The sequence below is a fragment of the Chaetodon auriga genome, chromosome 18 (genome assembly GCF_051107435.1).
Source record: "Chaetodon auriga isolate fChaAug3 chromosome 18, fChaAug3.hap1, whole genome shotgun sequence".
NCBI classification, from domain to species: domain Eukaryota; kingdom Metazoa; phylum Chordata; class Actinopteri; order Chaetodontiformes; family Chaetodontidae; genus Chaetodon; species Chaetodon auriga.
In genome coordinates this window covers 13031033-13102789 of record NC_135091.1, presented here as the reverse complement: position 1 = coordinate 13102789, position 71757 = coordinate 13031033, and the positions used below count along the sequence as shown (strand labels likewise).

The 71757-nt window shown below is 42.0% G+C and overlaps 3 protein-coding genes across 7 annotated transcripts; 1 reads left to right on the top strand and 2 right to left on the bottom strand.

Moving 5' to 3' along the window:
- Positions 1 to 20837: 20837 nt before the first annotated feature.
- Positions 20838 to 39701, top strand: ptk2bb (protein tyrosine kinase 2 beta, b). Of its 4 annotated transcripts, XM_076756063.1 has the most exons (31): positions 20838 to 20928; positions 26553 to 26788; positions 27123 to 27301; positions 27425 to 27512; positions 27742 to 27821; positions 27932 to 27994; positions 28226 to 28280; positions 28411 to 28551; positions 29626 to 29700; positions 30098 to 30199; positions 30350 to 30467; positions 30623 to 30662; positions 30863 to 30894; positions 31036 to 31080; positions 31170 to 31267; positions 32230 to 32311; positions 32397 to 32497; positions 32763 to 32878; positions 33959 to 34059; positions 34181 to 34270; positions 35209 to 35413; positions 35649 to 35757; positions 36134 to 36193; positions 36322 to 36444; positions 36607 to 36759; positions 37000 to 37035; positions 37776 to 37800; positions 37908 to 37942; positions 38194 to 38328; positions 38421 to 38501; positions 38779 to 39701. In XM_076756063.1, exons 2-31 carry the CDS (start codon positions 26591 to 26593, stop codon positions 38992 to 38994), a joined length of 2982 nt encoding a protein of 993 aa, XP_076612178.1. In that variant the 5' UTR covers positions 20838 to 20928; positions 26553 to 26590; the 3' UTR covers positions 38995 to 39701. The 4 variants fall into 4 exon arrangements, with proteins under 4 accessions (XP_076612178.1, XP_076612177.1, XP_076612174.1 ...); XM_076756062.1 differs by having other exon boundaries at positions 31173 to 31267; positions 36607 to 37035; XM_076756059.1 differs by having other exon boundaries at positions 36607 to 37035.
- A 74-nt stretch (positions 39702 to 39775) lies between these two features.
- chrna2b (cholinergic receptor, nicotinic, alpha 2b (neuronal)) lies at positions 39776 to 50244 on the bottom strand. Its single transcript, XM_076756064.1, has 6 exons — positions 49483 to 50244; positions 45410 to 45561; positions 44834 to 44878; positions 44555 to 44664; positions 42222 to 43389; positions 39776 to 41415 (listed from the first exon to the last, which is right to left on the bottom strand). Exons 1-6 carry the CDS (start codon positions 49547 to 49549, stop codon positions 41290 to 41292), a joined length of 1668 nt encoding a protein of 555 aa, XP_076612179.1. The 5' UTR covers positions 49550 to 50244; the 3' UTR covers positions 39776 to 41289.
- A 456-nt stretch (positions 50245 to 50700) lies between these two features.
- Positions 50701 to 57881, bottom strand: LOC143336130 (uncharacterized). Of its 2 annotated transcripts, none has more exons than XM_076756058.1 (3): positions 57827 to 57881; positions 52738 to 53279; positions 50701 to 51708 (listed from the first exon to the last, which is right to left on the bottom strand). In XM_076756058.1, exons 2-3 carry the CDS (start codon positions 53271 to 53273, stop codon positions 51570 to 51572), a joined length of 675 nt encoding a protein of 224 aa, XP_076612173.1. In that variant the 5' UTR covers positions 53274 to 53279; positions 57827 to 57881; the 3' UTR covers positions 50701 to 51569. The 2 variants fall into 2 exon arrangements, with proteins under 2 accessions (XP_076612173.1, XP_076612172.1); XM_076756057.1 differs by lacking the exon at positions 57827 to 57881 and adding an exon at positions 57713 to 57804.
- Positions 57882 to 71757: the final 13876 nt, after the last annotated feature.

Here is a 71757-nt window from a genome sequence, read left to right as displayed (position 1 = left end):
CTTTAGAACACTTGTATCATAGAAATTCTGTCCATATTGACTGATTCCACATCGCGTGATCTTAGTCCAGTAGTTTTACCTTTTGTGGTAATGAAAGAAGCAGTGTTACCTTCATTTAGCGAGGCTGAAAATAAGGCTGTGGAGGTCAGGCTGGTGGACTGACGTAGCGAGCAGGTTTGTCTGATATTGTGAGTTTGTGCCACATGACCTGCATAACCACAGTCCTTCTATGCTATGCTATGCACAGATATTGTAGACAGCGAGGATTTTTAATTGTTTGTTTTGCAGAGTAGTCGTCTGATGCTCTGACTGCGTGTGTTCTTTGGACTTCTCTTTAACTATATTGCCAGATCTCAGCAATTAACTTGGTGAGTAAAGTGTTCATGCCAATAAGTATGATATGATGATTCATCAAAATGAGTGGTGGGGTTTTTGACTTTGAGATCCATATTGGTGAGCATGTCATTCTGAGGTTGCTCAAGCCTTCCCTGTTGTTGTGAGGGAGAATGAAGTGGATGCACAGTGGTCGTCTGTCTGTCCACTCACTTGCTGCTCTCCACTTTAATTCTTGTAATTCACTGTGCACTCAAGTGGCAATAAAGGGATTTTGGGAAGCCCGTGTCAGATGTGATGAACTGCTTCCCTCTGTTAACAGTGGGTTCAAGGGGGGGCGGGGGGGATGACATCTTGAGGAAAGATATGTCTGAGTTTGTTTTTTAGGGTGGGGGAGACCAAGTTATTCCGCGAAACACAGAGACAGTTAATCTTGTTATCTCGTAATGTTGACATGTTTTAAGCTCTGACAAAGCTCAAAAGTTCAGGTGCCACTGTACAAGATGTACCTCAGCATGTGCCCCTGCACTTCTTCATCCCTGCTTTTATACAGTTCCTCTTCAGAGATGTCACATCATTTTCTAAATACTTCATTGGCTGCTAAAGTGTTGGTAGGAAGGCACTGTGCAGTGGATTAAAAAAAGAAAGCAACGATAAATCATTGAAGGAAGGAGACATGGATGGAAATAGAGTTGGAGTTGCTCTTGTTTCTACGGTAACTGTCGATGGGGAGGTACCAGGGATGAAAGTGGAGGGAAAACAAACCTCCCCGCTCCGATGGCAACAGCACAGCAATTGGTTCTCGTTTCCTGCGAGGACAGGAAGAAAAAAAAAACATAACAAGGTCCCCTAGTAGCCCAGGAGACACAGTTCGATGTTGCATCAGAAAGCAAGAGGCAGGGCAAAATGAACACGCGCTTGCAAACATGCACGCTCAACAGACACACACACACACGCACACTCACACGCACACTCAATCACATGCTCCACTTCACCCTGCAGCCGCCCCTCCCGCTCTCGCTCTCTCGCTCTCCCGCCAAAACATCTACAGCACGTGAAACCTGCCTAGAAACCGAGGGGAAACTTCCGCCTTGCTCTGATTGGCTGAGCTCCCTAGCAACCGCTTATGCTCAACCAGCCAGTCAGGCGCGTTGTGAGAGGCATACTGACCCAATGAAACAGATTATTCAGAGGCGCGGGCAGGCACAGTGACCTGGTAACAGTCAGGAGAAGAAGTCAGTGAGACGCTGGAGGGAGAGAAGACAAGCTCTCTGCGATTGGCTCACAGATTTCCTCTTTGTTCTGATTGGCTTGATGCTCCCCTCTTTGCAGTCATTCATACATTTCTCTGCCTGCCTCAGCACTAGCTGCTCTGTTTCCTCCACCCTCAGCCAGTTCGTTCGACTTCCAGAGTGGCCACCCTGCCCTCAAGGAAATCCACTGCCCAAGGTCAAGGCAAAGACTGCGCTGCTGGAATGGGATTGGTTAAGACAAGCAGGAGCAGAACAAGATCCTAGTAACAAGTCTACCTCATCATGTCAGCACGGGATTAAAGCTTGTGATCAACAACTTGTTAAACAACACGAGTGCTCTTCCTGTTGTCGCTGCTGATGAGCTTGTTATTGTGCTGCTTGTAATGGACACGGGCCAGTGAAAGGCGTAATTAGCTTTTCACTTAATAATGCAGCGTTTGACAGGGCTGTTCTCCAGGCATGTTGCAAGACACAAATTAGCAAATGGTTAGTTTGTTTTGAAAAACTTAGCTTTTGAAGGCAGCCCGGGCGAGGTTTGCAGAATCTCCTTAAACATTCCAAACTGCTTGCTCCAGTAGTGTGGGGAATTAATGTCAATACCCTGCAGGATCAGGAGTTCATATTGAATAGTTAATGAGTTGGGGGAGAGAAGGACTCAAATAATTCTGCGAATCGAGCATGCCACGCATACTGCCTAATTTAACATAACTGCAGGCAAAATCTCACTCAGGCAGCAACATTGTACTGCTATGATTAGTAAAAACAACATTACCATCCAACACAGAAATTGCTCATAGCTCCCTAACAAATTAGTTTACTCAGGTTGGAGGATGAATCTATATTAGAGAATTTATGTTCCTTTTCAACAATAAATGCTGCACTGTGTTATTTATTCCGCACCGAATGTTTCATTTTAAATTGCGATTTGGAGCTAATAAGTGTTTTCAAGCTCTTTACCAATGGTGCAATTGAGTGTTTGTGCTTTATTAAACCTGACTGGAAGAGTGTTTTTCATGTGATGATATGAAGGAAGTGTCACTCAATACGTGTGATGCAGGAGGCAAGATATGAATGAGGCAAAGAAAGCTGCAGTCAGAAAATGTTTCTCTGGTTAGAGGTGATGTCAAAGGTTTCTTTGCACTCTAATGTGCTCACTTGACAGTTTCTTCAGTCTGCCTAGCTAAAAGTAATGCAGGTAAATAATAACAAAAGCCACCTTGTGACTGGGGGGAAATAACAGAAGGTTCCTGTGGAGTTCAGAGATGAGTCAGAGGTTGAGGTGAACACACACAGGCACACACTCACACATACAGCTGGTGCATGTGCTAGCTTACAGCTAACACCTGCACAGTTACTATATTGACACTTTGGGGGTGAATAAATACAAATGGTCTATATTGGACAAATAACGCAAGATGAAAATTCTCTTCAGTACACACCAGGAAATATGCTTCCTGTATATAATATGCAGGAAGTCACTGCTCCTGGCCAGTGAACAGTTTGCCACATAGTGAGCTTTAGAGATTGGTGAATTTTGTTATTTTGGATAGAGGCAGGCCATTTCCCCCTGATTCCAGTATTTGTGTTAAGCTAAGCTAAATGACTGCTGGCTGTAGCTTCATATTGAGCAGACAAACATGAGAATCAGTCCTCTCACATAACTCTTGGCAAGAGAGTGAATGCGCATTTTGCCCAAAATGTTGAACTGTCATTTTCTAGCTCAGTGAAGAGTGTCAACGGTTCCCTGGTAAAAAGAGGACTTTTATGATTTGTTGCACGCCCCAACCCACTGCATTTTGTGCATGCGCCTGTGCATTTGACTGATTCAGTATGCATGCTCTGTTGTATATCATAGAGACTGACTTTGTTCCCCAAATGAATTGCTATTAGTAGTCCCCTGGGTCCTTGGTAGCCTGAGGAATTACGGGATAAAGATCACATTGCATTTTCAGTCATCACAGGAGGATTTCTCATAGGACCGTGTACCTTTGTGAAATCTTAGATGTGAGTTTCTACCATATACTAGATGTCAAGATGAATATTAGCTTGTGGGAGCTAGGCACAGTCTACACGGTGCATGTGCACTTAAGATTAAAGGACACCTAGAAAGCCTTACATCATAAAATAAATCTGAAAGTTTGAAGTTGAAATGTGAACTGTCAGCACCTCAAGAGATTTAACAGACCTTGCTGTAACAGGGTCGGCACTAAACTCTTTTATTTCCTGCACAGACCTTTATCTGGCTTGCTAAAGGTTGGTGATCTGAGTTCCTCTCTTTGCAGAGGCCTCATTAATGTCAGATGAGATGACTTGAAGACAAACAACCCTTGAGGGCCCCTTCAAATGGCCTGGCGCATCTGATGACTCACCTCACTCAAAGTTGCTTGTTGTAGGGGGACATAAATCCCCCCTTTCAATGCACAGCTCTGTCTTTCACCAGTCTTGGCTCTTCTCGGAAGCTGATATGTGTCATGATTTTGAAGATTTTGTGTTTTGTATTACGTCATCCCACCAAGCTGTAGGGATTTACATATCCTTTGGATTCTGGGGGGGATCAGTTCACTGTGCTCATCCGTGAAATGACCTATTCAACTTTTTTTGTTTGGCGTGTAGAGGATCGCCTCTGCTGTCTGTGTGAAGCTAATTGGATACAGCAAAGCACCAAGCTGGGCTTCACAGCCAAGGGGAATAATTCCAGGAAATAAAGCATAAAGGTATTGTCTCCGTGAAAACAGTGTGCGCGCAGCATTTTAAGCACATCGCCATCGCCGGAAAGGACTGGCAGAGCGAGCAGAAAAATGAAAGATGTTGGACAGGTCTGTGAATAGGCAGCAAAATCCTCTCTCTTCCTCTAAACACTGACACGAACACTTCCTTAGCTTTGATTCCACAGGATGTAGTATTATCATGCAAATAATTACTTTAGCAGGAAATGCCAAGGAAGGGATTAACGTATGCAATATTCATTCCCATTAAAAGAGGTCCACAGTGTTTGGCTATAAATCTTCCAAATACTGCTTATCATCTTGACACACTATGTGCATAGTTGTTACTATGGTATAATTAAAGACTGAATATACTCCTCATATAAAGAGAATTTTAAATCATGCCATACAAATTCTGGGAATTTAGCTTTAATTGCATGTCGTTTGTTCATTCATCTCTGACCCACATACCATCTTTTCCAAAAATCATTTATGAACCAAATCAATTATCTCATCTTGGATTAGCAGACATAAAAGTCCCACAAGAATTTCACAACATCACCTCTCTGACATGGTTTAGAGATACAGCAACCAAAACCAATTGAGCAGCTGCTCCTTTCTTTGAAATCCCTCACACTTGCAGAGCTTCCTGGGCAGCCCCAGTGTATCTCAGGGGGGTCAGCAGCTCTGAAGGATCTCCACTGTGCTGCTGAAGATTGCCTGGAGGTGTGACAGCCGCCCTCTGATCTACCGGCGCCTCTGAAGATCTGAGGACAGACTTTGCCCATATCGTCAGTCGCAAGCACTCCTCACATTAAAGCAGTGGCACTTGAGCAAGCCACGCAGGCACACAGCGTGAGCCCTGATTTCCACCGTCTTCCTGAAAATAAAGAACTGGAGATTATCGAAGAGGCAAAGGCAGATATACTGTAACTAAGTCAGTCCTGGGCATGTTTTGAATAATTTTAAGGTTGTCTTAATTAGACAGCCATTATCCAGTAGCTCAGTTGTCAGTGCACACTAGCTCTCTCAGTGTAGTGGTGCAAAGCATTTTAACTAACACCCACCATGCTTCACACCTCAAATGTTAGAATATACTGAATGCAATTTTGTACCCCTCAGCGGCTTTGCTGAAATTTGTCAATTGGTGTTAAGAAATGATCCAGTTACCACAGAGGAATTTTATGCTTGCAAGATTCTATTTTCTGGTCAATTTAAGAACGAAGGAGGAGGCTGCATGACTGAGCTGCAAATTAATTTTACTGTCTTTACTCTGGCTTCCTTCCTCTTTTCCCAGAGGCTTTCCTTTTTTGGGTGACTGAGCCTTACACAGCTCTCTGTCACCGCTGCATGCGGCACATGGGCACCAGATGTTTGCAGTCTGTGTTCCAGGATGGTATTGGTACCAGAATACCCCCTGCATTATGTCGACAGATGTGGCTCCATTGCAGGCGGAGAGTTTGACAAACACACCTGTGGTCAGGACCACCTGCTTTTGACGACCAGCACATTCCTGCAGCTTGCAGTCAGTGGAATTAATGGGTTGTCCTGAATTCACTGTGTGTGTTGCAGGAGTGGCTATACCACACTCCAAATATTGTTCTGACAAAGATTTGAAAAATTCCCTACTGCTTTAGACCAAGAGTCTACAGCCATGTCAATTGCTCCTTCATGCTTGCTAACATGCTTACAACGACAGTGCTAACATACTAATGTTTAGCAGGTTAACCATGTTCACCATTTTAATTTCGAGTGTTAGCATGCTAACATCACTATTTAGCATGCGGTCATTGGGGAAAAATCAGACTCGCTCCTTTTCCGCTCAGCTGGCCGCTCGGCCTGCCAGACACAAGAGAGAAAGTAAAAAAAATAATGTAGTTCACAATGTTTGGGATCACACCAGCATCTGAAGGGGACGAAGACATGTCTTTTGATGTGCTGTTGCTTAACAGCTAATTACCTATGTAGCCTGCAAACTGACATTAGCAAATCTCTTCTCCCCAGTGAATGTTTGTTGGGTCACTTGCTCAACGCCCTCTGGTTCCTGTGTTGTGTTGCAAGCTAATATGATATAGATATGTATGCTACAGCTGACCAAAAAAATTCTACTTAATTTCAGCTGGACCACCAAAGTTGTTACAATTCCACATGAGGGGGACTTGAATGACTGTACAAAACTTCACATCAATCCATCAAGTAGTTGTTGAGATATTTCAGTCTGACCCAAAGTGATCCCCACTGTAAGTTTGTCTATGAATATGTTACCTCACCTTAGACGCCAAGTGAAGGGATACACATGAATGAAAGCTAAAGATCAATGTCGAGGTAAGAGAGGATTCCACTTGTGTTCAAAGCTCGAGCATAAAATATGACGACTTAATGAGCTGTGCTCAGGACCTGTCTAAGGATTTTCAAGAAATGGCATCAAATATGCATGAAGATGTTTCCACGGCAGACAAGTTTAATTGTAAGAGATTTCTCCTCTGCCTATTTAATAATAGAATATACCAGGTAGGAACCTAACTAGTAGTAATGGCTGGAGACACTGTCTTCTGCTCAGGGCGTTTTTGTGTGGATGAAACGATCATCATCCAACAGTACTCACATATTCAGACACGTTGTGACAGCCTTGCCTTAAATTCAAGAGTTCACACAGGCGAATATGTCTCTGCCTACTTGAGAGAGGATGTGTAGATTTTGGCATAGTGGATATGAGCTGCAGCTGGCTGGTCCTCCGTAGCCAGCAGTCACAGTCATTCTCCTCATCTTCCCCCAGTTACCGTCCCAGGGGAAGCAGGAATTGACGTGCCATTAAAGATGCTTTGAAGAGAAGCAACTGTCAGCACGACTGCCTCCACTTTTCAGCAGTGAAGGAATGGAAATACAGATCTGGGTGCAATGAGGACAGAGTGAACAGCTTTTGGAAATACATCTCAATGTGTCTGTGTGCTACAGCGAGCAGGAGATAGGTGGAGTTGTCTCGGAAGCAAAAACTGTGATGGAGAATTTAAAGTGCTTTCCTCAGACAAAAGATAACAAGAATTGTATGAGTTGCATACAGAAAGTATGGGTAGTTACCTGTGATTGTTTTGTAGACATTTTCCATTGAACACAGAGACACAGCTGTAAATAAACAGTGTAATATTATAGTTACAGAAGCATCAATAAAGAATATTTTTCTGAAATCATAATGTTATAATTTAGGACACATAACATATAGAAGAGTTTTTTGTCCTATATTTCACTTTGTCCTTGACCTTAGTGACATCTTAAAGACCTGACTATCTCAAACACACAGGCAGTGCAGGGGAGCCAAGCGTAACCAAACCCACAATGATGTCATGTGCTCAGTAGCCGGCAAAGTGACTCGGCAGAGGAGATGACCTCATTTCCTATGTGGTAAAAAGAGTTTTGGGGACTTTCTCCGCTGTTCTCAAAGTTGTCATTAAATTAAAAGTACACAAAAACAACACAATGCATGCTTAACGTCACATCACACACTGAGAAAAATTCTGTACGTTTTTTATGTGTGGCATGAGTCTTTCCACTCGTGCTAAAAATGACTGGCACAGTGTGTCTATGACAGACACATTACTGTATGTGAAGAAAAGTGTCTGAAAAACGGTATTTATGCAAATGTCAGAGCTGTAGCCGACAGACCACAGCATCAATAGATTGGACGCCGTGACGGCATTTTATGCATGTCATGAAAAATAACACCAAGACCAATCTTGTCTCTTAAGCATTGGTTGTTTAAAATCCTGATGCACATCAAGCCAGCTCATGTCACTGTAAGCACAGAAATAAATACATTCACTGAGAAGCATTCACGCTGCAACCTTCACAGCTCATTTTGCATACTGTCCCTTGAATGATTTTGTTCATTGTTTGTCTGCTGAGTCTCACCGAACAAGCATGCGCCCCTCCCCTCCCTACAAGCGCCACCACCACGTCTGGTAACACAACTGGTGTGGGATCAAAGGAAGTCTTGTAAACAACCCATGAAAAGGGTTATGTTACGGATGACACCATCACTTAATTACAGTGTCTTTTACACAAAGCCTGGCCTTGCTTGTCGCCACCACGGAGAAATATACAGCTACAGATGCAGATGATGCCTGCTGCTGGGCTGCATTATTTACACAGTAAAGCTTGTAAAAATGTTTAATAGAGAATTAAACAAACATGGGTTACATTGCAGTAAGTAGTTCATCACAAGACTTCTGAGTGGAGAGAAGATCCTGCCATCAGTTTAGCCTCCTTTGATGCCTTTAAGTCCACGACTTAAGTCACAAGTATGGTTTAAATTCTGAAGGAGGATCGGGAGGTCTGAGGTCACATGCATTATACGACCTTTGACCTTGTTTGTGTGGGTATCCTCCCTTGCACAGGATGAGATCAGACGGCTTAGGCCTCACCTCGTTTCTCAGAAATCTGCACAAAAACCAAACAACTTTTGATTTCCTAATAGCTCTACTGCATTTCTTATTCACTCAGTTGAAAGTGAAAGTGCACACCACTGTTATTTCTATCTATAGCAAGTCATCATCATCTGACGGTGTAAATGACAAGCTATTGTCTTTGCATTTCCACACACATTCTTGTGAGGAAGTGAGAAAAATACATATCTGCTCTTGTATTTCCAGAGGTTAATTACGGTGCCTGCTGTGAAAACCTCGTTTAAACTCTGGAATATGATGTTCTACTTGTTTTTATTTGTTGTCACTTGGTTGAGAGCCATCTTTAAAATGAATCTGTAAGTCAGCTTTCCAGGCAGCATTCATTAGAAAACCCCAGATGTAGTTGGTCTTTCATTCACAGTCCTCCTCATTTCTTAAATATGTGGTGCTATTTTTAGTATTGGTTTCGTATTTTTAGTCGTGCAGCTCTTACAGGGCAGCTACATTCCCACATGTGAACCTCATCTGTTCAGACTGAGCATAAAGGATTGCCACAACATCCACAATCTGACTTCTTTTTTCCAGAAACCAACAGGTTGTCAGAGCGGGGTTTATTTTTTATGCGCACTGGCTTTGAAGTCTTCACCCTGATTTAGATGGGGGAAGTGAATGCTTGCTCAGTAGAAAGTCAAGGGAGAGGCATGCGGGTGGACAGAAATAGCAGCAAAAACTCTCGCCCCTCTTTTACGTGGGCGGACGGCACTTTGGGGCAGCAACCGAGGCAAACAATGACATCAGGATCACCTCCCACGCACATGTGCACACACACACACACACACACACACACACACACACACACATTTCAGTAGATAGCCTCCGCTTCTGTGGCGATTTAGGCGTTGTCACGTCAGGATTAAATGATGTCATCCCCTAAGCGGCTCTTCTGTGGTCTCCCCTGGGACCCCTTTGACCCCTCAGGAGCCACCTGCAGTTCAAAAACATCACCAGTGTGCATGTATCAGAGGAGTTCACAGGAAGGACCTCAGCCCAGATGGCCAAGAACGATCATCAGAGGTGCACAGCGCCGGCATCAAGGCATCATAGCATTCCTGGTATGTGTTGTCAGCCCGAGCAGGGGAAATCCACCTCAGGAATGCCAGCTGCTTTGTTTCTTTGGCGGCTCAGACCAGTCGGGTCACTGAGTACGAGACCTTTGAGTGCGATGACAGCCTGTTCATACGGTGGCTATGCAAACTTTTACGCTTTGTTTGATTACATTGATGGATCAGAAGAGACAAATTCAATTTTAACTACTATTAAGCAGTGGATATCTTACCAATCAGAGTGTGCCAAAAATGTTTAGTTAAAGCAGCTATTAAAATTGATTGAGGGGCCTCATTCTTCAACTTTGGAACAATATCTTGACAAAATAATCTTAATTTAAGGTCCACTTAGTAGGTTTTATCAGAAAATCAACTGATGACTGAGAAATATTTGACATTTTGTGGCTTACAGTTATTTATGCTTTCTTGCCAAGAGTTAGATGAGAAGATTGATACCGCTCATATGTCCAGATAGTAAATATGAAGCTACCACCAGCCAGTTAGCTCACCTTAACATAAAGACTTGAAACAGGGGGTAACAAACCTCTAAAACTCCCAAAGTAACATGTTGCAGTTTGTGTGTTTAATCTGTACAAAAACTAAACTGTAAAAAACAACACATTGTGATTTTAGGGGGGTTATAAGTGAGATTCTTCCTCGGTGCAGTGACTTTGTGGAGACTCAGAGACAATCTCATGGAGACGGCACGACTCCAGGAAGTTACTGCAGCCAGCCGAGAAATAAAATACTCTGAGCCTGTGTAATTTCTGCTGGGCAGCAGCCACTTTGGCTACAAGTGGCAATGACGTGATAAGAGTAAGTTGACCCAGTAATGTCAGTAACACAGTAATATCAAAGTTAGCTTACATTAGTCACCATAAGCTACTGGTCATACCGGACCAAGTACGTCTGTAGCACCAGCATGCACTGAATTGAGCAAATGTGTGCTTAATTGTTTATGACTTCATCTTATAAGAGGAAGAATGTGCCATTTCTTATTTTTGTCAGAGCAGTCTGTCTGCTGGTATGCTTAAAACGACTGCCATGTAACAGACCTTAGCTGCATATCATCCCTCCTCTCTCTCCCCTCATTTCCTGTCATCTTGTTCATGACATTATCAAAATAAATGCCTCAAAAACTACTTCAGCAAAGTGTTTGAGATGCCAGCTTGTATAAAATAGCCTCCTCGATTATAACTTGCTTTGTCTTTTTAGCTCTTTAGTGTATCATGCCTGCATTGATGAGCTAAATGTTCAACCACTTGCAGCGCTGCAAAGCACCTCATCCAAAACCTTTTCATGAACATTTTATTTATTTATGAAGAACATAAACATTTACAACTGCAGGCCTGATGGCTCATTATATGGTGAGAAACTCATCACTATTTGTTAATGACATGCTCACTTTCTCATAAGCCATCAAGTCTGCAGTTAATAATGTTAATAAGTCATTAAAAAAGGTCATGGGCTTTTCACTTTCTAATAAGCCATCAAGATGAATTAAAAGGCCAGTGAAAAGGAGGAGGAGGAGGATCCACCACTTAATGGGATTTTCCTCACCCCAAATTGGTCATGAATGTCTTACTACTAATCTACAAACCATTAATACAGTAAACGATGTAATAACCATAAATAAAGCCAGTAGTTAAACCTTGATATATCGGTAACATTTGTTTCTGTTCACTGACTACAACTGAACACACAGAAAGTTTTGCCAGCAGCTCTGTATCTGTGCTGCAACTTGAGGAATGAGGAACTAAGTAGAAGAACCAAGAGAGAGCATTTAGTATTAGGTACCCCAAGTGACACCTCAGGTGCCAGAGATATCTCTGCATCTTAATTAGTGCTTCTGCAATCCATCCAGTGTGTGTTCCACACAGCCCAGGGGTGATAGAAAGAGGCCCACTCCTGTACAAACAGCAACGCGTGTCTAATGAGTCCATCAGCCTGACAGCACGGCATCCTGGGGGACCCTCCGATCACGATTACCAGTGTCTCACAGATGAATGTTCCTGGATTGAGAATGCCATCTGTCACCACATCTGAGTGTATGTTTACCAAACTGGGGAGAAAGGTAATTCATGTGCATGTGCACCTGTTTGTTGCTTTGGCAAATTAAAGCAACTTCCCATCACATGCCACACTTCTCTCATTTCCTCCATTCTCCACAAGTCAAATGTGTGCCATAGGACGAGGTTCAAGTCTGCATATGTCAAAAACCTCCAAGATATGAATGATTTACCAGCCATATCTCATGAGCACATGCAGTATATTAAGGTGTCAATAATTGATGCTACATCCCGTTAGTCACCAACACAATCTTCACACATCAGGTGAGCCAATCAAACTGAAAATGATGTATATCAACTTAGCTTTGCATTTCAGATTGAAAAGTGGCCCCTGGGGAGCCACAGCGAGGTGCAATTACCCACATAATATAAAAAGGCTGTTGCACGCTACACATCAGAAACCTCTTCTGCACTCACAGCACTTCATGCTGAATGGTTTTAACCCTCGGATTCTGTCAACACTTGTTCCTTTCACCTGGAGTACAGCAAATATTTTCACCATGTCTGCCTTTTTTTTTTTTTTTTTTTTTTGCCGCAAATCCTCAGCCTGAAGATGGAGAGCTTTTCATCAGTCGACATGACTGCTAGCATGTAAACATCACATCACATGTCATCATTCACTAATTTACTTTTATCTCGCACGATGAACAGGTGCAACCCTCTCTGAAAATTTTAAAACCCGGTAAAATGAGGTTAAGAAAACAGTGTATGCGTGAGAGCGTGTTTGACTGAACTCTTTGACACCTCATGAATTTCTAACACGTCTCCATTAAAATCTCCTTGAAAACAACAGTTTGTTCCGAACAAAGCTAATGTTGCAGTTTTATTAACATATAGTCTGTCATTGGTTAATAACTTAATCTCACTATGTCATTGTTGTATAACATATAATGTTTCACAACAGTCTTTATTTACAGTGCATTTCTAAAAGCTCACATGGATGCAAATATTCCCTCAGATACTCAGTATGAAAGTCAAATGTTTGCTCTGACTTAAATAAAACTTGCTGATGTTGAATGTATCGCATCCAGTCTGAAAGGGGTGTGCATAAAAGATGAGAGACAGGAATATTAACTACAGAATCAAAAAAAACAAAACAAAAAAAAACCGTCATGTATTTTCACAGCTACAGTGTGTTGGAAGGAGTGAATAACAGTGCGCCATGTGTTACATTTCCGCAGAGCTTATCTGCCATGCTGCCTTGTTATTGCTCATGTTCATATTCTGCACACATTCGTGGACAGTTGTTCTTTCTGCAGTTGAAACATGTGCTCTGGTTTCTGGTCGACTTCCTCTAGGTGTGAAAGGGAAGCCTTCTGTGCCCCGTGATTCAAGTGTGTGACATATGAAAAGCAATCATATGATAAGACAGATGCTTATGGTTTCAGAAAGCTCTTTTTGCCCAGATACAGCCTGTGTGTGTGTGTGTGTGTGTGTGTGTGTGTGTGTGTGGCAGTGTGGGTGGGGGGTGGGAACTTGTTTACAGCTCACACACGCTGCTTTGAGTCCTCTCGACAGGGGAAGAAAGACAGCGTACCAGAACTTGGCAGAGTGAAAGTGCAGCACACTAGCGGTGAGTTTTCAGGGATAAAAATACTGCCGGTGAGCAGCCTCGAGCTCAGCGGTGAGACTAGAGGTACAACAGCCTTTGGGCTTTGAAGCATCACTATCTGTGGCAATCAGCCCACTGTACTGAAGTAGGTTAAACCAAATCTCCATAATATGCAAATGCCCGGTAAGTCTCCAGGTTCAACTTTCTGGAAAGTAAAGTTACCTTTTTATATAGAAGTGTTTTTATTGAAGGTATATAATACATATTACATGTTTTTGCACACGTCTTGTTTCTGAATCGTCTTTGCACAAAACTACACCACGGCATGCACATTTTTACAGCCAGCATAAAGCTTAGGGGCGGATAAAAACGCCTAAGCTTTAACCACTGACTATAATACATAATATGATACATTTCTGGAGAGAGAGGAGGTTTGTGTGAAGTCAGGGAAACCTTAAATGAGCAGATCCTCAGGGTGAGGAGCTCAGCGAGGGACTCAGTGCCAACCAGCCCTGCAGCTTGGCAGCTCTCTGCTTGATTGGTCTCACTGGGCAACAGGGATGGAGGGCAGAAAACCCATCTACATACACATGCATGCACACAGGCAGCATAGACATGCAGGCCATACATGCGCTGCACATAAGGTGATGTAAACTTGCGCTTTAACAACAAGTTGACATCCGAAAAGAAAGAAAGGCAGTTAAACAGCGCATGAAAGATGGCACAGCCATATCCAAACGCACGGACACCCACATATTAAAGGACATAGCACCCACATTCAAACGCGTGACACCCACACACACATTAAGAGTCTCACACATCACAGCTATGAGCACAGCACGGGGGGCTGGGTTCACATTGCCTGCATGCTCTGTTCCTATTCAAAAGCTAATTCTTCTGCGCTGTGATTCAAAGAGCCTGGCCAGCCACCTGCGCTGATGATGAGGGAGGGAGGGAGGGAGGGAGGGAGGACAGGAGGAGAAAGAAAGGGAGGAGGGGAGGTAGCAGTGGAAGAATGACATCACCTTCCCTGAAATGTCACCATTATCTCAAGCCTCGGCTTAGAGGTGACATCATCCCCTCTTTGCCCCTCCCCCCTCTGTTCTTGTGTGTGGCGAGGGAGGATGTTTGTCTGTGTGCGTGAGTGAGAGCAGGAGAGTGTTTTCAAGGGAGGCATGAGTGGATGTTTGCTTGCGCTCACTCTTTCATGCCTTTAAACTGACAAGAAGCACAGCCTTCTTCAATGACACTTAAACGCTATTTTCCTCATTTAGTGTGGAAACAATCGCAAGCGCTGTTTTATGCAAACAAAAATGTAATTGAGTTGTGCTTTGCATGTTGATTTGCACATATTACCTAGAATCTAATCAATGTAAATAACACATGAAGTCACACTATTGAGAAATTATTATTGACATTTTAAAAACATCAGTGTAAATGTACTCGGGTCAGCTCACCTGCAGCTCCTACACAACTAAAAACTGACAAAGGGATACTACAGTTTATACACAGCCATGCTGAAAATCTGGGATAATGCTTCAACAAGATAATAAAGCAAGAGTTCGAGTCTATAAAAGCCTCAGATCATCCATGAGTATCTGAGGAGATTTTAACCATGATTGAAGTATTAGTATTCCAGAGGTTTGCCGCTCTCACAGAAAATGCTGACTGACTGTTTTGCTGCGTCTGAATGGCGTAGATACAGATACAGATACAGATACATACACAGATACAAAGACACAGTCTCACTGCCAGTGCAGAAAATCCACAGACCTTTCTGTTTTCACAGTTTTCACATTTCTTTGGTAGAAAGTAGTCCAAGGTCAAAAGGTCAATTTCATTCTGATTTGGGTGAACTACCCCTTAAACGTCACTTGTGAGCCCTCCACACAGTGCTCTGTCCATGCAGCCTGCCCATATTCCCTCATTGCGGTGTTCAGGTGCGAGCTCCTGCATCCCTGCTCACATCCAGCCACCTCAGCTGACTGTCATTCCCCTCTCCCCTCATTTCCTGTCATCTCTCTACTGCTGGCTATCAAATAAAGGAACAACACATCTCATAAGGTGTACTTTTCTTCTCAAAGATGCTCTGTTATGAGGTCTTCATAATACAAGTGCCTTATAGTAATGTCTCACAAACCTTCCTGACAATTTAGGACAGTGCACCGATGCACACACACCACCTAACAACCCCCCCACCCATCATGCTGCTGCTCCTGTCTTCATCATGTGTCTCAGTAGAGCACTCTGAGGATTAACCTCTGTCGTATTATTACACTATCTGATGCCATGCGCAGCTGACGCTCCTGAAAGCCACTGAAGCATGCCAGCCATGCCATCACCGTGTCCCGGCACTCGTCTGCATGACATCCCTCAAACGCCTCATTTAGAGTATGTCAAAGGAGAAGGGGGGTGACAGGTAAATGTGTCATCTCATCTCATGTCTAATTGGGAATAAATAGTTTCTCTGGTATGCTTTATACTGTCACAATGAAGAAAGTCTACACAGTTATTTCTGGATCTCAGTACAGTTCTGTTACTTGAACTTGCATCAGGAGGGAAACCACTGACCACCAGTTCAACCCTCCTCGGACCCTGTGGTGTCACTGGAAAGCAAAATAAAGATCTGGAAAGGGCAACCAGAATGTTTTCAGTTACCGTCACCAAAAATAACTTCATATTCACGCAGTTACAACAGGTGTATGACCTGGAATCTAAACCTCATCTGGGTCAACAAAGTCCACACTCCTTCATGTCTATGGAGCGGAGCCGTGTTTCATATCTTACTAGAAGCAATGGTTCGTACACAGTCTGTAAGTTAAAGCTGCTATAATCAATATATGATATATGTTAATACATCACGTTTTCTTTTTATTATTGTTTGTACTGTTTTGGTCCATCTGTAACATTTCCAGTTGCAGCACTGAAGACAATTTATGTCATTTCTCTATTTGCAGCTACATAGTTGTGTTTTGTCTTGTTGATTCAATATCTGCTACATGAACTTGGTGATATTCTGATTTTAAACTCTTTTTGATCTATCACACTTTTTTTTTGCCAAGTAAGAGTAAAAGCAGAAAGCAGTCAGTCCGTTTTCATTGCTGTCTCCTCATTTTAGCTGACTATCTTCGTCTCCATAAACAACACTCTGGAGTACACATCGCTTAAAATGAGCCTTTTGCCTATAAAAGTCAAGAGTCAGCCAAACAAAGTTTAAATCACTTAGCACTACATTTCCACCACATTTGACAGTCTGTGTGGAAACTGAAACAGTCTTTCGTCAGTTATCTAACCTGTATTGTTTACTAGTCTAACCTGTCTTTAATGACCTGCTGTTTTAAGACCCATTTAACTGCCACTGCGACCTTTACTCTTTCCTCCTGGAGGCTTAATTGTATATCATTTCAAACAGCAGGCCTCTATTCAAAACAGCTCTTTAAGAATACGAATGGGATATTCTTGTGCACTTTGTCTTGTTTGCTGAGCTTTAACGTGGGGCCCCTGCTGCTTCTCACCTCTATTGTTATGCAGACCAGGTTTATAATCCACTCCTGGCCCGGGCCACTTCACACCTCAGTGAACACTGTGGACTCCCGCTGAGTTTGGATGGGATTCAATGACCACCCCTTTACAGGACACACACACACACATATACATACATATAAACACGAGAGACCTACACACCTGCTACCCAAACCAAACACTCCCCTGTTTCTCCTCCGGTGTTCTGCTGTCCGATCTCTTTGTCTTGCAGGTGTCCCTTCCCTGAGTGAAAAGGTGAACAAACAGAGAGACAAGTTGTAGTTAACCATTACTCAGAGAAGTGATGTCAACGGCACTTTGACCTCAGAGGTCACGGCTGGTAACAATGTGGACTTAATGAGCATCAGGAGAAAGATAAATATTGCAGACATTATTAAACAGACCGAAGGTGGGGCACAGATTTCTATAACGAGCTGGTAAGAGGAGGTGGGGGGGCAGACCTATAAGATCAAAGCATACCATGTCAGGCTCTCAGGGTGGGGACTTTGGCCATTAGGGTGGGATGCTTGGACACTCGTCAGATATTTTCTAACACTTCATCCCTCATAAAAGAGCAGCCTCTAAAAATAGAGGCAGGTCAAAATGACGTCTCCGGAAGGTTAAATAACAATATTTGCTCAAACTCCTTCAGACATTCTGGGTAAAAGTGTCACAGTGGTGAAATATAAACATTCATTAAGGTTTTTGAACATGACAAACCATATTTTATGCACCATCAGATAATTTGTGTTATGAATCCTCTTGTGGACGGAGGCAGAACTGCTGCCAAAGCACAGCAACAAGGCTGGGAAAATCAAAAAAATACTACATGGCATAGACAGAGCATGCATGCAAGGACAAAACCTGAGAGGTGAATACACACTCGAGCAGTGGCCGACAGGCTAGGGTTGGACCTAAAACTAGGTAGGTACTTGACTTTCAGAGGGAAATATCACTTTATATTCCACTGAATTGAAAGATTTTAGATAAAAAACACATGATTCTAAAAAATATGATATACTGTGTAATCCAGCGTTATGTATTTTTCACCTTAGCCAGCGGTAACATAAAAAAATCTGCTTTTAGAGTCATGTATCAGTAATAAAAATCCAATAATATCCGAAAATAAATCTGCAAAAGCTGCTCTATATTTCTCGTATTGTCACTGAATCCCATGAAAAGAACAGAAGCGACAGTGAATTCTTTACACCACATCGTCTGTGAATCAGGCGTCTGATATTTCTTCTTCCTTTGTGCTGTGGAGCTTCACTGATGTGACTGATTAAAAACACATCAATGAGCACTGAGGTGTAATTTCAAACACACATGCACTGTTAATATTGCAGCAGTATACACTCGCTGGAGCCCAGCTCAGCGGCTGAAAATAGTCCCCAACAAATGCTCTATTTACTCCTGTTTGAGTGACATTTACTGAAAACTACAGTGCTCAGCAGTTTGAGGAAATTCCTACTTTTTAAAAGAAGAAATGAGCCCTCAAAGTATTGAGAGACAGGCATCATTGTTTCACAGAATATTGCCTGATCTGCATAAAGACTCATTTTCTTGATACTTTTAGAACATTTTGGTGATACTTTTGTATTTTTTTTTAGTTGCAATGTATTCCTACATTGTGGTATTTTTATTTCGACTTAAGAAATCCTCATGAATACATGATTTAGCACAATCCCTCAACTTTAAAGCACTTTTACTTCAGTATTTTCACTCAATGCTACTTCATACTTCTACTCCAGCAGATTTCTGAGGTCATTATTGTACTTTTCACCACACTGCAATTGTTTGACTGTTCAAGTTACTGTGTACACTGCAGGATCCAGACTTTACATACATTTACAACATGATCATCTCATGAAATATGATACATTCTTCTAGATCAAACATTATACAGTAATAGTACTGTTTCTGGAGTAATTAAATGAGCTCCTATGCAACCAGCCACAACACAAAAATGCTGCCTAAGTATGATAATTAGTGTACTTTTACTGTACTTTTTACGGGACTTTTGCTTATTATTTGATTATTACAAGCATATGCATGTTCAGTTCAAGTGAAATATTGTATTGTTTCTCTCATCGCCTGGTTATAAAATCAACAGAACATCAGCCAAAACATGAACTGTCCTCATCATCATCATCACGTTTTATACCCACAACGACAGAATGACAGTGAATCATATCATTTGCTCCTTTGCTGCCGTAACATGTCAGATACTTTTCCCTCAACACCTCAGAGTCCCTGGAGAGGAGACCCCCTGCACGAGCATGCCGCAAAGCCACCTGTGCGCCCCGAGTTTGTCTTTCTGAATACTTTACACGGCTCCACGCAGGGAGGTGGCACCCAGCGAGGGTCCGGATGGAGGAGGAGGGGGAGGTGGTGGCGATGATTTAAGAGTTTCAGGGCAGGAGGGGTCTCAAAAAGTCAGTGTTAATGATCACATAGAGCCCAGTGAACAGGGAAACCATTGTTGCTGCTAAAGCTTGCCCTTGCAGAGCCCGTGCCTGCTACTGTCTGAATGCATACAAATCCGAGCTTGACGGGCACCTGTTGTGTGGATTCTTGCCCTTGACGCTGCTGTGCTCTGCTGGATGGTGGGTGTGGTTTGGACTCGTTCTGACCCAGACTTGAACTCCATTACAGCTGTCACTGCTCCACACAGCTATTCCAAACCCTCCGGCCCAGAGAGCAGCACTGGATACTGCAAGGAGGGAAAGAGAGGACAGAGTGAATAAAAGATGCCTCTGACGAGTCTGGATATCAATGCACAGTATATGGAAGGAGGCCAGAGATGTGGCTGATCATGAATATGACACTTAGTTAAAAATGTGTTTCTCACTAAAGTTGCTGTTGAGAATAAAAGCTATGCCACTTTCTTTGGGCCAGTTTTTACCAAAATGTTAATGAGGTAAATTTAATGAGATAAATTTACTTGAGTGTTTGTGCTTTACTTCACTGGTTTCATGTTTTGCTATATTCCACTTCTTCTCCACTACATGTCAGAGATAAATATTGTACTATTTACTCCACCGCAGTTATCTTTGGGTAAAAACTGGACTTGAATACATACAATGAAACTTTGAATTATCTGTTTTAGGGCCACATTACAGTCAAGCCTTTTTAATTTGTTTGGTGGAGGGAAGGATGATTTCAGACTGCTGAATCTTACTGATTGTCAGCCTGTAATCATACCAGCAAACTCAAACCAAAAACCAAACTTCACTGTGTTCACTGCCACTCTTGGTATCTGTGTGGACGCCCTGGAACCTGCTTGGCCATAAAAACTGTATCTGTGTGTGAAAGCTGTCCTTATTTTTGCTTTCTCTCCTACCTTTCTTTGATATTCATTTGCTCTAATGTCTGCATTAGAGCTTGTATCTAATTATTTCTTTATATATCGCTGTAAATTATGTTCTCTGAATTATGTTTTATGAAGATGTTTGTACCTGGGACACCCATAAAACATTTGCACTTATTTTCCATCCATGCCTTCAATTATACATGAACATAACTGTGAAGTATATCCTTAAAATAATGGTCTTTAAAGTCAGTGTCCCAGACCTAATTCTTTATTTTAAACAGCACCGCCACCTGCTGCTCAATCCATATAATTACATCATTATAACATTATAATTATATAGTTTAAGATGTTTTTTGCGAAGAAGATTGAAAATACAGATGAACTGAAACATTTTTCCTTCATCTGAAAGAGTTCAGAAATCCGCAGACTCTGCAGACAAAGACAAGAATCACAGACATAATGCTTTTATATTGTGAAACTTTGTGGGGAAAAACAAGAGGGAATGCAACGTACTTCCTGAAACTCAGGAAATAAGGAAGTTGGCCCACCTTGCTGCAGGATTGCACAGGTGAGGGAGTGGCTACCCGCCGCCTCCTGCTCGACTGTCAGGCCTGGACCCTCCGAGAGGAATAACACTTTGTGTCAAGCTTTTATTCAGAGGAATTCAATCAGAATCAGGTAAGACATAAGATTAACGGATGTTCAGGTGTATTTCAGGCATAGAGGTTCCAGTTTCTGCTGAGGTGGGCTGAATAAGTCATTAGAACTAATCCAAGTGCTGCAACAGGCCCAAGTTTATGGAGGTTATAAACTCATGAAGCTTAAACTTGCAGTTTTGTTGTTGAACCTGTGATACAGAACATGTGTTTCTCCTTGTTAACAGATTTTCTGTTTTGGTGGAGTTGTGCAAAATGTGACACTTGGCTTTGAAGCTTGAATAAGTGTATTTTCAAGGTAATGCATTTGTTACGATGTGAAGCGCAAACTGCCATTTTCTCCCAGAGAGAGACGTTTGTTCATTATCAAAGCAAGTCTGTGCAGGAGGAGAAGCAGCCAGCCACATTCCAGTGCCTGGGGTCATGACGTTGCAATATGCAGACCCTCTGCACAGCACTGCACAGAGAGCAGGCCTGGCTCAATACCTGCCTGTGTTGACAAGAACCTACCTGGAGAAAAGGCTTCTCTACAACGCCTCTGCTTTTACATTTCATGGCTGTTTAAACTCTGTCTCCATAAGGAAAGAGGAGCTCTTTTCACACTGTTTAATTCAGTGATGTGTCAACAATGGCCAGATTTCCAGTTGATATATGAGTTATACAATCACCACATTTTTATCTGGAAAACATCTGACTCTCAAATTACCTTTGAAGAGAAAGTACAGTCTGATAGAGAGCACAAGGTGTTTTCTGAGTTTGTTATTGACAGTTTTCCTATAACGCTAATGTTGTTACACACAAACAGCATCTGATGACACTTGGAATAGGAAGCAGTGCATGTCATGACAGATTCTGGCAAAGACAGATTGTCCTCCATTGCACCACAGTGCAGTAAGACCAAGACAGAGACAGGCAAAGGTTGGACCTGTGTGGGAACTATAGCCTGATTCATTCTGGATTTTTGAGACCAGTACTGATATTTGAGAGTTTAAAAAGTCCAATATTTGTCTGCTAACAGTCATTTTTTTTTGTGAACCCACAACGCAACGGTGGCACTGTTTCTAATGACACTTTCTCACATCCCTGCACGTGTGAATGGGAACAGCGATATTCGGGGACATCTGTATGACTAATTTCCCACCTCAAGGCCGAGTAACACTTCAGGGAAAATGCCAGTACGGCTGTTGTGTGAATGAAAGCAGTAACATTGCAGGGACGTAAAGGGTTACGTCCAAACGTCAAAAGATGCTTTCATGTGGAGCAAACCAGCCAATCACAAGACTCATTGATGGCGTATTGGAATCCACAACTTTTTTCGGTTTGTCGATGACAAAAAACATTACTGCTGGTTTGTTGAATATTAAGTTCATTGCAAGAGCACCTGGCAAAACCAGCACCTCGCTTGCCATATTCCTGAAAATAATAAGAGACTTCCTCTTTGTGGCCCCATCTTCTTCCTCTTCTGTTGAGTTTTATGGCAGTTGGCAGCCAGAAATCCCCGTCTGCTCCAGCATTGCCATGGCATGTGTGAAAAGGCACAAGATGGAATTGTTCCTGAATGTAGCTGCAAGTGTAATAGTGAAAATCACTAGTGATGCCTGAAAGGGAACTACGTGTGTGCTGCAATTTTTTCTTACCTATCGGCCGACATATATGAGGCTGCGACTAATGGTTATTTTCTCACTCGTTTGGTCTTTCAAATGTCAGAAAATAGTGAAAAAATTTACATTACACTATTCTAGAAACCCAAAGTGACATCTTTTAAATATAGTTATTACTGTTTTGGATGACCAGTGGTCCAAAATCTGAAGATATTCAGTTTACACTGATGTAATATAGAGAAAAGCAGCAAACCCTCACCAATGAACTGCAGAATGTTTGGCACGTTTGCTTGAAAAATGACATAAAAATTAATGAATTAACTGTGCAAGAAGCCAAATAATGAAAAAAGTTAGTTTGCCCACATGGCGAGTGAACAGAAAAGAGTGGTTCCTCCAGTCTTCAGCTCAGCCTCGTCGGCCTCTCAGGTGCAGCCTTGTTGAAGTCTGCTGCTTCTCCACCAGCTGCTGTGGAATTTCATTCTCATTTGTCACAATCTGTCACCCTGAATCAGCCCCTGTCATTCACCTCCTGACATCCCTCCGGTACATACTGTACATTTCTAACAGAGCACAGCGGCTCTGAAGCGGCAGCTGTGATGTGCAGGAATAACTCCTAATCTAGACAAATGTTTGGGTACTGAATATTCCTATTTATTGTCCCGCTGCAGCGTTTGTTGTGGCTGAGTGTTGAAAGACTTCCTTCGCTCCACCTCGGTGTCAGTTTGGGATAAAAATCTCCCTCGGGAACAGTTACCATAACAACTCAAGTGCCAGCTTGACAGTGTGTGTGTGTGTGTGTGTGTGTGTGTGTGTGTGTGTGAGGCAACAACACTGTGAGCCTCTGTGTCACTTTTGTTCACTTAAAAAACTGCAGAACTGTTAAAAACAGCTAGAAGAAAGGACTTCATGGCTGTCAGTGATGTGAATCAGGGTTGTTTTTTTTTGCATTGCATTGTTTGGTGCTTCAGATTTGTTTACTTTGTGTGAGGTCTCTATCTGCTCTGACTGCTCTGCTTTCAAAGTAATAGGTCGACTGTAGTCCTGTGAAATTATGAGAAAGGCTCCGGCTACCTTCATGAGTTCAGTGCTAGTGGCGATATGATATTTGAGATATTGATCGTCTATTTTTCTATAAAGCAAAATAAACCAAAACTCAAACGTGAAATACAAAAACATACATAATACATAATTTTCCCAGCACGTATTTTGACATGTTAAAACAGGAATGGCACAGGTGTAATTAATAATATTAGCGATGGCCGTGTTGCGTTTAGGTGAGTCAGTTCCAAGGTTTGCTATTGTGCATGCTCGCCCACTGTGACACTGGGACACTCAGTGTAATCACCTGTGCTTTCCTGCTATGACAAGTCAAAATGTGTGCAGTGAATAAAGATCTATTGAGATTTGTCATGCAGCCTTATTTTCACTGGGCTCAGTCTGTGTTTATCTGAGCCCCATTGTTTGGATTGTAGTGTTTAAGCGTTAAAAACTAAAATCAAGTCTCACACACTTGTTAGCTGAAAGAGAGTGGAGGTCACATGGACTCAGAGAAACACACTCAAAGCTTCAAACACTTCTGCTTATGGCATCATTCATCAGTCGGACCAGACTTGTTCCTCTCTTTTTTCCCCAGTTTTCATTGCCGGTTTTTGTTTTATATGGCTGAAAAAGTTCAGCTAAAAATCCTTTATGAGCTTTTTGTTGACAACTCCTCATTCATCTTTCTTTGCCATTCCTCTTTTCTCTCAAAAATTGAAGAGATCTTGGCGCAGCAGATTTCAAAACGTTGTCTGAGCAACCTGTCATTTATATATGCCACTAGATTTGCTCATCGTTCCGTCAACATGAGCCAAGGAAGCATATTTATGTATCCACAGCCCTACATGCTGTAATCCATGCATGTTTTGTTTTGTCTTAGAAGTACTCCTAAACTTCACCCTCTGCCTCCTCAATCCCCCCTTATCAGGCCTCCCACACCCAGGTGATGGTGCAACATGCCGGCCGTGCTGCACACTCATCTTCACTCTCTTTCCCTTTCTCTCCTTCTCACGACACACACACACACGCATGCATACTTACACACAAACACACCCACACGGCCCTGCTGGGGAATTCATGGCCTCTGGCTAACAAAACACAACCCCGTCCAACAGCGTTGGAAATCCCTGAGAGAAACTCACACAGCTCAGCTCCCTCGCAGCAGCCTAACAGCATGGAGTTTCATTTATGAGAAAACACGGTGTGACAGCCAAAAGGCCCTTTTTGATGGACCCTGTTGTGAGGTGGGTAACTGGCAGAATCTCTCTCTTATAGTTAGGTGTGTTTTCAAGGTTGCTGTCAAGTATTAAGCTCACTCTTTCTCTGTTTGCTGAGTCAACATGCCCTCAGGTTTTTGATTGACAGGGCAGAATATTAATGTGAGGAGTGGAGGTCACACAGGTTGTGTTCAGGCTTTTAAGGTGAGAGCAGCTCTGGATGAATTTTGCTCCTTTTTTGATTTGATGCATCAGTAGGTTTCTGCCCTTCTCAGTGTCGGATGTAACCTTAAAGTTCACTCAAATTGTGTGCACTGAGAAGACTTCAGTCAACTGTTTACACTTGTGTATTTGTAGCTGTGGTTGTGGCTGTGTGCGGAAGTTTGTAAGATCTCCAGCAACCATCACCATGTTTGTTTAGAGCTAAGTGGTTGGAGCAGAATCTCCTGTTGCTGGGATGTGTTTCTTATGTGCTACATGTGTTAAAGGAAGAGTTTGACAATACATTGAAATACACGTATTTGTTTTCTGAGAGTTAAATGAGATGATTAATATCACTCTCATGTCTGTATGCTACATATACATACATACATACACACTAAAACTGAAGCATAAAAATAAGACTTTATCGATCCCACCGAGGAAATTATGTCAATACTGCCAGGAAGTATTACAAAAAGGAAAAAAAACAGATCAGTCTCCCTTTCTCTTTCTGTTTTAAATGTACTACAGCAAGCGAAGGAGAGTCAATTGGAGTTTCTTCTTAATACACTACACAGTGTGTACCTGTGGCAGTAGTTACGCACTACTAAGAAATATGTCCCATACAGTCACACAGACAGACAGACAGACAGACAGACAGAGACTAATTCCATTTTAGTTAGATTAAACAAACAAGATCGTTACTTGGTGAGCTTCGGAGGTCCTGGCAGGCAGATTTTGTTATCTTTTGTACATAGCCAGGCTAGCTGTTTCCATATGTTTCCAGTCTTCATGCTAAGCTAAGCTACTCTGGACAGATATGGGAGTGGTATCACTCTTGGCAATAAAGCAAGTCAGAGCAATTTCAAAACTGTCCGATCATTGCTTTAAGAAAGACAGATGATCTGCTTCATCTGGACTTCTTTCACCTCAGATTCTTGCGTGTAGGATAAACCAACACAAGTTGCATAAGAGCTAAGAAGCTAGTACATGAGCCGGTTAGTCATCGCTCCGTTAGTCACTGTTGTTTGGTTTCAGATAGATTTAGGTGCCGTTTTCGTTTCCGACATTTTGTTGTCCCCGTCAAACTGTAGACGGGTACTTTCCTCTCTCACACTGCGTTTTCAACAGCTGCGTAATGGAATTTAAGTTACATTTGTATTCAGGGACAGGAAGGGATTTCAAGGAATTTTCCTCATTGATGTGGACGGTACAAGTCTCCACACAGTCACAGTTTTTCTCTATGAATCACACAGGCCCTCACTTGAACTCACCGTTAGGAAGGAATGTAATCGGCGGATCTGGGAGTCAAATGATGTGAGTCATAGCGACCACATGGCACAGGATCACAGCATCAATGTGAAGCGTGGCATGACTGTAGTACTATGATGAAGCAAGTCACAGAACAGTGTGTACTCTTGTGTTGAAGACACAGTGCTGTCACTACAGACTTTCATTCGATATATGCAGTTCGATCTTTGCTTCTCCTGCGCCACTATCTTGAAAACCCAAACTTTATTACACAAAACCTAATCCTGTGACAAATCCTAAAATCCTAATCCCAGTTTTTTTCCTCTGTCTGTCAACAGCATGATGTGGATATGATGGTGTCGACCCAGCCTTGAGAATGTATGAGGTGATGTCCGGTGACACCTTGTCCTGGAAGGTGCCCAGTCCAAGACAAAGTGCCTCAGAGTCCAGCCCCGAATCACAGTTCACTGGTGACGGAGGGCCCGTCAAGATCCTCAAAGTGTGCTTCTGCACCAACAATAACTTGGGCAAGAACTTCAAGCTGGTTAAATGTGACAGCTCCTGGCAAATTAAGGTGAGAGTAATATGAGGAAGGGCGGGGATGTGTCAGAAGACCGTGATAAAGAAGGAATCTTAGCTTGTTTAAGTTAAGATCACAGACTGGAAGAAGACTTGTCAAGCTGGGAGGAGGTGTTTTGTATTATAGCCAGAAATCTGTTTTATTTGGCCTCCTTAACATGCCGGAGGGATAATAAATCCTTTATCAGCGCACAAATTATCTCTGCCCTGACAGCATCAGGCAAAAATAAAAATTATCTTCGGTGCTAAAGAAAAGGCAAGTATATCCACGAAGCGCAGTAGATGGCAGGATGACTTAAAGCCCGTGATGCTCACTCTGTCTCCTTCAGGCCATCATTCGTTCGATTCTGGTCAGCGGTCGACTGGGGCCGAACATCGAACACGCTGGATGCTACGGCCTCCTGCTGAAGCACCTGAAGTCAGAGGAACTTCACTGGCTGCATCCAGATCTGACTGTCGGGGAGGTGGAGCAACGCTACGAGAGCCATCATGTGGAAGCTGAGTGGAGGTACAGACGGATTACTCAGATGTTTTCTGTCTTATATGAATGTTATCTGTGGAGAGACATCTACAGTGTTTAATATTAAAGTGATGAACTCGCGTGGTGTGTCTGTTTTCTTTTTGAATGCAGGTATGACCTTCGTATCAGATACGTTCCTGTCAATTTCCTGGAAAAATTCAAAGACGACAGATCTACGTTAGTGTATTTTTACCAACAGGTAACAAGCTGCAGTGCATTTTTTTTCCATGTAATTTAATTTTTTTTAAAATTAATGAATACTTACATTCAGCAGTTTGTTGAAATCTGTTGTATTTACATTTTACACAGCATCCCAATGTTTATGCCATCAAGGTTGTTGACAGGCTATAATAAAGGGAAATGGGGAAAATGTGTGTTATTGAAGTTTACTTTGGCACATCTGAGTCCTCTGTTTCACTTCATGACAGGTGCGCAGTGATTACATGCAGTATCATGCCAGTAAGGTCAGCGATGGGATGGCGCTGCAGCTCGGCTGTTTGGAGATCAGGTGAGTCACTGCGTTCTTCTCATTCTTCTACTTGTTTTAGTGAGTCCAATGGTAAGAGTTACTGTTTGGGATGAAGTGGGATTTATTGCTGAGATGGTTTCTTTTTACAGGAGGTTCTACAAAGACATGAATGCAAAAGGTCTAGAGAAGAAGTCCAACTTTGAGCTGCTAGAGTAAGTTTTTATTCTCCCACAATCTTGTAATTGTAATTCATTCAGCAGCTTCACTCAGACAATGAGTTTAAGTAATCAAACCCTATTAAAAGCCCCACAGGATGATGCTAGAAATGCCTTGGAGCAGCTTGACTTGACTCCTAGTTCACTAAACTGGTGACATGTAGAACATATGATGTTTTAATCTGCCATGGTTTTCAGATTTTTCTGAATTGTGCTTTACACATGCAGAAAAGAAGTGGGCCTGGACCTTTTCTTTCCTCCACAGCTGATCAACAGCATGAAGGTAAACTATCCTGACCATGATTTCAATTCTTACTGACGTTTATTTCTCCGATTTACTACTCAGACCATCATCAGAGTGTACATTAAATAGATAAATAAAACAACGTAAAATTTCCCTGTTTGTGATCCAGTCAAGGCAGCTACGGAAGTTGATCCAGCAAACATTTCAACAGTACGCAACACTCAAGGAGGACGACTGTATGGTCAAGTTTTTTGAGACCTTCAAAGATTTCCACAATTACGATGAAGAGGCTTTCCCATGTGAACTTGTGGTGAGTAGCAACGTCATGTTCAAATTCTCTTCACCTAAATGATAATCACTTCACCTGTATGCCACCTTTCAAAAACAAAGTTAGCAAGTGCTACACAGTAAAAATACATCAAATACAACAAAGATGGGACACTGTGTAAGACATAAATAGAAACAGAATGTGATGATTTGCATTGAAATCTATATTTCATTGAAACTACAGATGACATATCGAGTGCTAAACCCCTCCCCATCTTTACTTCAGACAGACTAAGCCTCTCTGGGAGGCTCTTTTTACAGCCAATCATGTCACTAACCTGTTGCCAGTTAACCTAATTAGCTGTGAGATGTTGCACCAGCTGTTCTCTTTCAGCATTTCACAGCTTTCCCAGTCTTTTGTTGCCACTGTTGCCAACTTGTTTAAAATGTGTTGCTGGCATCTCGAAACTAAATGAGGATTTCATTTTCAAAAATATATTTAGATCATCACATTCTGTTTCTATTACACTGAGTTTGACTGCCCAACATCTCCAGGGAGAGAGTCTCACAGCTGAGAGGCCTGGACAGCAAACTCCCATCAAGATTTAGAACCATTAGAAGGGCCCTGCTGGAGAGATCAGGCTCACTGGGAGTTAGCCGATCACAGACACAGACAGGAGCCAGACAGACAGCTTTAAAAACGAGCAGTAAAATCTTAAAGTCAATTCCAAAACTCACAGGATTGGTGTTCTGCTGTTGCTTCTCTCAGTATGTGTTGCCTCGCAGCAGCATTTTGCACCAGTTTCAGCTCTTTGGATGCTACGCCTGCTCATGCTGTTACCAGAATAAAGTGCATTGCAATAGTCAAGTCTGGAGGATATAAAAGCATGTGTGACATTAAGTCTGCAGAGGAAAGGAATGACCTGATCTGTGTTAGCTGTTTCAGTTGAGCAAAGCAGGACTGCACCACTTCAGTCAGCTGAGCATCAAAGGACACTTCTGATAGTCCTAAATATCAGGAGCTAATATTAACATGAAGAAGAGCAGACTGAGGTTCTCAGTCTGCTCTTCTTCATGTTAATATTACAATCATTGAAACACTCTCACCTGTCAACAGCAAGGTTGGAGTCTGTCAGTGGAGCTGGTCATCGGTGGGAGGGGAATTCGCCAACGCACACAGAAGAATTCAGCGGTAAGCATGACGAGGGGAAGGGAGGAATTTGACCTTTCATTGTATAGCACGTTAGCTGAGTTATACATCTACTCTGTCTCGCCTAGTTCGAGGTTGTATGTTAAAGGATTTAGTGAGCATTAGAGGTTAGATTAGAGGTGTTTTCCCCAAGTCTTTATGCTAAGCTAAGCTAACTGGCAGCTTCATATTTATCATTTTCACAGTAAATTGATGAAGTGTATGTGTTCCAGAGATGAGTTCCTGCCGGATTTTTTAGGTCTAGACATATTTTGCCAAGAAACTGGTCCATATCTCTGCCATCAGTGGATGCTGCATCATTATATATCTGACTCAGCTTGCCAAACATAATCAGTACCTTCATAATTGAGCTCACCGCGTTCTGTTTTTTCTGCCTCAGCCTGTTTTTCTAGCCGACTTCAAACAGATCAAGAGAATACAATGCTTATCTCAGAGCGACGGCAAAGCTCTCATAAACCTCGATGTAGAGGGGGCCAGACAAGTAAGTACCACAACACCACTATCTCCCTATTACACAATATTACTTTGCACAGATCAGAATAGCTGAAATTAGTACATTTACTATGGAGAGTGTTTGCTCAGGAAATTTGATCCAGTACGTGTGCTTACGTTGTCATGTCCTTTCTGGTAGCGCCTATCCATCAATATGGCCACCGTCCCTATGGCAGAGAACATGATGGATCTTATTGATGGGTACTGCCGCTTGGAAAATGACACAGATGACAGTGTTATCCACCGACCAAATAAAGGTGTGTTCTCAACATCACTGTGGTTACAGCTACAATAGAAAGCAGGAATTTGTCGTTTTTAAGGTTAGAGCATAGTTGGATGCCTTAAAATCTGCATGAAAGATTCTTAAGATGTATTATTTAAACTCAATTATCATAACTAATTTATATTCTAGATGCCAATGCACGAAGTGCTCTACCTGACATTCCTACAGGGTGAGTGGCTTATGGCTGTTTTATGACTTTGATTTACAGCTTTATGCCCTTTCTCAGCTCTCAGAGTCCAAGCTGTACAAAATGAAAAGTTAAGAGTTATTGATGAGAAAGGCTATTTTATTGAGCCAGTGTTCACAGGAGCCATGATTTGAAAACTTATGATCGGGGCTTTCTCTCGTTCTGTCTTTTCTGTGGAGCAGCAGAGACAGCAGCTCCATCAGACACAGCATGGGTGAGCTGACAGTTTTACACAACCTCCACATATACGGCAGAACTTAGCAGCTTCATTTTCCAGGTTTTAAAACCAGACCTTTCTGTCATTGTCCTGTATGAACAAGCAGTGAGGTTAAGATAATTTCTTTTGTATTTTCAGGGTCAGATATCTACTGTGAGATTCTTGATGAAAGGCCGAAATCAGGTTTGTTGAGAGTTTGCATTCACATATTTTACAGAACAATAATTGTGGGAAGGCACCGTTGAACTTTCGTGTATTTAAATCTTGTTCAGTAGTGAAATACGGCATCGACCGAAATGACATTGTTCTCGGCCGAATCCTTGGCGAGGGGTTTTTCGGGGAAGTCTACGAAGGAGTTTACAAAAAAGATGTAAGTTTGTCTTCGTTGTTGAAGTGTATCAATACCAACAGCATGCAATCATTTGCAAAATGCCTGCGTTTACTGACCATGGTTTAATGAAGTGTTCCTGAGCCCATGTAGTAATATCCCTTATCCAGTCATGTGTTCACAAAGTGGTGAACCTCACTCCATCCTCGCTTGTGAGTGACAGCCTTTCCAGGATGTCCCTTTCATACCCAATCATGATACTATCACCTGTTACCAATGAACCTGTTTACCTGTGGAATGTTCCAAGCAGGTGTTTTTGGAGCATTCCACATCTGTCCCAGTCTTTAGTCGCTCCTGTCCCAACTTGTCAGACTTCAACTTCATTGATTTTTGTAAATATCTCCTTATTCTGAATTTGATGCAGCAACATGTTTCAAACAAGTTGGGACAGGAGCAACAAAAGACTGGGAAAGCTGGGGAATGCTAAAGAAAACAGCTGGTGGAACATCTCAAAGTTAATTAGGTTAACTGGCAACAGGTTAGCAAAATGTCTGGGTACAAAGCGAGCCTCCCAGAGAGGCGGAGTCTTTGTTCACCGCCCTGTGACAGACCAGGCTGGCAACAAGTTAAGAATAATGTTTCTCAATGTAAAATTGCAAAGAATTTGGGGATTTGTCTACAGTACATAATGTCATTAAAAGATTCAGAGAATCTAATGAAATCTCTGTATAAGGAACAAGGCCAAATACCTATATTGGATGGCCTCAGATGGCACTGCATTGACAAGACAGGCTTGCATTGGGCTCAGGAAGACTTCCAAAGTCCATGGTCTGCTGGAACCAGAGAAAGTCTGGTGTTTTTGCTTAATCAGTAATCGTTGCAGCTATAAAGTATTGCATGTTCACATTATAAACAGGCTGTGTACAGTGTGTGTTGTATGTTTGCATCAATGCTCTTAAACGTTCACAGCGTCAATGAATCTTTTTGGGTTGTTGATTGAACAGAGTGGCGAGAGGGTTAATGTAGCAGTGAAGACCTGCAAAGACTGTTCACCTGATGTCATGGAGAAGTTCATGAGTGAAGCAGGTAATGAGAAAAGATGTGCTGAAAATAATAAAAGAACTGTGATAACAATGACAGCAACACGGTGAACTCTGTGTGCATTTGCCAGTAATTATGAAGAACCTGGATCATCAGCACATCGTCAAACTGATTGGGATCATCGAGGAGGATCCTGTGTGGATTGTCATGGAGCTTTATCAGTATGGAGAGGTTAGTGACAATCTTAATGTCATGGTTTGTTTTCCAGTTTGAACACAGTCCTACTGTGTAATTGAACCTTTTAGTCACAGAGAATGACATTTCTCTGCTCAAGAGGATTCACACAGTAAAAGAATGCAGCTCACTGACATCTTGCCCAGCTCTGGCATGAGTCATCTCTGACCGTGCTACAGCCAGATTCATTCATCTCAGCATGAAAGTGTCACAGAGACTCTAAGTGAATCCATGTCTCACTTAAATGTTGACATTCTTGCAGCTGGGGAACTACCTAACTCAGAACCAGAAAAAGCTGACAAATACAACCCTGGTGCTGTTCAGCCTGCAGATCTGCAAAGCTCTCGTCTACCTCGAGGGGGTCAACATGGTGCACAGGTGAGGGAGTCCTTCTGTTCTTTGTGTTGTTATCCAGAAAGTGGAGAAGCTGCTGTTGTCTTCCGTCTATGCACATTAAAGTGTCTAAAAATAACAATGTTATGTACTTACATTCTCCCATCACCTCGTCATTTCTGCCTGAGTCACGTCAGATTGATTTTCATTGGCCATGGTGGTTTTTTAACAATGAAGAAAACAACTCCCATGATCCCATGCTTCTTCACCACATCATCAAAGTCTGTCTTTTTTCCTCGTTGTGTTGATTGAGAGACCCCTAGAGGCAGAAATGACATCCTGCGGGTTTAAATGTCTTCAAACAACAACCATGACTCACAATCAATTTGTCCAATCAACAGACAAAGAGACCTGAGCAGCTAACCCATGCTGATTCTGTTTGAAATGATAATGTTTGTGCAGTATGTCTGCAGCACAACTAATAGGTCTTCTGTATGATAAATTAGGACCTTTGTTACTGTCATAAGAAAAGAGGCTGAACACGCAGAGTCACGGCATGTTCCTGAAATGATGTCTTGTGATTTGCTGCACAGTGGTGCTTCATACGGATGTTGAGGAAAGAGGACAGTCTTATCAATAGATGTAGCTGGAAAAAAAGGCCAAAACAGCCTCTGAATGTAAACGGAGTCATATGAGGTTGTAAACTTTTCTTTTTGAACTTATAAATATTTATACGGAAACACAACATTGCAGAAAGTTGATGTGAGATGACAAAAACGCGTTTCACTCAGCCGCTTCTGCAGAATGTTATCAACAGGTTTCAGGCAGCAAAGCAGTCACTCGTGGATTCAATCTCCCGTGAAGAAAAAAATGCAGACAAAGGAAATTATTCTCTGCCTGTGTGGGAAATGCAAACATTCCTCTCATATTATGTTCTGCTGCAGCCGTGGCAGCGCTGCAGTGATGGAGAGGCCCATGCAGGTCCATCAGTGAGGGCTGGAGGTCATTGAAGTGTCTCTGCTCTGTCCTGAACAGACCACTCTTCAGATTCTGCTTGTATTATCTGTGTTTTCATCATCTTTATCTCGACCCACATAAACCTCTGGTCTATTCGTGTTCTGCCAGAGACATTGCGGTTCGGAACGTGTTAGTCGCCAGTCCAGACTGTGTGAAGCTCGGAGACTTCGGTCTGTCCAGATACATTGAGGATGAAGAGTACTACAAAGGTGAGACATGCACTAGACTGACTAATGCGGAAGGAGCATGAAATAATATACGTCTTCATATTCCTGTTCAAAGAAGAAGAACACTGACTTCAAAATACTGACGTCTTCCATTTCCTTGCAGCGTCAGTGACTCGGTTGCCGATCAAGTGGATGGCCCCAGAATCCATCAACTTCAGACGCTTCACCTCAGCCAGCGACGTCTGGATGTTTGGTGAGCTTGCAAACAAACAGTATGACAGCTCAACGCAAACACATTTAAGGGGTTCATTTGGGGGAACGAATCAGGAAAGCACACTTGCTCACACATGGCGACAGGCAGGTGGCTAGTTAATCTTCAACCCAAACAAGCACTGTGTGATTTTATGAAATGGTAAAACTGATTTCCAGAGACTTCCAAAGTGCTGTAGGCACAGGGATTGATGTCTTCTTTTGGGGGAAACGGGGATGATGGGTTGGAAACCACTTTATATACATTTGTATAGAGAATTTACAGGGTCTCCTAATTACAAGATTCAGTAATCAGATAAAGTATCATCTTTTATCACCTGTCTTCATTCTTTAAAGGACCAGTGCATAGAATTTAGGGCCACCATATTGGCAGAAATAGCATATGATATTCATATGTATGTTTTCATTAGTGTATAATCAGCTGAAAATAAGGATTGTCATGTTTTTGTTTCTTAGATGAGCTCTTCACATCTCTCTTCTTCCTCTTCCATGGAGTCTGCTATGTTGCACTGCTGTGTTTGTACAGTAGCCTCCATAGGGTGACGGGAGGGGTATTCAGTTTAGTTGCAATCTGCAATGTCACCACTAGATGCACCTAAATCCTGCACACTGGTCCTTTAACATGAATCAGCACCGTCTCGTAGTCCACTTCATAGGCACACTGTGATGGTCGTCTCTGGTGCATATTAATAAACTTATCACAGTCAAATAGTTCACATTGAACATTCAAAATAAGTGTTTCCTCGCTGTCTTCACTTGCCTTTATGACCACACCAGCCTTCACGCTGCTGGTTTGTCCGACTGCTGAAAATCAGTCCACTTGTTTCCTTGCTAATGAACTGATTTGCAAACATGGACTCATCCTCCGTGCTCAGATTTTCCCCTTTGTCTGTGTTTTTCTGTGTTTGCATTGCCCGATAGCTGTATGCATGTGGGAGATAATGAGTTGTGGGCAGCAGCCTTTTTTCTGGCTTGAGAACAGAGACGTAATCAACCAACTGGAGCAGGGAATCAGGCTGCCCAAGCCAGACAACTGCCCTCCTGCCCTCTACTCGCTCATGACCCGCTGCTGGTCCTACGACCCCAGAGAGAGGCCCAACTTCACGGAGCTGGTGGTCAAGATTAGGTATTTCTTTATGAAATATAAAATGACTGAATGAATGCAACGCAAACTGAGATGCTTTAATGAAGGACAGGATAGTGGTGATCTGTTTTCTGGTCAGCTTTTAAATTGTAGAAATTGAGATGGGGGAACAGATATTGAAGATCAGCAGTGAACTGAATTCAATCTGTCTATTTGAAATGGTTTAGTGATTTTTGTACCTCTTGGCTCAGACAAGATGATAACTTTAATTTCTCAGTGACGTCCACAAGATGGAGAAGGAGCAGGAAGTGGAGAGAGAGAGGGACAGAGCGCGCTCCACAAAGTTTTTCGACAGCAAGTTCAACTTTAACGAGCCTCCTCCGAAGGTGTGAATCTCTTCAGCCACTGTCACGTGTTACAAAACAACACTTTTATGGAGCTTATTTCCTGCCAAACCTCAACAAACGAAAAACATGCAAACACAAAACACCATTAACACGCTAATGCATTTTCCAACATGTTTCTAATGTCAGGCAACAGAATTATGTATAATTATGGGCATGGCCACTTTGAGTGACAGCTAGCCACTGGGTTTTTTTAAGTTTGTTAATGGTGAGGTTTATATGCAAACCACACTGTTTGTGAGAGAGTCACAGGTTATTTGTCCCAAGCTTTGGCAGGAAATTAGCTCCATACACATTATCCAGATTTAATGAACATAGTTCTGCATGTTCTAATACATGTTTTCAACATTTGCTTTAGCCTTCAAGAATGAAACCAGGGCGGTTTGGGAACACGCTCAGTATTGGTTTACACATTCAGGTACAGTAGTGAACCCAGGTGACCTCTAACGATGCCTGTTTCCTCCCAAACGACAGGCTGTACTTTACAGGCTTTATTTTTATCTAAGTGATGTGTGTGTGTGTGTGCGCGCGCATGTGTGTGTGCAGCTGAACGAGGCTTTGTGTGCCAGCTCACCTGACCTGGCCAGCCCATCTGAATATCAGTCACCTGTCGACTCCATGAACACTCTTACGTTGCCAGCCAGGTCCCCTCGGCGTCGAAGCATGGGGGTAAGAAAGACTCAGCTGTGTGTTTGTCTGTCCATTTTATTACATTAGAAGTCACATGTCAAATGCTGGCAAACCCGCAGTACTAAAGCATTACACCTACGTTAAAAATGAACGCATTAAGAGAATTTCTGCCCTGTTAACCATTGTGCTTCCTGATTCTAGGAGAGCGAGTTTCTCAGAGTGGAAGCAAACAGCAGGGAGGACGCTCAGCGCCTGTGGCAGAAGGAGAGGCAGCACATGCAGGATACTCTCCGCCGGCAGAAAGAGCAGATGATTGAGGATAAAAAGTGGCTGGAGAAGGAGGAGAGACTCCTGGTGGGAAGCAGAGCATCATTAACTTTTCTCAAACCCCTCTCTGTGACTCTGTGTCCCGACACTTCCGAATTCAGTGTGGCCCTGGAGGCTACGCTGAACGAGGTGTCATTAAACAATATCAGCCCACTTGTTCACTCTCGACGCCCCACTAGTCTTAAACTGAACGCTCCCCTGATAACAGTCCCAAAGAGGGGGTCCATGTCCATATGCTATAAAATGAACCTGCCTGTTCTTTTGCAGGACCCCATGGGACCAGAGGATACTGCCAAGCCAGGGGTAGGTGTCCACAGACACAGCTCTGATTTAAAGGAAGAACCGCCCATAAAAAGCCATAAAATTTAAAAATTCTGCACCAACAGTAACGGTAGCTTGATTATTTCAATTGGAAATCAGTGAAAAGTGCAATGATGACACAGTGTGTGATTATGTGTATTTAGACAACATATACATTCTTACAGTAAGACATATAATACTAGTGTATATTAATACATATAATATCTAAATAATAAAATAAGAAGAAAAAGGTCACATAAAAGACATGTTTTCCGCCTCCTTCAGTGATCATAAACACACAAATTGGTGCACTTTTGGGTATTTGCACTCCAGTCACACATCACCATCAGCTTAATGCAAAAGACTTCACATATTGTTCTTTGGGGTTATCAACAGGCATTCTGGGAAATATAGGACACCATGATTTGAAGTACAGGAGGCACATTCAGTGAACGCTGATGCCACTAATTTGTCAGATTTAATCATAAGGAATTGAGTGATTGTCACAGATTGGGAATATACAACAATGTAAATGAAAAGCAGGGGAACTCTTCCTTTAAACTTTGTATTTCCGTTTACTTTTCTTGTGAGGAATCTGAATTCTTTTCTGCTGTTTACTCGGATTACCGTAGTGCATTACAGTCTATAGTGTTTGTGAGCTATTGGATATGTTGACAGTGACATTACAGAGAGAATGTTTGTATTTTGTACTCCTCATGAGATTTATCTCTTATTCTTTCTAGTCCCCTGAAGCTGACGCTGAGAACGGTGAGTGCTTAGAGGAAATCCACAAATCCACACTATCATTCCTCTCTCTATCCTCCCGTCTGTCTTTTCTTCTCTGTCTCTCATATTCTGCTTCTATCTGCCAACAGCACCTCCAGAGAAGCCCCCACGACTCACAGCGCAGGTAATTATACCCATTCAGTTTTGGATTGGAATATCCTTTAAGAGGACTGAGATGGCAATTTAATTATATTAGCTTGGAATTTTAGATTGAATAAGAATTTATAATGAACTGGATCATCTAAAATAAAAGTAAAATTACCCTTGAGTTGAAGGGGCATTGATGCCAGCTTGCATTTAAATGAGTGTCAGTGATCCTTTGTGTAAAGTAATAAGGATTTTCAGTATTAAAGCACACTATTCCCTCTTCCTCAGCCTGCACCCACAGCTGAGCTGGACCGCTCTGATGACAAGGTATATAAGTCCGTCATGGATCTGGTCAAAGTTGTTGTGCAGCTCAAGAATGACATCACCGAGCTGCATCCGGAACAGTACATCACCATCGTCCAGGTCTGCTTTTCACTTCAAATTTAAAGACTGTGAATTGTAACTGAAGTCCAACCCACACCTGATTAATTGCCCGCACTGATCTCTGCCCACAGTCTGTTGGGATGGCTTTACGAGACCTGATCCGCAGTGTGGATGACATACTGCCCACCCTACACGAGTCAGTCAGGACTGAGGTACTGAACAGTGTCTGCAGCTTGTTTGCTGTGTTCTCTCATCTCTTTACTTGCTTTCTTTATTGATTCCTCCACCAAGCTGTCCCTGCTGCTTGTCCCTGGAATAAAAAAATGCTAGAACTCCTCTTCAAACACAAAGAAGCAAAGAGGAAATGCTTGCACACCACCAGGACCCTGAAACTGAAGCAGCTAAATGGAATTCAGACTTCAATGATGTTATTCACACCTGTGCTTTTCCCACTGTCACATATCAACATGTCTTCCATCATGTTTGCAGATCGAGGGCACCCAGAAGCTGCTGAACAATGACATGGCGGAGCTGATCAGCAAAATGCGGCTGGCCCAGCAGAACGCCATCACCTCTTTGAAGGAGGAGTGTAAGAAACAGATGCTGGCTGCAGCACACACTCTGGCTATGGACAGCAAGAACATGCTGGATGCTGTGGACCAAGCCAGAGTCAGGGCCAATTTAGCCAAGCCTGTGGCCCCCTAGTGGACTATAATCTGTGTTATTCAGTTCATACATCAAGCTTAAATCAGACTTCTTCTCATCTGTTGGCCAGAATTCACATTTGCACATTTGTTTTATAATCAAACTGCTTAAATTAAGGTTGTGGCAGTTCTTTAGAGTCGTATTGTTGAGTTTAAACATGATGCAGCAACTTGATGTGCACAACTTGGGAAAATGTGGATGTGCACACTCACCAAGTATGTACACTGAAACTGATGATGGTCTGTGGGCGTCACGTTTAGTATCCCGTCATTTCAGACATTGACACATGTTCTCATTTGTGATTGGTGAGTTGTCGACTTATCTGCTCAGAAACTGAATGATCCTTGTAAATATAAAATGCTTCTTAAGACATGTACAACAGACCTCACTGCAGAGAAAAGTTAAAGTAATGTAAAGCAAATTCAACATGAGTAAATGTTTCCTCTCCCAAACCTGTCAGCCGTAGCCTGAGTGAAATATGTAGCTGACAAAACCAAAAAGTTCGTCAGCTGTTGAGCTCTTCAAGTGTTCTTGATACATACAGAACATATCTCAAGCAAAATTAGGAGAGGACGACTGCAGTGGTGGATAGTCAGATATGTCTCAGGTTCAACTCGGTTTTCATGTTTTGTCCGTTATCATTATTATAAAATATGTAATTCTAGCATGTAAATCAAGTGATATAAAAATAAATACCATGATGCATATGACTGTACACTGTCTGTTCATATATCTCTTTTGTGATGTGGCATTTAAATCTAGATGCTCTGTGTTTCTTCTCTCAGTGAAATTTGTGATTTGTGACAAAGTGCTGCTAATGATCCTTCTGTACTCAGTTTTTCTAAATATTGGACACAATAGTGACAATACCTGTACAATATAATGCAAATACAGTTGAATCAACACCTATCTGATGCTGTCTGTCAAAGTTAACTTTAGAAGCTGTGCAAATGTTGTATGGCTGTTGAATAGGTTTGCATTATATTGTACAGTTGTCTTCATTGTGTCCACTGCAGCATTGTGTTTAAACATGCATTACATTAACATTGACATAGTTAATTATGTGCCTACAAAGTTAAGTAGACTTGGTGGTTCCTCATTCTGTGACTCCCTGTACTGTGAAACTGTATTTAGGATGGACAGCTGCAGGGATGACAGCCTGTTGCTGCCCACACACCACTCAATAAATGCTATATAGATGGATTTTTAGGTTTTCAGAAGGGTATTTATTACATAGTATGATCATAAAATAAGTGATAACCATGGCTGCATGGCCAGAAAGAAAACCCTGTCAAAAAAAGGGAAATGATTTCCAAAGTTCAGTATCCTATAGATTCCTAGTACAGCATGCCACTGTTGGTCAACCAAAGAAGGTTGAAAAACTTAGAGGTAAAAGCCATCCCATTTTCCTCCACTGTGTCAGCCCAACATGTGAATGAACATTTGACAGCTTAGATGGATTTCCATGAAGTTTGGTACATTAATTGTTCCCAGAAAATGAATCCTAATTACTCTGGTGATCCCTTACAATGCCCATCAAGCATCAGCAGCAGATCTACATTTCCACTTAAGTTCATGACTGAATACTTTAACTCCAAGAAGAACAACATTACACATGTGACCCAGTCTCTCCACTGAAGGCACAGACATGAAAAACTGATGTTGATCATCCCATCCTCTGACTCCTTGAATTGAAATTCATCAAACTACAGAAAAAAGTAACCACTTTACTGTAACATCATACCCAACACTGATGCCGGCATTACACTTTCTTGACTAGCATGTTACGCTAACCAACATGCTAAAGAGACAATACTCTAAACACTGGCATGTTAACATAGTAATATGAGCATGCTAACATGCCAAATCTTATGTGCTAAATATTAGCATACTAACATCCAATAGTTTGTTAACTTAGAGTGAAAATGGCCAATTATGAGCAAGTTGATGCGCTAATGTTAGCATTCAGGTTACCCACGAACAGGTGAGGCTGAGGAAGTACACCTGAGGCTGAAAGTTGAGTGTGGACAGCTGAGCCTGACAAGCTGATTCTGTATATCTGAGACAGAACTCTGCAGAGTGAGTTTTGCCCCACTAGTTATAAGGATCTAAAAATAGCTACATTTTGGTTTTGTGATCTGTAAAGAGCATTATAGCCTCATGAGGTCGCTAATGTAGCATGTAACACAAACTTGAGTCACAGTCCCAGCCTGGAAGTAGAGTTCAGCTACAATTTCAATGTCAAACTTCACTAATTAGCCATGATTATGGATGTTTCACAGTTTCTCACAAGAGCTAGATCATGCCAGCGAGCCAGGGGGGTAAGAAGAGGCCAATGGTCCCAAGCAGGCACACGATAATGAACATCCACAGGAAGATGCGGTCAATTACCATGGCGACATACTTCCAATCCTCTTTCACCTGTGTAGAATTAAGAGTGAGAGAAAGAAAACAAGAAACTCAAAAGTTGCAGTTGTGAACTTATCTTGTCGTCTGCTTTGTAAAAACTGATCTTATCAGTTCACTCAGGAAGACGACCGTTCATACACATGTCTTTTCTTATGACCTCTTTTGGACCAGTTGTTTTGGTCCAGTCAAACTTAAAATGCTTCGTAATCCACCTCACTTTCACTCATCATCTGACCCTAAATGACCCAGGTTCAGTCCATCAAGCTCATCAAGACTGCAGCTTCTATCCAGCTCCTCAGTCCAGGGTTTGTCTCCCTGAAACCTGCTGCAATAACTCACCTTTTAACTTGATATTGCGAACAGTTTTGCTCATTTGCACATCCAGCAGTTACAGGGCAACATTATCTTTAAGTTACGGTGTACTGAAACTTGTTATAAAGCATAAAGTGGGAGACATAATCATTTGATTTCCTTATTATAAAAATATTGATTGAAGTCACCAAATCATCCTCAGATGTTCACCACTACCAGTGTTCCTGTAACATCCAATTCAAATAATAATGTTATGGCGAGGGTCTAATCACAAAAGAATGACTGAATCGACAACTTGATTAGTTCATCAACAGTAAACTGACAATATTTTTTCTGGTCATTAAGTAATTTATGAAGGAAAGTCAGGTTTTGGCAGTACATCCACATGGGCTCATAATCTATATACTACGAAGAAGTTGGCAAAAGTAACTCATGAACCTTTGCAGGCTAACAGTCATTCAAATGACAAGTGATAATAATAGATGTGGTGTTTCATTGATACTCACGCTGAAGTCAGCATCCTCAGCCCTCAGATGGTCTGCAATGTAGTGCACCCCTTCCAGAGCTCGTATAACACTTGGTGAAAGCAGGAATGTAGAGTCTGAAACAGTATTATCAACTTTAGTTGGCCTCTGAGTGGGATTGACCCTGGCCCCCGTCAACTGTCTGTTGGTCCCCACAATCCCCTCCTGTCGGTTCTGGCTCTTCTGTGGGTTTTTCTGTTGGGGTGGAGGAGTCGACCCTGGAGGTCGAGGCGAAGGAGGACGGAAGGAGAAATATGACGTCAATGTCCCCAGCTCTAAATCCTCACAACTGCTTCTCTCGAGGTCTTCTGGTGTGGTCCCATCTCTTAACCAGTTAGCCGAGGTGCTGAGACAGTTGCTAGATTTGAACCCGGCTATCCGGCCGTGCCGCTGCTCCACCACTGCTTCCTGCTGGAGCAGCAGCAGCCGTCGACGGCGGCCGTCTGGAGCGGGCCGCCGCATGAACAGCCAGCGTGGGATCAGGTCCAGAAACACGGAGTGGACCCAGCGGGGCATCTTGTGAGTGCTGGGAGAGCGGTGGTGCACGTTGAGCACAAAGACGGTGATGACGATGGAGAGGGTGACGAAAATCATGGTGAAGAGGAGGTACTCGCCAATGAGCGGGATAACGAGGGATGTGGATGGAATGATCTCTGTGATGAGGAGAAGGAAAACGGTGAGGGACAGCAGCACAGAGATGCACAGGGTGATCTTCTCACCGCAGTCTGAAGGCAGATAGAAAACCAAAACAGTGAGGCAAGAGATCAGCAAACAGGGGATGATGAGGTTGATGGTGTAAAACAAGGGAAGCCTTCGAATGATGAAGAAGTAGGTGATGTCTGGGTAGATCTCATGACAGCAGTCGTATTTCTTTGTATTGTATGTCCCCACAGCGTTGATGATGGCCCATTCGCCGCTCTCCCAGTAGTTATTCAGGTCCACAGTGTTTTCAATTCGCTCCAGGTCAATCTTGGCCTTGTCATACGTCCAGGAGCCAAATTTCATTTTGCAGTTCTGCTGGTCAAAGGGGAAGAAGGTGACGTCGATGCTGCAGGAGCTCTTGTAAATGGCAGGTGGGACCCAGCGAACTTTACCGGTGTGGAATAGGTGAGCTTTGGTCATATGTGTCACAGCAAACTCACCGTCAGCACTGGAGAAGCAGAAGTTTCATATGAGTGATGGTGATACAGTATGAGACCTCAGTAATCTGAGAACAAAGGCTGAAACGGCAGATAAACAAGTATATCCTGCATTGTGAGAAGTTCTAATACCCCCTTTTTCTGAGAAAAATGTCTTTTTTCACTTTAGAAACTATGCAATGAAAAAGTGTTATGATATCCCAATTATAATCTCCTCCAGCAATCTCCCCTCCATTCATCGCTTTAATGGCGATAATAGCTTCAGCTGAAAACCTAATGAGGAGTCCTTATCATTTCATCAGTTTCACACCTTTTTTAATTTCACTTATAGATTGTGATTACACTGGCTCGATGGAGCAGAACTCCATCATCAGCCCCCTCAGTTTAATCTCCATGAGGAGGAATTAGGACATAGGAGAGGTTTCTTACTGTTTAACAGTAGGTTCAGACTGAAGCAATGTGTGTGTGAAGGTTGTCTTAATTTCCAAATAAATAATACTAATAATAATAATATGTGCCAACAGACACTAACAGAGAAGCTGAAAACAAATAAACTGAATAGAACTGTTTTACATAGGTTACAGTTTGATACAGGACGACATATTCAAGTTTTATCATAACTTGTTGTACAGCTGAGCAAAAAAATGTTTTATAAAGTCCACTAGATGGCGCCATCCTCATACCATATACCCTCCAGCAAAGCGGCATCAATTTGAAGCAATTTATCACTTTAAGTGTAGCTGTTACTCATGAGTTTGTTTGCAACCCTGCCACAAACATCCACTGTAGCTTGTTATGAAAAGAAAAGTGTTAATACCTTTTCAGTGCAGCAGGCAGACAGAACACCACTTAAATAACAAGCTTATGTTAAGAAGGTTGGCTGATCGACAGAAAACTAATCTGCAGTAATTCAAATAATCAATGTATCAATTAAATGATCTTTCTAAGCTGAAATGGCCAAATTAACTGTGGTTCAATCTCTCTCTTTGTCCTTTATGACAGTAAACTGAATGCCTTTGGGTTCTGGACTGTTACGCATTAACAAGCAATTTGAAGAAGTCAGCTTCAACTCCAGGAAACTGTGACAGCCATTGTTCACTATTTTCTGATATTTCATAAACAACAATGAGAAGACCTTCTTGTTCACTGTTAATGTTATGTTCAGCCCACTCTTACTTGTTGTAGAGGACGATGTCTGGTACCCATATGAGCTCTGACGGCACTCTTATGGACGTCACATTGTCATAGTCCGACGGTCTCCAGCGTAGTTTGTAGTCATTCCACTCCTGGGAGACACAAACAGCAGAGACGTTGGGGTCCTATAATGCTTTACTTAACTGTCATATCAGTCATTCAGTTCTTCATAAGCGGTGTCACTTCAGCACTGCAGAGGTAGGTTTTCATATTCTTCATGAATCAATCAAATAAATCAACACTGACACAAATATTTCTGACCTGCTTAAGCCACACATTGGTTGTCATCATTTGGTTCTTCTCATCCTGGCAGACGGACAGACAGACAGACAGACAGACAGACAGACAGACAGACAGACACAGAGACTGAGTTAAGGCTGTCAGCTGTGGGTTCAGGGCAGAAGAATATGTGAGAGGTTCTTGGAGGTTTTTTCAGAGCAGATCCAAATATAGCCTGCAGCAACTTTACTTCAATAACTTGATGCATGTGAAGTGTTCTGAGTTTCTTTCTGTCGCAGGGCAGAGGGTGCATCATCTAGTTTTATAAGAATGCCAAAACACACTGCTGAAAAAGCACATATAGTGTAAAACTTTCAAGGTAAAAAAAGGTTAAAGTCGCAGTGCCTTGAATGTATCGGGAGGAATACAGGGTATTAATAATGTGAAAGCTCTCCAAGTAAGTTCTTGCACTTAAAAATAAACTAAAATGTCTTCTACTCAGGCTTACTTTGAGTATTTTTTTCACACGTAACCAAAGTCCTACATAAAAATCCATGTGTTTAGCAAAGGGCTTTAAGCAGACAAACTCCAGCAAACAGTCTACATCTGACGACTCACCACGTCGATGAGCTGAGCTATGGACAGTCCAAACTTGACAATGACCACATCGGAGATGTTTGGCACGGGTCTCGACCACTTGTTGTATCCAGCAAACAGTGTATTGAAGAGATCATCTTCGGCGTGCGAGTGGGTCTTCTCGTCACAAAGAACTGCAGACACATGGTTTCTTTTCATTCATTTATAGAGGACAGATACAATATGAGAGGAATGGAATTTACAACTTGGTTGCACGTACACAAAGGAGGAATTGTTGTTTAGTGTTTGTGAACAGTTTTCAGTGCTGTGTCTGACATCTTCATAGCTTCCTCTTGGGTGCATGCTGCTCTGGCAGCTGGTTGCTACTTTATAAAGTCCCACCCTTACCTGCATGTGCCCACCTACTGTCAAAAGGCTGCAGCCAAGAAACGTACCGAACACAGCAAAATGATTAGAAAATACGAAAACACAGGCAGAGGGCACAGTCTGCTGATGTCCTTCTCACAATTTGACATCAAGGTCATTTAGACAGTTTTAATGGTGACTTTGTTTTGTTGGCACTCAGAAGTTACTGTTTAATTGTTACATAGGTAAAGGGAACAGTAAGTGAGTGCTGTGGAAGAGGACGGAAGTAAGCTGAACAAGGAATGCTGGGATCATATCCATGATTTGTCATCCACGTCTTCCTTAATCCTCTCTTATCAATGAGTACTAAATCAGGCTGGCATGATGTTATGGCTTTTGGGAGTGAACATCTCATGTTTCAGCTCAGAAGCCCGCTCTACACATCTGAGACTTTCCTTGGTAAAGTCTCATTGACATTTCCACATCGTAGCAAATCTCTTGATCTCTTGATCCGAGCTCCCCATGTGGGTCGCCTGCTAGAATCTCTTGGGGTGAGCAGGGCGAGACTGAGGAAGCATCTCTCCTCCCTCGACAGCGTATTTATCTCTAAAGTGTTATTATTATGTATGTGTGGCTTGACAATGAGAGGTGGCTTAACCAAATTGATTTTGAATATGCAGTCTAGACAGATTTCTGTGCACGCTCAGACTGAGTCACTGTTTTATTTTTCTGCAGAATGAATAGCATGGAAATAGACAGAAATCCTGTCCCTCAGGGATTACCGCTTCCACCCCCATCAATGAAGTCAGAGTCAATTACACACATCATTACTTGCTTGTGTTAAGTGGAGGTGAGCTAATTTCTCACTAGTGAAGGGTGTTTATTGTCGATCTGTCTGTCACTCTGTGTTACAACTGATGCATAAAACAATTAAGTGACAGTTGAAGCAGAAGGCGATATGACTGTGTGTGTGTGTGTGTGTGTGTGTGTGAGTGTCCTATTTCCTGAAAGATATTCTTTTTTTTAAAAATATTTGACATTTCACACCCTTCACACTAAACTATGTAATAAACTACGTGATGCTGTCAGTGTTTCTAATCTACCTCAAACATATCTTCGACATACTTGTTACTTATATTTTATAGATGATAACAACATATCAGTTGTAAACTACTATAACCGATTTGACGGCTGGGCTTCCATGTATGAGTGTAATAAAATTAGGTTAGATGATTGATATCAGTCTCATGTTTGTACAGTTAATGTGAAGCTGGTTAGCTTAGCTTTGCATGAGACTGGAATAGAAATAGAATAGAATAGAATAGAAATAGCTAGCCTGGCTCTGTCTGATGTAAGAAAACCCTTTAAAGCTCATTAATTAACAATTTGTATTAATCTGCACAAAAACTGAAGTGTGAAAAGTGTGCATGGAAACTGATGCCAGCCAAGAAAAAGTCTCCATGCTAAGCTAAGCTAACTAGCTGCTGGATAAAGCTATTCCTTTGAAGAATTGTGGCATATGCACTGTACTAAGAGGGATGCATATGAACTAATATTGTCCAAGTAATCAGTCCTGCTCTAGTGCATACAAATACCTGCAGAGAACTTAAAACTCAAGAGAGCTGTGGAAGGAAATGTGGAAGTACATTAAAGCATTACTCAAAAGTCACACCTCAAGAATCAATACTAAAACAAATCAATTGAGATTTACATGCCATTAACACCCACTGCCTCTGGATCTCTGTTTGACAGCGTGAGCGCATAATACAACCCAATGGAGTGTGCCTCCATCGAGGATCCTAATGAGACCTTGGACCACCTGCATCTGGCAGTAGTCATGGTCACTTAGCCAAGGCCACATCATTACCTGTCCATGGGTGAGTTGTGGTTCTGATGACCACCTTGACAAGTATTCACATCCCATAACTGGAGGACAGTCCAGTGGAGGATAACCAGGTGAGGGGCTTAAATGTTGCATGGAGATTACCTGAGGGATGCATGCAAATCTGTTTAAATGATTTATTGCCCATGCTTATTTTTAGCTTAAGGGTCTTTAACAGAGAAAGACAACACAGGTGCAAAGTCTTAGTGCAACACAACTGTTTTACAAATGTGGTCTGTGGATATCATGTGATGTGAATATTTAGGCAACTGGTAAATAGTATGAATTCAGAGTTAATTTGCCCATGGTGCTCTCGGGCTCATCTCCTGCCATCATGAGCTCATTTCATTCTGGCAAACAAGCAGGCACCAGAGACTTCTTATCTGTTCTCTTGACAGTCAGGGCGGTGCATGTTCATCTGTCCGTGCATCTGGGAAGGACCAGATGTGGAGCTTGAAAAAAAAAGGCTCTTGGGTGCCATAGATCAAAGCCTCCTGCCAGCGGAGACTTGAAATGATATGACACCTCCAACATCCAGCACACTGGGCCGTGGATGCTGGACCATGGCCAAGCCCCTTGGCGAGAGGTGTATGAAACACTGACCAGTTTGGACGATGGAGTCAGCAGCTTCTCAGGCCAGAGAGGCGCTCTCGTGAAATTGGACTGTCAAATACTTAAAAGTAAAAAGTCCAATAAAAAAAAAAATCATGCAACAATTTTGTGCAAGTTGACTGAAATGGCAGGAGTCAAGTTGGAAAAGCTGAAGAGTCATAATTAAGTATGTTGGCACGAGATCAAGAACCTGCATGTGTAGCATGTCAAGATGGAGGGGGGGTGGGGGGTGGAGAAGGTACAGTACATTTGATATCACAGATCCGGCTGTGTTTTTAAACCCTCTCACGTATGCCACAAGAAGACATAAGTAATCTTAGAGCTCTTAGAGAGAGCACTTGTTTGAGTGAAGAGAGAAGTCACATATGCCAATATAGAAGCTCCTGAATTAATTCAGTTACCATGAGTTTCACTGTCAAGCTTGATAGATTTCAAGTCCAACTGAGTTGAAATTTATTTTATCTTAGTCACTGTTTCCACAGATATGTCCACAAAATGGACTTATCCTCTTGAGCGTGTGCAATAGATGTAGCTACAATGATATTTTCTACATATATATTCTTATAACAGAAAATGAGGATAATTAAAATTCCAGTTGCACCTTAAGGGCTTGAACCCAGACACCCACTCCAAACTGTATAAACTATAAATACGCATCTCTCCCACAGCTGTTTTTGAGAATACACATCTATGACATCTATGGCTTATTGTGTGGAATATTTTCTTGCACTATTTTGGGGACTTTTTTTGTGAAGTGCCCTGCTGTTTTGACAGCATCTAAATTTGCATGATACCAAACTATCAGAGGGTAGCTAACAGAGAGAAGCTAGCTCCCCCATTCATCTTTTGCTGACATTAGCTTTGTGTCATATGTTTCATTAAAAGTGACAATAAGTGAACACGGACTGCTGTCAAAGTTAAAGAAGGCTCAAGAGTTAATTTATTAGTTAACGGAGGGACATTTCATGTCACTGGGAAGTTGTGATACAAACACACATTCCACTGTAGCGCCAGGTGAGGTGAAGATATTTGCAGTTTATAAGAGAAATGCATTATGGGAGTTGTGGGTGAAAACGCGCAGGTGTTCAGATTGAAAGGTAAGCCAGCGTTTAGCTGCTTTTAAACCATGTAGCTTTTTATTATTTCTAACTTTAACACTTACTTTGGCTTTAACGTGACATTTAAGTTTTCTAAGCGGCATGTTTACCTGCTTAGGCACGTGGAGTCCACGAGAAAACATTTAAAAAGTGCTTACCCGACTGACAGAAGAGCAGCGAGCAGAGAAAAGCCGCCCTCGCAGAGAACAGGTGGCTGTGTCCCATTTTGTACTCTGGTGGCAAGAAGTCCAACTTCACCGGAGAGCGCGGAGGTGTTTCCGTCCACTGTCAAAACGTTATCTTGAAACCGTGACGGAGGAGCAAAATCTGTCATCTTCGCAGCTGGGAGGCATATCAGGACAACTTCACCGCTGCTGGTGCTACTGCGGGGGGGTGAGTATGACGATACCCCGACTGAGTAACTTAACTTCAGCTCAGCATCGATAGACGTGTCACCTGGTCTCACTTCAGCCCCGTTTCGGCTGGATGAGGGCGAGTGACGCACCGTTTGTTTCTCCGCTCCTGAAGCCTGCCCGCGCGCTAAGTCAGTGAGCTATCCATCACCCGGTGCTGAATCAGGGAGCGGCACTGTAACACTGGAGCGGACCTCTGGTGTCTTTGCAGACTTAAGTACCAGTTCATAATACTACCTTTACAAATGTGGCCTCAAGAAATTAATTCACAATAATAATAATAATAATAAAAAGTCCGGTTTGTTGCTGTCTATATAGTATCCAAATAAGTCCACGCTTTTACGCACGGTGGCAAGAATTTACGCGTCCTTGGTGACCTAATCTAAGACTTTGGTATCCGTATTGAATTTTAAATTACTTCTTTTCCATGATTAGGGGCATTGTTAGTGGCCACTCTGTCAGGTCCGCAATACAGCATCATCATCTGTGAGGAGACAGGACACATCTGAGCACCTCGCGTCTTTCATCTGGTGCCGAGAACAGTCCCTCCTCCTCCTCCTCCACTCTCTCTCTCTCTCTCTCTCTCTCTCTCTCTCTCTCTCTCTCTCTCTCACACACACACACATGCACGCACAGGATTCCCCATAAAAGTGGTAACTTGCATGAAAGTGATGGCACAGTAACTCCAAGTTTAGATCCAGTCTTCTTGTAAAACATGTGCCACATGCAGCTGAACAAACGTCCACGGCATATTTCAGAGGGAAACAGCTAGAGGGCAGAATAGGTGAATTAATATGCTTGGTGAAGTATATATGTATTGATAGAGGATATGAAAGGATGGCAGCAGATGCAGAAACATCAAAATGCTAATTTATTGTTTGTTGCTTTTTACTGAATAAAACATCCTTCATAACATATACTGTACAAATTCATATTGTGACATATTTTATGATTGCAAACATGAAAGCATTCTCTCTCAAACATCCTGGCAGGGTTAGAGGGAATACAACAGAGCTGGACACAGGACTAAAGCATGACTCTCACGTTTGAATGGATAAATACAACTGAGACTCATAAATAGTTGTCTTTTCTGATCCTAAGGTTTACGTTCTGTGTAAAGCAGACCGTTAAGCAATGTGTAGTTTTTTCTGTTCTCAGAGCTTTATCAAGTTTTCTAATGGTGTGTTTCTCGCTTAATTCTTCCTAATCACAGAAATTGTCCTATTGTTTATGCAATTAAAACTATTGTATAGTTTTCTCCAACAATCCTGCCACAGTTGCAGGTTTCTCCCATTTTTGCTGCAAAAACAAAATCTCCATTGGAACACACTAGCCATCCTATCCTGGCCTCCGTCCTCACCCTGGAACCAGATGGCCGATGCATAGCCTCCTCTGGAGAAGACTAACAGAGCCATTATGTTTGCACTCTGAGGGCCAATCTAGTTTGATCCATAAACACTCAACTTGGCTTAAGCCTGCACCACATACTGTTGCCACGTCTGACTTCATCAAATTCCAGGAATAATGCCTGGACGGAAAATAATATTTAATGGGTTATGGGGTTGTAACTTCAGTGAAAGGAAAACATATTTTTCTGCTGTGTTCTCGCATCGGTGGTGCCTGTCTTCTTTGAACCCTGTTGATTCCTACAGTTGATGTAATGGCTGACCTTGACACCTTGTTGTATCTCTGTGCTGTAAAGCACACATACTTGAAATAGCTCCGAATATAGACCTGCAGGAACGTCCCTTATTTTCTCACACAGGATACCAAACATCATTCACAAGTCAGAGGACGACGTAAACAGTCTGCAAAATCTTTTCAGCACCTCCTTAGCGATGAATTTTGGCAATGTCTTTCAGCTGCTTGGTGAATGAAGCATGCAGGGCTTTCGATGAGATCTCCAGCCTGTTGGCGATGTCTGCTGCAGCACGGAGCATGTCTTCAAAGGCCAAGGACTCCTCTCTGATTCTGCTCCGGAAGACAAGCAGACAATGCAGGTCGCCAGGTGGAGTGAAGGGGAGGAAGAAACAGGGGCAGATGTGGAGAGAGACCGAGTGAGTGAAAGAGGGGCTGAGGACATTGAATACACCGTATGTAGGGTAATACATATGGCTGCTGTGAAAGCTGGTTATGAAATTGAAAAGATTTTGTAAAGGGGAGGAATCATACACAGAGTTTAACAAGTTGCAAACATTAAAATCAACAAGTAGGTAATGTTGCAAACACATGTAGGATATAGTCAGCTTTGAGGTTAACCACAGCATGTATAATATCTGTATGTGTAGACTTGAATGCTCTTTAGTTGGATACTTTGCGCTCAGCATTTGCAAATAACATTTTTGAATGCCTCAGCCTTCTTTAAAGAACATGCTGCTTCATGTCAGGTGAATCATTGGATTCAGATTTATTCATCTCCAGAGCCGCAGCTCATGATTATTTTCATGAATTTAATTAATTAATTGTTTTTCAGTTCATTGTTTAGCTCATTAAATGCCAGAAAATAGTGAGAGGTGGCGATCCAAATTTCCCAATTCACAGTGATATAAACTAGTGACGCATTTGAGAGTGGGAACCAGCGAGTGAGTGGCATCTTAACGTCTTTAAAAAATTCACAGTCAGTGCTTTTTTTGTTTCTGATTTTGTTTAATTGTGACCGGATGAGTCGTGAGCAGAAACCTTTGAAGCAGTCTAGACTGCAAGCAGAGACACAGTGCAGGAGAGTAATACTCATTTCTTTTGATCGACATGTGCATTGTGAAAAGCAGGACGAAACAGAAGTAACCTCTGATAAAAGGCAGAATATTGCCTGCCTCTGCTATCCTTTGAACGCATATCTTCGATTAGAATCTCCAATTTCTGTGTGACCACCCTTAATTTGTTTACGTACACCAACAAACAAGATCTTTTCTTAGCTGCTTTTTTCCATTTCAACCTTTTGAAGCTCAGCACAAAAACGTTCTTCTTCACTTGTTGAAAAAACTGACTTATTGCACTCACTTCTGCATCCCAGTGAGGGCGCCCGACGCGTCCCCCTCCAGCTGCTTTTCTAGATCTTCTTCAGCTTTCTCCACCACGCCGTGGCAATTCTTGTGGTCCTCTTGGATGCTGATTATATTTTCCTTAATCACATCTTCATAGCGCTGATCACCCAGCTCTGCCCCCACAAACTGCACCAAGTTCTCCATCACGGCCTTGTTTCCATGCTGGATGGCCTGCAGATAGGCCACCTCCTCTTTCTGGGCCTTCAGCCTGCGAACTGAAGCGGAGTTGGTGCTGAAGTGGACCGAGCACTTGTCTGGTTGAGGCTCGTACTGCAGCGTAGGTGAGGGTGATGGTGAGAGAGCTGCAGATGTGATCCAGTCTTGTTTGTCTCTCATCCTCTCAGGCTCATCATCTATCGCCTGTGTCGTGTCGTTGGTGGCCATTACCGCAGAGTAGATGTCAAAGCCTGAGCCCCAATCTCCACTTTGGCAGAGCGTTAGGGTTGCCATGGATACCCAGGCCAAGATGAAGGGCATCCAACAACGCCACATGGTAACCTGGAAAGAGGAGGAGGTGAGTGACTTCAGTGAACTTGATCGACAGGTGATGTGACAGCTTGAAGGAGATGTCTGACATTTTGGGGAATGCGCTCATTTGCTTTTTTTACCGAGTGAGTTGAAAAGACTCCACTGTCATGTCTTTATGAAGAATATATGGCTCCAGCCAGCAGCTGGTTAGCTCAGCTTAGCATGGAGAGTGGATACGGGGGGAAAGTAGGGCTGGCAATTAATCAGATTCTATTTTCAATTATGCTTTTTGCTTCCAACGCTAATAAAAACAAGATAGTCAAGACGAAGCGATGGTTGCACGTCACAATGATGCCCACACTTTGTCTTGTGTTATAAATCCAGCGCACCCTGTTCCTTTACAGCTTTTGCCCCTTCCTAAAAGCCCAGACTCACTGTCAGCCCGGCTGAGGCACGTTTAGTTGAGCTCACTGTCGTCAAGTGAGCAGTCGTTTGCCAACACGCTAGCAGCTGCTTGGATTCTGATGTGTGTCTGTCTGTGCTGTTACTGGGCCGGTGCCTCGTGTGGCCAAAAAGGGATTTCAGTAATCCTCTCTGAGATTTTATACACAAAATAAACATTATAATACACATCACATATTGAAGAAGTCTTATATTTTTAATATTGGTCTGTAGTGGTGATTGCTAAATACATAATGATGTTAAAATGAAGAAATATCAATTCATGTTTAAAAACATTCTTTAAAAAGTCAGTACCTCTGCAGACCTTTGCAGCACTGAGGGAATACTTAGTGCAGACCCTCTTTTTCACCTTTTTAGATCCAAGCTTCTCCTGAGTCATCAGGGCTAAACACTTTAGTTTTTACACAATTCAGCTGTGAATCCACAGGCTGTTTATTCGGTACATTAGCGCACAGCTTAAAGCCTAATCTGAAGGTTTCCCATGGTACCCTCTGCATCTCCATGTTTCAAACAGCTTTATTTCAATCAGTCGTCATTCCTTCTGTCACACTGCACCTTTCAGTCATGTGGCAATGGCTTCAAATTAATCTTTGAACATTGACTGAAAAATGTGACATTTTAGCAGTGATCAATTCTTACTGATGTTTAGTTTATCAGCTAATGTTTCCTTTTGTAATATGTCACTCACACCTATGTCAGAAAACACAATATACAGTATTGAGTCAAAGGAGCAGCTGGTGTTCAAGTTTCAATCTTTCATGTTGAAATTGAATTTCACCAGTTTGAGGAGAGCATGAAAGATGAGTTTTTGACCAGACCTAAAATTTTTAAAAAAGTAGATGGTATTCTAAAATTCAGTAATGATGAAATTTCACAATTAAATATTCAGATTCTCATTAGTACTTGCCTTCATAGAAATCCACATGTTAGCATCTGTAATTGTGCTTCTGATCACGTATTCACGCTCTTTCCACTGTTTTCTTTAAAAGTGTTGCACAAAGCCGTGTGCTGCTCGTGTTATGATTACAAACCGGGGAGGGCCTCACGCTCTGTGGTTGGGTCATGGCTCACTGTAGCAGATGGCTATAAAAGCTGACATAGCCTCTTGCAGCAGTGTATGTGTTGGTCTAGCGTTTGTTTGGGGATCTTTCATAACATCTATTCACCTCGTAAATCCTCACAGCACACGAGAGAGCAGAGACGGAGCGGCGTTTGCAAAGTCTCCAACATCAGGTGTGATTCTGCCATAAAGGGAGTTTGTTTTCTCAAAGTGTGACAGTCGAAACATTTGTCCTGTTCATGCTTCCCTCCTTTACATCTGGAAATGCATTTAAAAGCTTGAGGCAGGCTTGTATGGAGGCATTGCAGAGCTCTCTCTGCTGTCAGAGCACATGTGGTTTCGGCTGCATGTCACTTTCACCACAGCCTTGAAACTGTTTTCACTTCCTGTAGCTGAAATGAAAATTCGAGTCGCTCGACTTGCACCCATTGCCGTGTTTTTTGGAGAAACACAGAATGAGTGCCCAGCCATGCTTGCTAGACTGGACACCGTAAAATTGTCTTATTTATTTTAAGATGAGTTGTGGTGTGGCCCAGGCCCATAAAACACCCAACTGTTGGCTGCTCTGCCCCTCCCTCCCTCTGTTTGTGTTTGCTTTAAAATGGTGACCTCACATATGTCACAGCAGCTGTGAGGAGAAGCCTTCAAACCAGTCCAGACCGCAAGCAGAGACACAGTCCAGGAGCTTTGCGTCATGATGTTAGAACAATGCATTTGCTCATTTCTTTTGATGGACATGTGCACTGTAACAGGCCAACATCATCCACTGGAATATAACAGACTTAATGAGTTTTTCCAGCGGTGACACATGTGATGATGAATGAATCAGGTTTGTAATTTGCACAGTTTGAATATGTCAGATTTATTTATTAACAAAAATATTTGTATCTAAATAGTTGTCTGCTGCTCTCCTGTAACTAGTCTGTCTTTGTCCTTAAAGCCACCCATCACATCGTGTGAAAATCATTAGAAAAACATTTTAAAATGTCTACATTCAGTGTCATTTTGACACGATTGACACGACAAGATTCAGAAAACACTTGTAGGTGAAAACTGTCATCATAAGGGTGAGATCAGAAAACACTTGAATGCAGAATGGCGTCTCCATCTTCAAAGACGTTTCGAGCTTGTTAATTGGAGAGCTGCAGCACAGCATGTCCAAAACTTTTTATTACCCTGAACTTTTACTGCACTTGTTTGGACTTGAATAAATCAAAACCTTATGGCACAGAGTGACAACAGTCTCAGCCTAATGATAGAATGCGGCCAAATGGAAATGTAATTCATCTTACAATATAACTTTATTGTCTCTGCGTTTAATTACCGCTGCAGCAGTAAAAGGCACAAGTCAAAGGACGTTTAGTGACATTAATTCGGTCTCTGAAAGGCCTGCTAACAAGAAGCACACATGCTCATCTCCGTGTCACAGATTGGCAGGAGCAGTTGCCTTTGTCTTTGGAAAATGTCTGCACAGTTTCCACACTGGCGTCTTATGGTTTAGTTGAAACAGTGTTTGTGTTGGACTCTCTGCGGCCTGCAGTGACCTTTTTTTGGCTTCACTGTGAAGGATCTGTCATTGTGAAGTGGCTTTTATAGGCTGACTTTTCTTTTGGCTTAAAATAGCAGGAGCTCACCCGCAGAAGGAGAGCAGTTCACCGCCAAGAGCTCCCAACACCAGGAGGATATTTCAGGTCTATGTAATGTTTGAGGAAACGCACAGACTGCTGTAAATCCTTGTTTGGTGGTTCCTGTGGCAGCAGTATAGTGATTATTGATTGATTGATTTACTGTACAACTTAATTATAATTTAAGGTAGCTGAGACCCGTGTTCACACTGGCTGCACAATGGCACTGAAATCAGGAGTAATTTTCCCACATTGGTTGAATAAATGAATCAGGACGACATCTAACAATTATTATGATGAGCGATTAATCTGCAGATTACTTTCTCAATTAATCAGTGAATTGTTTGGTCTGAAAAATGTGCTAGTTTCCTGTTTTGCACAACCAGCTGTCTAAAACTAAATGTTGTTCAATTTATGATCAGAAATGCAGCAAATCTACACAATTTGAAAGCTGTAACGAGGGATGTTTGGCATATTTATCGGAAAAATGACTCAAGACGTTCATTAATTATCATAATGGCTACCAAATATTTTTGTCACACAATTAATCAATTAAGTGACTAATTGTTCCAGCTCTGAAATGAACACGATGGATTTAAGATTTATATTTTCAGCCTTTTAGTTGTAAAAGTGCGCCTTAGGTTTTCGACTCATTCCTGGAAACCTCCTCAGCTGCAGGTCAGAGCTAATCCAAGTGTCGTGTCGTAGCTGCAGCTCAGCCCCGTGGCCCCACTTGTCAAAGCCTGAACAGGTGTGTTTCACAGGTGTCACAACACTCAACCGCTTCAATGTTGCCATGACAACAAGGTTCCCTGGCACTAAGCCAGCAGAACGTCGCGAGGCCTCACAGGTTCACGGGCCTCGCAGGTAATCAGGTGAGGTGGAAACACGCTTGCATGATAATTAGAGAGATGAGTAGAGATATGTTTGCACACACACACACACACACACACACACACAGACATGCACACACATTACATGCACACACACACACACACACACACACACACACACACACACACACACATGCACACACATCAACATGTACTGTGCATGAATACCACCAGGCTTAGAAAAGAGGTCTCATCTCTAATTCTCTTATCTAAATTTCTATTAAACTCAAAAGCATTGATCCACATCAGTAACCAACCAAACAATAATTTAATTATCTGTGTATAAATGTTTAAATGGCATAAAAATGCAACAGCACTAAGTTATATTTCTCTACTTTTGCCGGTGGAGTGCCAGGTGAGAAAGCTCCGGCCTCCTATTAAACTGTAGAGCTAAAGTTTTAGAAATCCAAAAACCAAACTTACCTAACTCCAGTAATTTTTCACAGCTAAACTCTGCCACCTCCACTTTTTCAGCCAAGCAGAACGAGCGAAAAGGCTCAGGACCACCATTCACAGGCACAGAGAACAAATACTCACTTGGTTTCCTTCTTCATGTCAGGGGAAAAAATGCAGACACACGCACACACAATTAGGGTTTGGCTGCAGAGTGTGGTCGTCTGTGTGCCCCTGTCTGCTGATGGGAGGGGAAGTTAGGGGAGGGGGATGTTTGTAGAAAAAGCTGAAACTGAATGATTTCTTTCTTTGCAGTGGAAAGAGGGGCTGGCAAAAGGAGGGGTGAAGAGGGGGCGTAATCTACTTCACATCTGTGGGCTCTGGTGGGGGACAGAGGAAGCATGAGGGCTCCTCGAAATGGGGGGAAATGTCTTTAATGACCATGCAGGATATACATTTCCTATTTATTCGAGGAATAGTCCCATTAAAATATGTCTGAAGTGGCACTTCGGTCATTTAAAATGTGAAACACCGAGCTCTTTTTCCCAGCAGACATTATGACTGTCAAAGCGAGGCAGAGCACAGAGCTGACGGCACAGTAAAGTTGACTTTATTGGTTTATAATGTGGTTTAAATGTATTCACATTTAAACACAGAATATTTGAAGTACTGGGATGTTGTTTTCAACTCAAATCTAACTCTGACAAGTTAATCGTAGAACATTTAGAAATTTTTTTTTTATCACTTTTAGCAAAACGAAAACTTCTTTGGAGTTACACAACACGCATTTATCACAGTTGCACCTGGCATTAGAGGGTCATTTTATGTGTCTCTATCTGTAATGTACTTTATAGCTATTTAAACACGGATAATTGGAAAATTCAATACAGCAGGTCTCCATGCAGTGAGTGTTATTTTGTTGAAAAAGCCAAACTTTGGGTGCTTTTGGGATTAATTACAGCCCTGCTCAGACTGTATTATACTGCTGTGTTCCCCACTAACTTAGAGGTACACAGAGTTTTACAGTGGTAAACAGTGCTTTGATGAAATTTTAACCAAAAATAATCAGCATGAGAGTAAAAAACAGGAAAAGAAGAACAGAGTAAAAATAAATGCAATTATTTCCTTAATAAAAAGATGCATAAATATGCAGGTCTGTAACAGTCCTGCATGACAGTCAGTGATGTCGGCTTTGCATGTAAATGGTGCAGGATTGTCTACAAATACTGGGCTGATATAGTTGCTTTTTAACTGTAACCATGTGCTTTGCTGTAGTTGCCAAACCTTAACCAAGCCTCACCGTGATTTCACCATAACCACGATCCTTTTTGCAATGTGCAAGAATTTAAAAAATATAACAATCTCTGCAAACTCATCAGCAACCACCTTAGTTTTTCTCCACCCTGTCATTGTTGCATCCCTCCATCTATGGAGCAGGAGTCACAGTTCACAGCAGCTGCACAAAAATGACCACGATGCACACAAGAGTCATAAAAGACAATTTAAGATAAACTAGAGATGGCATCGTGTCTCATGTAATGACCGAGCCATGTTTGTTTGTTGACAATGCTGCATCCACAGAGTGCGTTTTAGCACCAGGTATAAATGGGATCTTTTTCACCCCCCCTTCCCCGTTCCTTCACAGATGTTCTTGTCTCCTCAATGCAGAATAACAGACAGTGAAAAATGCTAGAAAACAGAGTGCACATGTCTCTGGAATAGTGCCACAGGCAAGTGGGTTCACTGACATGAAAAAAAAGAGAAATTAAATCTTGATCTTGGAGGTACAAATCCATGACAGCTGCTGATGGCAACCAGTAATCCAGATCCCGCCATGATTTGAATGATTCATGATCCCCACTGCAGAACAATGTTTCACCAGAGGCTGAATTTGAAAAGGGCACGGAAGAGATCTATGATTTTTATCGACCGCTAATCGGCATCCAACGTACAACAACACTGACACAGTTTAACTTATCTAAGAAGAGGATTAAACACATTTAAAGTCATGGATAATCAGATATCTGATATAGGCACAGCAGCATCAGTGCTGTTTTGAAAGTATATATTTATTTTTGAGTTGCTTTTGACCATTTAGGATGTTTTAATAACAACATAAATCACCTCTAATGCAACTTTGGATCTGGATCTGATATCAAACATGATTCTGTGGAATTTATGGACCCACGAGGGGAAATCAGACTCAGATGACTGACAGCAAGTCATGCAGCACTTACCTGCGCCTTATGAGTATATTAATCTTCTGCGGTGTCACAAATAACTCGGGAAGAAAAAACTGATTATTAGAGTTACTAGACTGTAACTCAACCTCATTTTCTGAAGAAAAAACAGGAAGAAAGAGGAGTCTTGGAGCCTCCTCAGCCATCCAGAATAGCAATAATTTATGTTCTTGTCATGATTCAAGTGTAGTTTATTAAACCACAACTCGTGTTTTTGTTAGCCCTTCCATAATAACCCACTTCACTGAAAATCGACCATAATTTAAAGGCAAATGTGAACTGAGCACAGAGACAGATGATTTAAAATGAGGAACATTGTGGTGGTTTAGCCAACAGCATCCACAACCTTTTTTACGTCATCTCCCGTTTTTATTGTTTTTGTTGTATATTTATTTCTCTAACATTTCAAAGGATCTTGAAAACAACTCTTTTGAGCCACATGTTGGCCTCATACTGCACTGAGCCAGATGGTCTTTGTCAAACATCTCAGCGCTAGGGGTCTTCAGGCGTGTTTGGACATGCATGTAGCATGTCCACGATGCTCCATGTTGCCCGAAAGGACAGGGAGGCACCATATGGGAGCTGTTTTTCATTCTCAGTGTAAACCATGTCTGCAATGAATGTTACGTGAAATGCAGCAGTTTCCATTATGTGAGTGGGAGAAAATGTTTTAGAGATGGCTGTTTTGAATTCCAGGTAGCAAATCCAGTCATCCATAACTGGGTGAGATGTTTCCAGAGGCGACAATGGATGTCTGGACTAAATTTCCTCTAAAACCTCAGTGATTTGCAAGCAGATGCATATAATAACAGTGCTATTGGACACATAGAGGAGCTGTCTTAAGTTTTAACTTTTCTTAACTTTTCTGCTTAATAGTCATACCTGTTAAAAAGTTAAATAATATGATTTCTTCTTTGTATTAATTTGATGCAATTTCTCATAATGTCTCTGTTAATTTTCAGGATTCATCCTTTGTTTTGCAGAAGAATTAGTTTTAACAACACTATCTATAGCTCATAGTTAAATACATAGTTTTCATAGGTTTTACTTATTCTGCCACTTCAGCTTCACCCGCTCCCATGTTAAAAGCATCTAATGTGAATTTAATTCCAAATTAAAGCAACATGTGAATTCACACAGCGATGTACTGGAGTGTTTGCAAAGTACATGGTAGATAAGACTGTGACCATGAATATATTGACCAAGAAACAGTTTCAGCATTTTCTAATTGACCGGCACCTTGTGCACCCCAAGGGCGGTTATTGACCGAGGCCAAGGACTCGGTGCTCTCTGCAGCCACTTATCCCCAGCAGTGCGCAGGCAATGAGTGCCACAGTGTGCTGGTGCTGATAAACTCTGCTAATCCACTGTGGGAGTCCAACACAGTTCAGGCTTCTCTTAGTGCTCAGAGCCAGCATGCCACTTTATCCAGGTTCCCTTTTACCCCACAGATTGGTGGAGTTTGGGGAGGAACAGGCAGGAATTTGTGATAACTTTCACTTTTTAAATCTGTAACATGTCAAATTGTGTGCAAAAGTTCATTAATCCGTCACCAGAAAGGTTCTGTGAAATTCTGGGCCATTGCCAGTGGATATTCTGTAACAGTGACAAATTTTCTTTCTGAGGGTCCTGACACAGCAGACTGACCTCAGACAGGAAGCAGCAGCAAAGGCCCATTTAGAAAGCTGCACTTGAACACACCACAAAGCAGCCGACGGCCAGCCGACACACATGTACATTCTGACATAGTGATTTTAGTTCTTCATACATCCTCTGCCTCTGATTATACATTATTCAACCAGTGGACAGACTGCCAGCAGAGTACAATTCTACTCCAGCAATGTCAGTTATGCCAGCCGTGCATGTATAGATTATTTTGCAATTCTCAACGGCATCTGTCTGCAACAGCTTGTAGGCTTTACAAAGACCTTCAGAAGATTGACTGCCCAAAGCGGACAGAACAGATAGACTCTAATTTGAGTGCTACACATGTTCAAAATGAGACTGTGCATGCTAGCTCCACTTCCTTGCCCTGATTGAATCTTGTGCTGCAGGATGCTGTGAAGCATCCAAACAAGCCTTTGTGCCTTATGTTGCCGATGATGATATCCCTTAGATGCACCATAACTGGCTATGTTTTTGAATTGTTGTGATCTCAAATAAAACCATGCAACCTTATGCATATTATGCACGTTTGTGACCGGATTTTGAAAAAGAAAATTTTCTGCTGTATATTTATATTTGAGCTGCTGTATGATTGCATTGCACAATCCTGAACTAAAATATGAGTTGCTCTTTGGAGAAGTTGGCCAGGACTCTGCTGACGCTGCATTACCAAATTATCAGCATGTCATGGTACTGCAGCAAGAGCAGTGCTTTCAGAGGAACGAGATGAGCCATGATTGGCTATGATTGATGTAAGCTGCTACTGTGATACCGGTCCCTTCTTATCTCACCCTATTTCCAAGAGGGCGACAGGTCACAAAGACACTAAAAGTGTCATCGTGCCCTCTGGAAACTGCACACTTGACCACTCTTAATGCTGCACAAAAACAGGACCTCTCAGTGGCGTTTAAGTGGAAACTGAAAGGCTATAAGTTGCATCCCAGTGCAGCCAAAGGGCACTTGGCTCTGCACAAGCTGCCTTGCCTACGTTATGTTTCACAACAGATGCCACCCTAGAAAAAGAAAATGCAGACCTCCAACCAGACCTCATTACATAAGTCAACCAGCAGGAAATGAGACAGCCTGAGGATATTGTGAACACTGATCAATCAGACTGACACTGATTTGGTCCAATGGAAACACAAGTGTCTGCACATATTAAAGGCAGTGCTCTTTTACATCCCAGCTCTCTTAGCTTATGTTTAATGTAATTAACTATCCCTGGATAAATATAAGATAAATGGTTAGAAGGCAAGCCAAAATTTAATCAGGCAAACCTAATTAGCCAGTTTGTATGCTTCCTGGAGACCATGATGACAGAATAGATGACTGCATAATGGAAGTCATTGCATGACTCCATCCTCTTACAGTTATGTCTCCGTAACGAAACAAAATTATATGAATATTGAATGATAGAAAACAAATATTGTGTTATGACGTATCATAGTACAGGGTCACTGTAAGATATTAAGCTCGTAAAATCTTAGCATGTACAGGAATTTAGCATTGAATCTGTTTCCGTCCGCTATAATCTAAAATTCACACCCAGACTGTATGTTTGTCTCACTCCAGACAACTTTGCGCATTTTTGAAGCGCTGTTGACTATTTAACTACAATATCATTAAAAGCTTGGACGTCTTCCACGGTGCCACTCACTGGTCATTAAATTCAAGGGAGATAACGCACTGTTAACTCCTCGCTCGCGATTTTCCTGTGGTTCTTTTATTGATTTATGTGGCTTAGAGACGTGTTGTTCCAGCAGGAGGGGAATACACTGCTGGAGAGACACCAGAAGACGCTTTGATCACCTCCACAAGACTGAGAGGAGTAAAGTAAATGGGGTGTTGGATGTTACAGGTTACTGATTTTGAAGAACTTGTTTTTCATGTCAGTTAATCTGAGGTCTATTACTGAGTGTGTGACATATGGTGTGGTTTAGTGTTAAGTGTCCACGTTATTGTCGTCTCTGTCTTGCAGTTTTACGGACCTGTTGTTAGTTGACAGTTGACAGTCTTGGATACAGTGAAATAGAAACGTTTGGAAGGCCAGGATCATTACATGATCATATTTCAGCCTTATTAAAGCATGTAAATAGAAATGCACTTTCAGGACAGTATAATTCATCTACTGCTCATTCATTAATTACTATTATTGCTTGAAAGTAACTTGTTAAACGCAAATATTGTAAGCAAATCAGCTTTACTCCTTTTGAGATTAAAAAAAAAATGCGGCATCTAGGAAAAAGTGGAGAACGTCACGTGGATTTTTCTTTCCAGCTTGAATTTTGATTATATTCAGCAGCCCACTGCACTGCCGTGGAGAAACGCAGGCGAGGGGGGGGGTCCAGTTCGCTAATATTAATGTTTTGATGTTTGGTAATGGCATTAGCAACACGAATGCCTAAAGCAAGATGTGTAAAACATGGAAAATATCACACTGTGTTCACAGGACTTGGACACATTTACAATACACATGTGGTGCAGTGCAACAGAGCGCTACAAAGTATGGCTTGAAAAATGACCGTACAGTTGTATGAACAGCACTTTGGCAGGACTTTAGCTTAAATTCATCATTTCATAAAGGCATCATTGTGTTGGATTGCCTCTGATTACACAGATGTTCACGCTGTGTCCTCCTCACACACAGTATGCGAGGCTTTATGTGCCCATCGCTGGTGGTTTTAGTTGGACTTGTCCTTCCTGTCTTGGAATTAGCCAGTAGCTGTGCATGTAAATACATACCTTGCATCTTTTTAGATAGCTGAAGCAGCTATGATTAGAGGAGTGGTCATAAAAAGGTATTTCTCTGATGGAATTTTTATTTGTCTGGAAATGAAAGTATTGAAATCTGGCACCTCGTGGTTTTGGTTCGCAGTAGTATAGATGTGATTTATTCACATACCTATAATGTTGCTTGCATAGCAGCCATCCATATCATCATCTTCTTCCTGTTAACTAATGCCTCATACAGTCTGTCATCTCATCTCTTTATTTATAGGAGCAACGCACATTAATCAGCATTTCTGTAAATATGCCAATGTTAGCCATTTAGCTAATTTTGGCAAGATGTTCTAAAACCAGTGAAGTCTCAAGATACGCAAAACATGAGACAGTAAGATGGAAAAGCAGCAACACAATTTGCACATACAAGTCACGCAGAGGCCACTGTAAAAAGTTTTGGCCTGGTTTTACTGACTTCCTCCAGTTTAACGGTGAAATGTGAGCTTTTACTGAAGACCTTCATTGTGCACACCCTCTGTCCCACCCACTGGGAGAGGCTTACTGCACAGTCCTACTGTCTGACCTCGGGGTCACTTGTTTGTTTGATGTCATCATGTCAGTAATACAGGCCTCTGGCCACTTAGCTTGCTGTAGTCCTTAAAGTAAATAGAAGAAATCAAAGCAGGATGGGAAGAAAACAACATTTGAGATCCCTTGGTGCTCATTCGTCACGGTCAAGCCGAACAAATCTCAAATAGCAAAGTCAAACTCTTTCAGTGAGCAGCACTCCTTAAAGTTTTGTTCACTTTTCCAGTGTTTTTTTTTTCTTCTTCTCTCCTGCTTTTTTAAGTCTCCTGCAGTCTCTTACACGCTAATCCCTATTTTTGGCCCTATTTTTATCATCCCTTTTTTTTCCTGTCTTCCCCTTTCCCTGCAAATATCCATGAAGTTAAGAATATTGTTAGAAAAGCGATAAGGGACCTTTAGGCAACAATTTACTCAATATAGCAAGTAAAGAGCTAAGTCTGTTATAGCATGTAAGTCACAGTCGGAGATTCAGGTTGGGCACACTGATCTTTTTTTAACGATTATGACGCGTTTGATCTTTTCCATACATCTACTGTACATGAAAAGAATTTGAAAAGCCATACTGTGTCAGAGAAGATGTGTTTTATTCCATCTCGGACAAAAAGTAAACTCAAGTGACAAAGACTGTTTCGTGAACTCCAGAAGGGGGGCCTGAGGTGCCACCCCAGTATCCTTGTTTTTGAATGTGTAGTCTTTTGTGTATGAATGGATGAAATAAATCTACTTGATTTTAGAAAATACTCAAAGCTAATGGTACGATAATTCATTTCCATCAGAGAAAAACTCATAGTTTATGATCATTTCTAAAATCATAAGAAGTATAACAGGATATGGTGTCAGCTGAGGTGATTCCCACCTGTTATCCTCTGCTTCCTCTGCCCCTCTCTGCCTCTCCGGTAGGTCATGGAGGAGGGTCAGCAGGTGCAAAGTGAGAATCAAGACCCCAGCTGTTTCCTCACCCAAGCCAAGACTCTTAATCAATACCAGGCAGCCAAAAGAGGCATGTTGAGAATAGCGAGGATCAAGGTCACATATATCAAGCCAGACTTGTGTGCTAAATTGAACACTGGGATTCCAGAGGGTCTTTGGGTGCTGACCTGTCTGAATGGAGAAGAGAAAATCTATTTCTCCTCTATAGCTGAATCAGATTTGGCTCCTAGTTTCGGCAAAAAGAAGTTATAAAAGACATTTTAGATTCGTGCCTTTGCTCTCACAACAGAGCAGCATTTGGTTTGTGTCTTGCAAAGTGAAATTTGATTGGAAAGAGCAGACATAAAGTAAATAATCACACTCAATTCAACTCTTCTTTCATCCCGTCTTGATGTTGGTTTTCAAACAGGCACGCTGCTCTGCTACCTGCTATTGGCATTCAGATCACACCGGTGCCAAACGCACTCAAGATAGCTCAGAGGGAATCAGGCTGTCCTTCAGGCTCTCGTCAGTCTGCCTTAATAATGGGATTTCCACACATTACATACAAACTCAGTGAGTGCTAATGTGGGAGAATAATATTTCCAGGAAAAGGTGCACTCAAGTCCCAAATTGAATTTCTCAACGTTACATTGACTTTAAAAAGAGGCTGTGGCACGTGTAATGCCCAGGAAATAATAGTTTGCTCCACTGAGCAGCCGAGCACCGAGCAGAGGATTAAATGGATTTGCCACACACTGGGGCAGTCTGAGTACAGTTCAAACATTAACACTGATTTTAGCTGATCTGCTTACTGTAAATGTGTTGTAGTCCAACACTTGTAGTGCTAATATCCAGAGGCACGCTGGGTCTGGAATTTCGCCTGTTTTGGCTTCTTGCTCCTCGTTTCATTTGTGTTTTTCGTTCTCTCACCTTCGCACAAACACACTGGCACGATCATTAGTGACACAATATTTCACGAAATTTGACAACAAAGCTGAATTTGCTCAGTGATCACATTAACACACGGACGTTACCGGTGTACAAAGCTGAAACGCTCGAATTCTGGACGTGGTACGAGGTATTTCCAGGAATTTGGAACATAAAATTATTTAGCATAGATATTGCTTGATCCAAATCGCTGATAAAGCATCCACCTTTTGTCTGAATAAACAAACACAGCACCCATGTGTAATATCTTCATTCAGCCTTTTATGTAAACTGTGTTCCTCATGCATCTTTCATGTCTCACTCCACCGCAGCTTTCCCGCTAGAATCCTAAATGTTGTTGTACACATGAGCAGATGGGCTGGTGGTGCTGTGTCCAGACACCTCCACCTGCTCTTTGTTTGGGGGGAATACCCCACTGAGGTGATTTAGTTGTTTATTAGGTCTGTTGATGTCCACATTCAAAAAGAGAAGGAGACAACAGGAGGAGACAGAAGACAGGCAGACATCTAGTTTGTCAACAAAAATATGGGATACACCAGTCAGACAAAACTAGGAGAGAGAGAGACTTTATATTGATGATGTAAGTACATTTCCGTGTGTGTGTGTGTGTATGTGTGTGTCCCCTGAACTGCTGAGTGATCACTCTGCAGCCCATTACTGGATGATGAGACACCGACACGGCCGGTAATAGTTTTGACTCTGCTCAAAGTAGCTGCACGCTTTTCTGCATCAGTACGTTTTATTTAGTCTAATGGGAAATATTAGCAAGCAACAGCAATGACATTTTATCCATTTATTTTCAATAGTAGCTCAGTCTGTCTCAACTCATGGTGGATACAAAGTGTTCTGTCAGTATTTTGTGTCATCGACATCTTGCTGTATTGTTTGAGGAAGAGTTAAACATTAAGAATTTGCTGCTTTGTATTACATTTTTATTTTTATTGTTGGCATATTTATGGTCCCCTAAGGATGATTTCTATTAGCTGTGCTGAGCTTCACTGTAGCTTCACTGTCTTGAGCTTCATGCTTCCTCAGGACACATTTTACTGTAGCCCCAATGCCTTCGAGGCTTTAACAACAGCAAAATCATGAGTATGTTGTGTGTTCTTCTTTTGTAAAACTGCTCTTTCCAAGGTCAAAATCGAACCTTCGAGCTCAACATGAATGTGCTGTTTGCTCCCTGTTGTATTCACTCCTGTGGAAATTGCAGTCTCTGTGTGCTGCTGGCACAGCTTTAGACATGTGATCATGTTCTTGTGTCATGTTTTGTCTGATTTCAGCAGCGGTGCAGCTGTCAGAAACATCAAGTGTTTTGTTTGTCAATGCTGCGGTGAAGCAAGCCGTTTCACGCGTCAGAACATGCACCGTCAACACCATCAGTGAGAACCACCGCAAAGTTCACCGTTGTCATGTGCAAATGTGAACCGGAAGTTATTCAGTTCACCTCGACTTGAGGTACAAATATTTGTTCCGTCACTCATGCTTAGCTTTTATTTGAGGCCTCATCTGTGGCTCAGCAGCACACAGAACCAGTGTTTGCCATGAAACAGTCGTGTTGAATCACTGTCAGCCTTCTTCCCAAGGTTAACAGCCTCCCTTTGGCCTGCTGTAATGCCAATCTTCAAGGACTGGACACACATTTTATGGTATGTGTGAGAGCTAAGTCGAAGCACTGCAGCCACGCGCTTAATTGAATATGAGATAGACCGTATCACTGTAAAGCCACATGGTGCTGGGCAAGAAGTGGACAAAATGACAGAAACCTTACAGGTCAGCCTTGCCCTGGTTGGTCTGTTCGCAGTTAGTCTTGTAAAATGTCAATCAGATATCAAAGTACAATACATCAATGGATATCTCATCAAAATGGACAAAGAGGTTCAGTTCAGGCTCATCATTCTGCATGTACTTGCCCATATGCATGTCCCTGCACTATGTTTCTCCTTAATACCCTTGTCCATTGATGGCAGTTGCAACAATTTCCTAAACAGTATGGTCAACAGCCCATCTGTCTGTGTATACTGTTCTGGGTCAAGGGCTCAGTTCAGGACAGTGCCGTATTGCTCCTCTCACATTACTGTGCTTAGTTACAAAACAAGCTGATGGCATGGCTTTAGTCAGGGTCAAACACTGTCGTCCATCTCTTCGTATCAAATTCTATGTCGACTGCAGAGAAGAATGATTTATCTCTCAGTGTGGCTCGGTGCTGGTGTACAGTACATGTGCAGTACAAGGCAGGGGTCCAAAAGTGCACAACAATCAGTGATCGTCATCTGAAACCAGAAATATGGGTGTTGTGAGACTTTGGGCTCATATTTCACAGACAGTGGAAATAAGGTACAAGTCAAAGTTTCAGTACTTGTGCACGTTGGTATGGTAAGAGTTAATAAGCGGTGGTTTGGTTATTGTCCGGACTTTCTGTTTACATTCCCCACACTGGCAGATTATAGCCACTAATGGCTCCGGCTGGACGCTCTGTTCCTGAGACCCACTTCTGTATTAGAGTGATTATTGGCACTGAGGGTACTGGCAGGCTTTGGTGTGGTAAATGGCATATCAAATTTGATTTGCTATATTTGATCTCTTTAGAGATTATTCCCATTTCTCAAACTCTACAAAACTGTCTAAAGCCATTCTTTCTTGCTAAGATGTTGACCGATAAGTTAAATCTATCAGTTTCTAGAGGGAGATCTGCAGTCTGCAGTCTGCTGTGAATTTTACAGCACTTTTACAAATTGTTTTGTAGTTTTACAGTACTTAAAGAATTCAGCTCCCTCATGCTGTCTGCACTTTTGGTAAATTTATTGAAGAGTAATGTTCCCTTCATCAGGCAAGCAGTCAGCTCGTCAGATTCCTGTTTTTTCTGCCTTTTTCTTCCCTGTTTTCTGCGCTTTTTTCAACGATTATTGTTGCTGGTACACATTACTGAACACATTTGTGCAAATGTTGGTTTACTATTTTTAAAGTCCTGCTTTGTGACCGAGAATTTATTGATAAAATAGACTTGTTTCAGTGAATGTGGACGTGTACGTGGCACATATCCTACAGCAGGAACCAAGCATTGTGAAAAGAACTGTGATGAGTAAATGACTCCATGCAAGGGTACGTCTTTTGGCAGGAGTTGTTTGAATTCACGGCTGATTGGTGCTAAACCTGGCAAGGTTACCGTACTTTGTTCGGTGTCATTTCGGTTTATAAATATTTTTCATTGCTTTGAGCCCTAAGTTGGGCTCACAGAAATCGTTCCAATTATGCAAATAGGGCACAAGCTTATTAGCTTTGAAGGGTATGCGCTGGGCTTGTTTGTAGACTGTCACCGACAAAGACAATGCACTGGTAAGAAGACCATAAGCTTGTTGGCAATTATCTTTAAAAACAAAAGCGACTCATTAAGTCAGGTTGAAATTTATTTATCAGAGCAGTTTATTCAAAAAAAGTATGTGAAGTCTACAGTTCACATTCACTCTCTGCATGTTCGACTATACACTGTAGGATGTGATCATTTAAGTTTCAGCAAAATGGCAAGAAAATCTCTGGTTGTGGCTTCTTAATGTATGAGTTAGCGGCTTTTTATGGCCTTCTGTGATGGTAAACTCATTATTTTTGAGTTGTAGTCTGTTGGATTGACAAAATAAGACATGAGGATACAATAAATTAGAGAAATATAACACATATAATAACATAAATGTGATTGTCAATTTGTGACATTTATGGATGACACGATTAATTGCTTAATCAAAAAAAATAATCAACAGCTTACTAAACAATTAAATTATATTGCAATGCTGTATTAAACTCAGCTGGCCGTAAATAAATAATTGTTTTCCAAAAAGTGAGCGGAGTGTATGGGAATAGGTGCTGACAGTATTTTTAATACTGAACTGTCGTGAAGTGCAACCAAGAAGGAAATGATTCTTTTGAAAGTGGTTGGCACTAATATAACATGATGCACACTCATTTGCTATGTTCCTTTAATGCACTTCTTCCTCTTTGAATATGCTTTACTTCTTCTCAGTCACAGACTTTATAGAGGACTTTCAGGGAGCACTCTGCGACTGCAATTCCCTAATTCATTCTCATCACAGTAAGTGAAAGTGAGAGGACATTTGAGTCCCTTAAAGGCAAAGTCAATTAAGGAATCTTGGATGATTTATTGTTTGCTGCAAACGCATTTTCTACTTCCCATTTGACACCAATTTTACAAGTTATTTTAATGAAGTCTGTAGGTTTTATCATAAGTGCCTCTGCAGCACTGTGCTGTTGTCTGTCTCGCAGTCCTCACTTAAAAATGGTTTTGACACCATAAAACACAGATTTATGATGCCTTTTCAATATTTGAATGCAATATAAACAATCAATCTCGTTTGCTTCTGACAAAGGAAACATCTTGGTGCTATCAAAATACGTCTGAGTCAATGTGACAAATGAGTAAACAAACTATGAAGCTCATCTAATGTAGACCAAAGATGTGCTGCTCTTGTATGCAGATTAATGCTGCTCTTCCAGTGAAAGTTTCAGAAATGTTTTGTCATACAATAATGGAAAGTGTACAGTCTATAAAGTGATTGTAAAAAGAAAAAAAAGTCATTCTGTCTCATTAAGTCCAGAACAAAAACAAACAAAGTGTGCTTGGCTTTTTTTACAGGTCAGAGGTTACGCATGATGAGTGAAACTTTAAAAACTCCAGCTAACGACAACTCATGGAGCGAAATATTTCATTCACTTCTTGACAATTAGAGTTAAAAGGATCGTGGATGCTTCCTGTAAAGTAAATGCGCAGTGCACAGGCCTAAAGCTGCTGAGGCATCTACTGAACTGCCTGCTGTGTGAGCGCACACTCAACTCTGGACACTTCGGCGATTCAGTGGAGACAAAGTCGAAGAAAGAAGAAGAAGCAGCCAAGATATCTTGACTTTAAGTCCTTAGAATTCCAAAAAGGCTGCATACTGTCACAAGTGGGTATTTTTTCCCTATTTGTTCACACCAAGCGACAGCCATGACCGC

Coding starts and splice junctions, on each gene's coding strand:
- ptk2bb (XM_076756059.1), top strand. CDS start 26,591: ATGTATGAGGTGATGTCCGGTGACACCTTGTCCTGGAAGGTGCCCAGT. Junction 27,513..27,741: donor TAGTGTATTTTTACCAACAG/GTAACAAGCTGC, acceptor ACTTCATGACAG/GTGCGCAGTGATTACATGCA. Junction 28,552..29,625: donor CTTTCCCATGTGAACTTGTG/GTGAGTAGCAAC, acceptor ACCTGTCAACAG/CAAGGTTGGAGTCTGTCAGT.
- chrna2b (XM_076756064.1), bottom strand. CDS start 49,549: ATGGGACACAGCCACCTGTTCTCTGCGAGGGCGGCTTTTCTCTGCTCG. Junction 44,665..44,833: donor CCAATGTGTGGCTTAAGCAG/GTCAGAAATATT, acceptor TGTGTCTCCCAG/GAGTGGAATGACTACAAACT. Junction 41,416..42,221: donor CTGAGGATGCTGACTTCAGC/GTGAGTATCAAT, acceptor AATTCTACACAG/GTGAAAGAGGATTGGAAGTA.
- LOC143336130 (XM_076756058.1), bottom strand. CDS start 53,273: ATGTGGCGTTGTTGGATGCCCTTCATCTTGGCCTGGGTATCCATGGCA. Junction 51,709..52,737: donor GCCCTCACTGGGATGCAGAA/GTGAGTGCAATA, acceptor CTTCCGGAGCAG/AATCAGAGAGGAGTCCTTGG.